This window comes from Colletotrichum chrysophilum, assembly GCF_026319265.1.
Source record: "Colletotrichum chrysophilum strain AFK26 chromosome Unknown scaffold_21, whole genome shotgun sequence".
Classification (NCBI taxonomy): Eukaryota; Fungi; Ascomycota; class Sordariomycetes; order Glomerellales; family Glomerellaceae; genus Colletotrichum; species Colletotrichum chrysophilum.
In genome coordinates, this window is record NW_026517308.1 from 432966 (window position 1) to 501738 (window position 68773).

At 54.1% G+C, this 68773-nt stretch overlaps 11 protein-coding genes across 11 annotated transcripts; 4 read left to right on the forward strand and 7 right to left on the reverse strand.

Annotated features, from left to right (window-relative positions):
• Positions 1–226: 226 nt before the first annotated feature.
• COL26b_003744 (uncharacterized protein) lies at positions 227–1460 on the forward strand (the record flags this gene model as incomplete). The annotated part of the gene is made up of 2 exons (XM_053176635.1): positions 227–1004; positions 1063–1460. The coding sequence occupies 2 exons, from the start codon at positions 227–229 to the stop codon at positions 1458–1460; spliced, it is 1176 nt and encodes a 391-aa protein (XP_053039494.1).
• A 4418-nt stretch (positions 1461–5878) lies between these two features.
• On the forward strand, positions 5879–11090 carry COL26b_003745 (uncharacterized protein; the record flags this gene model as incomplete). Its single annotated transcript, XM_053176636.1, has 5 exons — positions 5879–5944; positions 6001–6041; positions 6098–6870; positions 6939–7230; positions 7283–11090. The coding sequence occupies 5 exons, from the start codon at positions 5879–5881 to the stop codon at positions 11088–11090; spliced, it is 4980 nt and encodes a 1659-aa protein (XP_053039495.1).
• Positions 11091–11968: 878 nt separating this feature from the next.
• COL26b_003746 (uncharacterized protein) lies at positions 11969–16454 on the reverse strand (the record flags this gene model as incomplete). Its single annotated transcript, XM_053176637.1, has 9 exons — positions 11969–11995; positions 12051–14687; positions 14741–15101; positions 15162–15239; positions 15293–15311; positions 15364–15868; positions 15922–16064; positions 16118–16223; positions 16287–16454. The coding sequence occupies 9 exons, from the start codon at positions 16452–16454 to the stop codon at positions 11969–11971; spliced, it is 4044 nt and encodes a 1347-aa protein (XP_053039496.1).
• A 3730-nt stretch (positions 16455–20184) lies between these two features.
• On the reverse strand, positions 20185–21198 carry COL26b_003747 (uncharacterized protein; the record flags this gene model as incomplete). Its single annotated transcript, XM_053176638.1, has 4 exons — positions 20185–20372; positions 20466–20990; positions 21076–21094; positions 21148–21198. 4 exons carry the CDS (start codon positions 21196–21198, stop codon positions 20185–20187), a joined length of 783 nt encoding a protein of 260 aa, XP_053039497.1.
• A 5317-nt stretch (positions 21199–26515) lies between these two features.
• On the forward strand, positions 26516–33607 carry COL26b_003748 (putative PKS-like protein biosynthetic cluster; the record flags this gene model as incomplete). Its single annotated transcript, XM_053176639.1, has 5 exons — positions 26516–27212; positions 27338–27479; positions 27547–27752; positions 27812–32718; positions 32771–33607. 5 exons carry the CDS (start codon positions 26516–26518, stop codon positions 33605–33607), a joined length of 6789 nt encoding a protein of 2262 aa, XP_053039498.1.
• A 1788-nt stretch (positions 33608–35395) lies between these two features.
• On the reverse strand, positions 35396–37200 carry COL26b_003749 (uncharacterized protein; the record flags this gene model as incomplete). Its single annotated transcript, XM_053176640.1, has 3 exons — positions 35396–35403; positions 35466–35875; positions 35927–37200. The coding sequence occupies 3 exons, from the start codon at positions 37198–37200 to the stop codon at positions 35396–35398; spliced, it is 1692 nt and encodes a 563-aa protein (XP_053039499.1).
• Positions 37201–46737: 9537 nt separating this feature from the next.
• COL26b_003750 (uncharacterized protein) lies at positions 46738–47691 on the reverse strand (the record flags this gene model as incomplete). Its single annotated transcript, XM_053176641.1, has 2 exons — positions 46738–47376; positions 47497–47691. 2 exons carry the CDS (start codon positions 47689–47691, stop codon positions 46738–46740), a joined length of 834 nt encoding a protein of 277 aa, XP_053039500.1.
• A 4523-nt stretch (positions 47692–52214) lies between these two features.
• Positions 52215–53417, reverse strand: COL26b_003751 (uncharacterized protein; the record flags this gene model as incomplete). The annotated part of the gene is made up of 2 exons (XM_053176642.1): positions 52215–52558; positions 52613–53417. The coding sequence occupies 2 exons, from the start codon at positions 53415–53417 to the stop codon at positions 52215–52217; spliced, it is 1149 nt and encodes a 382-aa protein (XP_053039501.1).
• A 2578-nt stretch (positions 53418–55995) lies between these two features.
• Positions 55996–56684, reverse strand: COL26b_003752 (uncharacterized protein; the record flags this gene model as incomplete). Its single annotated transcript, XM_053176643.1, has 3 exons — positions 55996–56119; positions 56201–56355; positions 56442–56684. 3 exons carry the CDS (start codon positions 56682–56684, stop codon positions 55996–55998), a joined length of 522 nt encoding a protein of 173 aa, XP_053039502.1.
• A 4122-nt stretch (positions 56685–60806) lies between these two features.
• Positions 60807–62569, reverse strand: COL26b_003753 (uncharacterized protein; the record flags this gene model as incomplete). The annotated part of the gene is made up of 2 exons (XM_053176644.1): positions 60807–62215; positions 62326–62569. The coding sequence occupies 2 exons, from the start codon at positions 62567–62569 to the stop codon at positions 60807–60809; spliced, it is 1653 nt and encodes a 550-aa protein (XP_053039503.1).
• A 2880-nt stretch (positions 62570–65449) lies between these two features.
• COL26b_003754 (uncharacterized protein) lies at positions 65450–66952 on the forward strand (the record flags this gene model as incomplete). Its single annotated transcript, XM_053176645.1, has 1 exon — positions 65450–66952. One exon carries the CDS (start codon positions 65450–65452, stop codon positions 66950–66952), a length of 1503 nt encoding a protein of 500 aa, XP_053039504.1.
• Between the last annotated feature and the right edge of the window lie 1821 nt (positions 66953–68773).

Consider the following 68773-nt stretch of genomic DNA (forward strand, 5'->3'; position numbering starts at 1 on the left):
ATGACGTCCGCACTGACGACGTGGACGGGCACGTCTTGGATTTTTGATATAAAGCTTCAGAAACATCCATCGACGGCAGGTTTGGACTATTCAGACTTCATCAGCATCACCAACAACCGAAAAACATCTTTCGACTGGACTTCGAGACTCCCTCGACAGTGACTCTTGACTCCCAAACTTCAACAGCAATTCCAAGAACCAAGCAGCCAACAAATCTACTACAATCATGAAGACCACTAGAGCTATTGCCGTGGGCTTGACCCTTGTCTCCACGAACGTCCTCGGACTGCCCGTATCTGACCCAGCAGCCGAAGCGACTGTTCGTGATATCGTCGAGAACAACCAATCAGCCAACGTCGTCGCAGCAGACAAGCAGGTCCAAGGCATGAACGCATTCCTCGGCGACGAGGTCAACTCGATGAGAAACACCAACCCCGCACCTAAGGACACGATCTACCCCAAGAGATCCGAGAAAGATGCACCGTACTCGATGTCCGAGGAAGAGCTTCGAAGCAAGATCTACTTTCCCAAGACCTTCTCCATGACCTCGGGAAAGCAACCCATTATTCTCGTCCCCGGCACCGCGGCGATGGCTGGGTCGACGTTCCGCGCTAACTTGGGTCCTCTTCTGGCCAAGTCTGACTTTGCGGACCCCCTCTGGGTCAACATCCCCGAAGCGTCCCTAGGTGATGCCCAGGAGAATTCCGAATATGTCGCCTACGCCATGAACTACGTCCAGAGTATGACGGGCAAGAAGGCCGCCGTTGCTGCTTGGAGTCAAGGAAACTTGAATGTGCAGTGGGCCATGAAGTACTGGCCTAGCACGCGGGAGACGGTGACCGACTTTGTCTCGTTCTCTCCTGATTTCCATGGCACCACCGAGGCATTCTTGGCTTGCGACACTGCTGCGGCACTTATCGGATGCACACCTTCTGTGTATCAACAGAAGTACGACTCCAAGTTCGTCGCAACTCTTCGCGCTGGCGGCGGAGACAGTGCTTATGGTAAGTCTCATCTTTCACTTCAACATTATCGTACCATGTATTAACACTTCTTCGACAGTCCCCACCACATCCATCTTCAGCGCCACCGATGAAGTCGTCCAGCCTCAAGCCGGCCCAAAGGCTTCAGCTTTCCTCAAGGATGGCAACGGCGCGCAAGCGACCAACATTGAGGTCCAGAAGGCATGTCCCGGAACCCCGGCTGGCGGTGAGGTCACCCACGAAGGCATGCTGTACAACTCCTTGGCTTTCGCCCTCTTGGAGGACGCCATGAAGAATGAGGGTCCGGCCAAGCTCGACAGAATCGACAAAAAGGTCTGCCTCGACCCCGCCGCGGGAAAGATGGATAAGGCAGAGATCACTGCTACTGAGGGCGTCCTTGGCCAGGCTGGTGCGAACGTCTTGAAGTACCCCTACAAGGTCAAGTTCGAGCCCAAGATCAAGGCCTACGCTAAGTAAATGCCCGGCTGGTTTCCGGGTCGAAGGCGGACCAAAGTGTACGATATGTGTACAATGCGTGTAAGAATACGGCGAACATGCATAGCACTGGGGTTTATAGCGAACGAGCGAGTCTCTTTCATCATTCTTGTACAATAGTCAGCGTTGCATAGCGTCATAAAATCTATAAATTTGCTTTCACAATTGTCTTTCGAGTGAAATCAATATTTTCCAGTGGTAATTTGATTGAGAAATCATACGAAAGATTGAAGTGTCCAAAGTATCCGACCTGCAACAACACAAAGCGACTCCATTGACTGGCAAGCATACCTCGTTCATGTGCAACACACAATATGGCCATGAATTCCGACAGCTTGAGCCGGAACACTACATAACTCCGAGCCAGATCTCCCACCATCACCAAGCTCTTTCTCCGCCGTTTTTGATAATCACCCCCAGAAGCCCCTTCGGAAGCCGTTCGGAGCGGTGATTAGATTAAGACTTCTCCGCGGGAAATCCGCCTTGGCATTGCAACAGAAGATGGCCCAAGAGCAAGAAGCATATGGTTGATCAACCTCGAGGCTCGCCATTGTCGCTTTCGAAGGATTGCTTCTTCTTTGCAATTCCAGGATGGCCGGCGTTTTCGGTCCACGAAAGGGCGTTGAAACATTTCCAATGCCACGTGTGACAGATTGGCCCCCACTGGCATCGAGCCGCTCCATCAGGGGCGTCAAGAGCCCACACAATACCCACTGAATCTTACCTTGGAGAGGGCCTATGTGGGCTTTGCGTGGATAGGGAACGGTTGGACGGTGCTACGCTACGCAGGTTGCAATTGTGGACAGTTTAGTGGGCAAAGCTTGTCAACTTGCGGACGAACGAAAGTCCAGCGCATACAGAGATCACACAAGTAGGTGATTGAGGATGGCTTCACCAGCACACTGTGGCTTCCTCGATGTGATTGGGTGCCTATGCCGGTGGGATGTGACTGAGTTTCAAGAAGACATAAATATCACCTGTTTCCATGAGACTGCTCGAAAGCACTGGACTTTTCAACTCGTCAGGATGGATTGGTCTGATAATTCTTGTTTCAGTAGATGGCAACATTAAATTTCCTGCCAAGTGCACTGGTGAGGCTCAAGCGACACCGGAACACTAACCACAGCTCCGGTGATATGATCCATCAAGAGTTAAGATCAGCACGTCTAAATGCCTCTCTCCGAGATGTCATCACGATGAGCCCATCACCAAGGACGGCTCGGACACTGACCACAGTCTAGCTCATCGGGCGTTTTGGCGATCGACAGCCACCCAAGTGAGACGTGACTATGGCACCTCGATTGTCGCAGTTTTTCGGGGGGGCATCAGGATAAATATGGGTAAAATATCTCTAGACTGTAACACGAGACAAGCCTCACCTAAGGTGTTTACCCTATTTTTCCGCCACTCGTCCGTCTGAACCCCACATATCCGGTCGTCCTCCGGGGGCTGCGCACTGCCCTCGGGCGAAACAGCGGACAATTCCGATGAAAGCCGCTTGCTGTGCTCTCGTTGTCGGGCCCAGCGAAACAAGTCAGATTCTCACCAAAACGCGCGGATATCGACATGGGAATATACGCAAACAAAAACACACTTTAATTCTGGGCTGAGGCGGAGGCTGAACGGCCCCGTTTCCCGTTCACTCACGAGGCGCGGATTACCTGTCTATTACGCGGCTACGGAGTACTGGGGAGAATATTCCCACAAAATTCCCAAGCGGAAGTGAAGAAATTTCCGGCTACCGATCAAGCTTAGACGTCGAATAAGCTTGAGTGTCCCAAGGTGGGCGCTAAAGCTGTGCTCCCCCATGTTGTCCGGCCTAAGCCGCTGCTTGAATGCCAAGGGTAGCGGGGGTAACCCGAGGCATCACATCATGACCCCATGCTCATTGCGGATAGGGGCCGCGTCTTTCTATGAGCCATAATTAGATAGACTCATACAGTTCAGCACCGAAGGCTTGGGTGCTAATGCAGACTTCCCCAAATCGGACGGGAAGGGGAGGTCGAGGTTGATGTGAGCATCATGTACATCCGTCTCGTCAGCGGATTTGCGCCAATTTCGCCAAGCATCTAAGTTTTTTGGTGTTGTAGTCCATCGCCTGAGGAAATGGCAAAAACCCGCCCCAATGTCCCATTCATCCCACCAGCTAAACCATTATTCCTGACGTTGGGACAGAGACGCTACCCTGGGCACTGACTTCTCCTTTTTGGTACTAACGCAGATGTCACGTCGGAGCTTATGTTGGGAATGGAAAGTGGGAGCGAGGCGGCGGACATGGGGTCGGTTATTGTTGCCCCTGAAGGACACGCGTACTCGCCCACCGACGACCGATCCTATGTTTAATTTTCATGACAGCACGAATTCACGTGGGCTGGTCAGCCGTCCTGCTGGGCGAGCGGTCACCCCGTCTGCCGCCATGGCAGAAAACGTGTGGTTGGGATGGCGAAATGCGGGCCTGGTTATGGCATTGCTCGGACTGCCAAGAATCGCAGACCAGCACTCTGAGGTTCTGGAACGCGCGTCATCGTGAGTTGAGCAAGCCCAGAGGACTTTCAACCGGTCATTGGGTTCAGTGGTAAGGTACCTAGTGTATGGATAGGGTGCGGAAGAAATGGTACCTCCTGGGCAATCTCCCGTGGCACAGAGGGCGGCGTCAAGTGTGACAGGGGCCGTGTCCGGGCTTGCTCCATGCTGTCACTTGTCTGGGACTCGGAGGAGATCAATGGGGAAAGGAGCCGTGTGGGGGCAAGAATTCTCTCCATTGCTTGCACTGAGCGAGAGCATCTTCGATCAACCGTTGGAAGACAAAAGAGACAAGAGGCGCCGTTGACGGCTAGGGGGGACAGCGCACAGCGTCAGAGCTCCTTGCAGCAAACCTGCCAGAGGTCGAGGAATTTAGGCCAGGAACAAGAAACCAAATGCAACGGTACCCTGCCCTACGATGGAGCAGCAGAGTCTTGGTGAGTGTCAAAGTTGCCAAAACCCGCCAGGGGACAGATGCCAAGCTCTCAAACTCCCCCACCTTCCCGTAGATTCAGAAAAAGAACAATTGTGGCACCGGCAGATCAGGGTACGTACTTTGTGCATGTACTGAACCATATGTGACGGCATAACGCGATATGATTGGCCAGACTGTAGAGACTGTACCCACTACGACGTTACCGGTCGTTAGAACTGAGGCTATTTTCCTCACAACCCCCTGTCTACATCTCTTTTTCACACTTCACTTCACCTCAACTTTTGTGCTACGCTACACGATGGGCGTCAGTTGTCGCAACGGACAACTTCCCCGGGCCAGCCAAAAAAATTCAGTAAGTTGCCCAAGTGGGCGATTGCTGGATATGCCGAATGCTATGATCCCAAAACACAGACTGCTGGGACAAGATTTACTCAATCACATCCTGCCCAGCTTCCCCTGAGCGCCTCCCGCCGAGAGATTAACCCGATTCTACCAGACTTGCATGTCGCATGAAAGATCACGGGTGATCCCAAGACCTGCTGCATGTCGTCCATCTTGGCACATCGACTCACCAGATCCCAAGCAAACCCAATCAGTCCCAGCGGAGAGGACGCAGCAGCCAAGGCCCTCAACTTGGGATGGCGTCAAGTCAACCTAAGACGACATCTTAGCGTGTTTTGGCCTCATGGGGTTCAGCCGCTAGTGCAACTCGCCCGTCAACAAGGCCCCTGGCTCCCTTTCTTTTCTTTTCCTCCCATTGGCCCACGAGTTCCTGACGGCTGTGAATCAGAGTTCAAACGACCGCGGAGACCTCCCGTCTAGTGACCCCGGTCTGCGGTTTATTCTTTTTTGTTTGTCCATGGGATGGATGGCCCATTGATGGGACCGATGGAGACGGGGGAGAGAGAAGGACGGGCAGACATGCAGGGGCCAAGACACGGTAGCGCTGGCTGATGCTGCTCCTCCTTCTCGTCCTCCGCCTCCCTGCTGTCATAGGTCCCGTTCTTGGGTCCCTCGGGGAGGAGAAAATGGGCAAGGCGGCTCCACCGACGACATCGATGTCCGTCGGTGCTGAACGACCCTTTTAGGATGCCATCGAACCCGCTGGCATGAAGGCTTCATTTCGTTCCGTCTTCCTCAACTGACTCTTTCTCTTATTCTCTGTGTGGAGCTTTTCGGCTAGAGGCCATTCCCAATTTTTTGCCCTGGCGGTGCTAATATTCTCCTGCCCTGGCGGCCTTCTTGACCAATATTGTTAATAAGTACTATATTCTCACGAGTTCTAGCTTTCCGACCATCAAAGCGACACAACAACACAGACACACATTCGAAAATGGCTTTTTCAGAGAGATCATGCCCGGTATCGGGTTCCATGGGAGCCAGAGGGAGGTGTCCAGCTGGTACTGCCGCGGCCGGCAGGCAAAGCAGATCGAGCAGTCGTATGGGACCTCGAGGATGTTCCTTCTCTGGCTTTTCCCAGCCGGGCGATATTCACACAGCATTCGATGTAAGTCAACGTCGAGACAGGACTTGATATGCTTGGAAATACTGACAATATCAAAGATTCCCCGAGGAGTCGATGCTGAAGAGTGGCTCCGCATGAGGTTAGTCCAGATCAAACTCTATCGACCCTTAACATGCATACTAACACAGGCATCAGGGAGCGCAAGTCCATCAACCAGATCCTCTATTCCAGCTACCCCTCACAACAAGAGATCGATTCAGCCAAGGACCAAAAACAGATGGACGCAATGAACGTGAACGAACAAGATCTTCTCGCTGTCGCCCTCGGCGCACCGGCGAGGCAAGTGATGCTGAGAGCGGAGGAGATTGGCCCCGCGACAGGCTGGAAAGACGGCTACCTCAGCATAGAACACGGCTTCTGCCCACCCGACTACGACGAGGCCGCCGGCGCCCTGGCCAGATCCCCTGGTCGTATCTGGTCCGATCTTGCCGAGAGAATGCCTGGATGCGTGTCCCGCGGTCGCGTGAGAGAATCGATCGCCGCAGCCCCCGTCATCGAGGGTACCGAAGACATCATCCCCGACCAGGCGCTCTGGGCTGCGCTGGTGGCGCTGGGTATGCTTTGCTCCATCTACCGCTTCGAGCAAAAGTACGACGGCCACGACGGCGTTAATGCGACTACGAACCCGTCCAAGTTGAGATTGAACTGCAAGATGGGTGACTACTTGGGAGAGGAGTTGGTCGGCATTCCTCTCAGCATCGCGCTGCCTTATTTCCAAGTATCCCGCCGCATGGGACGAACACTTCCTCATCTCACCTTTGTCGATCAATCTTCATACAACCTCAAGGTCAAGGACGCCACATCAAGCTTTCCCTACGTCGCCCGCTTCGACAACATTGAGCTGAGATGGCCAATGTTTGGTGAGCGTGCTGAGGTGGCATTCCTCAAGGGAGTTGCGGATACATCTGGTAGGACTACGCCTCTCTTACCTCAGACTTCATGCTCTCGACCCGGCTTTGCTAATCATTACTTGCAGCCTCTTTTCAACATGGCCCCGACGCCATCGCTGCTTGCCAAGAGCACGTAATGAACCGCAACAATGAGGGTCTTCTCCACGAGATGATCCGCTTGAAAGAAATTCTGGAGCGCATGCCCGGCGCCTTCCACTCGATCTCAACCAACCCCAATGCCGGTGAGAACTATGTCCCCGTCCAGCAATGGGTTCGCTGGGCGAAGTTCTCTGCCCCTCTCTCGAAGCGCTGCCCCGCCTCTTCGGGCCTCCAGTTCCCGCCCTACCTAGTTATGGACGCTTTCTTGGGCAGGAAAAAGTAAGTCGACATCTGTGTCTTATCTCGCCACTTTACTGACATGTATCCCAAGGTACACATCCTTCCTCGGTGCTGAGGGTGTCCATCTCCGCGCATGGCTCCCCTCCAACCTGCGCGCTTTCATCGCGGCTATCGAGTACCACTACCGCATCCCTGAGTACGTCCAGCAGTCCGGCGACCCTCGTTTGATGGGTGTTCTCGATGGCATCGTTGAGGCCTACACCGGTGAGCGCGGCTTTATGGGTGTCCACCGCTACAAGGTCTTTGGCATCCTCGAGGTCGCTGCTAAGACGGGCCGTACCGAGACCAACGGCGCCTCTGGTGCCGCCGATGGTGAGCGCCCATGGGAAGAGACTCACCGTCAGTTCTCCGAGGCCATGAAGGAGCGTCTTGAGCCCTACCGAGGTGCTCTGCCCGTTGAGCCCCACCAGATGCGAGGCACTTTCGAAGAGTGCCGCTACGTTACCCGTGTGTTGAGCAGGTCGTTTGTCGACTCTGACCCCTCCCGCTCGATCGCGATGGTGACGCTTGATATCCGGGATACCGGTATCACTTGGGCTCCTGGTGACCGTTTGGCGGTGATGCCTTTGAACGGCTGGGAAGAGTGTGCCAAGGTCATTGCTGCTCTTGGCCTGGAGGAACACATCGATGCTCCCGTTGAGACTACAGGAACCTGGGCCCGCTTCGAGATGCACCTCGGTTCCGTGAGGAGGACTGCTACTCCCAAGCTGACGGTCGGCGACATCCTCCGCCGCGGCCACCTCGCTCCCATCACCAAGGAGATGGCTCTCAAAATTCACGGGATGCTCCACGCATCCTCCAACACCGTCTTGCAGGTCCTGAGCACCGATGAGTGGCCTGTGAGGGGTTCTCTGGGCGACTTGCTCCAGGATGCCGTCACGGATACTCCTCCCCAGATTTGGGACAGAGTCTTCAACCTCGAAGATCTGTCTTGGTTGGCCGACTTGGTCAAGCTCGAGGTTCCTCGCACATACTCGATTGCTAGCTACACGGAAGAGCTGCTGCCTGAGACGGTCGACCTTGCTGTCTCCCGCTCCGAGTACAAGCTGTGCTCGACCTTCGCAAAGGGTAGAGATATCTCTCGCTCTGGAGTTTCCAGCGGCTTCCTCAACCCACCTGTGGAGATGGGTGAGATCGACTCCGATGACGAACTACTCATCGGCGTCTCGCGCCCAGCCGCCTTCCAGCTTCCCCTCGACCCCATGGCTCCCTGCGCCTTTTTCGCTGGTGGCAGTGGTATCGCTCCCTTCCGCAGCTTCTGGCAAGCTCGTCTTGCTCAGAGCGGTCTCTCCGGTGGCAAGAACTCTTTGTACCTCGGTGTCCAGTCCCGCGAGAAGTTCTGCTTCGAAGAAGAACTCCGCCAGTACGTCAACGCGGACTTCATGGAAGTCCATCTCGCATTTTCAAGAGACTCGCGAGGTCTGGCCTACGAGGGTCACGATCTCGTCGAGAAGCACATTCCCCCTCGCTATATCGATACCTTGATCGTCGAACAGGGTGCTCAGATCTGCGACCTCGTGATGTCAAAGAAGCAGGGTGGTCTTGGTGGCTATCTCTATGTCTGCGGTTCGGTCTCTGTGTTCGACTCCGTCATGCAGGGAATCCGCAAGGCGATTTACACCTACAGAACAGCCACCGAAAGCGGCGTCGATACTATTGTCAACAAGGCGTTTGCTGAGAGACGCTTTATGCTTGATGTCTTCATGACCCCCAAGCCCCTGCCATGCACGCTGCCGACCATTCCTCTATCACAATTGGCCCTGCATACTGGTCACCGCCCTGGATCGCGCATGTGGATTGGTGTTCACGGAAGCGTCTACGATGTCACCGACTTCTGTCCTATGCACCCGGGCGGAACCCTCATCATCAAGTCTAACGCTGGTGTCGACTGTTCAAAGTCCTTCGACAACCTCGCCCACACAAACAACCCCGAGGTGGCTTCTCTCCTGACGAAGTACTTCGTCGGTCACTTGACACCTAAGCCCGACTACGGCAGCGACGAAATCTCCGCCCTCCATGACCTTTGGTCCGCCTACCTCCGCACCACGGTTGAGACCCTCGTCGCTCACCAGTTTGAGATGTACGAGATCATGGGCGCCTCCCTCGAGACCAACTCCTCCCACGACCCCGCCGGCAGCAACAACATCTGGCTGCGCGAGTCCCTCCCCAACATCATCGCCGTCCGCACCTTCTACGGCTACCAGTCCCGTCTCCTGCAAGGCGGCTTCGCAGCCCTCTTCGGCCCGAAGCTGCAGGAGCTCGTCCTCAAACTCTCCTTCGGCGTCGCCAGCGCCAACGGCCCCGCTGCCGACACCAAGCTCCCCGACGTCCTCGGCACCGTCGCGCGCGCAAAGACCTCGGGCGACGCCGCCACCTGCACCAAGGAGGTCGCCCTCGTCGGCCAGTTCGTCTGCGATGCCGACGCCTCCCTCCGCTTCCAGGAGCGCGGCGTCTTCGCCTACGCCGCCCGCAGCGTCGAGCTCGACATCGCCCTGCTCGAGGACCTCCGCCAGGAGGCCTGCAACGGCATGGACGCCTTCGACAGCATCGCAAACTCCATCAAGGAGTCTTCCGACCCGGACGTCGAGAATGCCCGCCTCACCGCGCTCTCCACCTTCCTCCTCCAGGTCCTCGAGCGCATGGCCCGCCACCTCGAGGTCTTCTACGCCCAGCTGGCCCGCTCCTCCGTCTACCAGCCCCAGCTCGAGAAGAACCCGGCCCGCACCCGTTGGGCCCTCGTCCGCAGACGCATCCGGGATGGTAGTCTTTTCGTCCTGGCAACCAAGGCCGAGCTCTCCTCCAACCTGCTGGACCCCGCGGCCGGCCAGAACCAGCAGCCATACTACATGTCGCGCGCGAACCCGAACCAGAACATTGACTTTGACCGCGTCATGGCGCAGGTGCAGGCCTCGCTGCGACAGGACGTCTCGGCTATGAACCCCTCGCACCTGCAGCCTCACCAGCAGCACCCGCAGCAACCTCTGACGCTCAACGCCGTGCACCAGGCCCGAGGGCGCGTCGACACGGGCGACGTCAGCGTCGTCGCGAGCCGCGAGAACGCAGACGCCCTGCGCGCCATGAGCAGCTTCGTCGAGAAGAACAGCCGTGCCATCCGCCGTCTGAGCAAGATGCCCGCCGCAATGCCCACTGGCATGAACTTCGAAGACATCCAGCGCGCCGCACTGCTCGAGATGGCACAGAGCGGCGCCGGCGGGCAGAGCGGTCTGCTGTCACCCCCAGAAATGGCAGGTGACATGCATAACCATCACCACCAAGAGCAAGGGCTGCACGTCAGGAAGGGGGGGAATGGTAACAGGATCCTCCCGACGCCGCCCTCATCCCGCGGCTCCAGCCGGTCCCCCACGCGGTTCAACCAGCCCTTCGCCGTGGGAGGCAAGCCCACAGCCGAGATGCTCCTCGCCAAACTCAACCGTCCCCGCGGCGCCTCTCTCACCAGGACGCCAAACGCATCGCAGCCAGGCTCCCCAGCACCCTTCCCCGTCCTCCGCGGTTCACACTCGCCGCCGCCCTCGCACCACGGCAGCCAGCACCCCGTCGACGCGCAAACCGCGCTGAGCTCGATGATGAGCCGCCTCAACACGCGGCCGCGCAGCGGCTCCGCCGCCATGATGTCGAGCACCGGCGGCATGCACTCCCCCGCGCACCCAGCAGCGGGCGGCGGCCTCGCGCGCACGCGGTCGCTCATGAGTCTAGGCAGCAGCGGCAGTCAAGCTCGCGAGCGGGGACATGTGTCGCGGCCGTCTGGGGGTTCGCTCCGCGCGCTGAAGCTGCGGAGCGTGATGGAGCAGAGCGAAGAAAAGGTTGCTCCCACGTTTTAGAATTGAGTGGAGTTGACAGGTGTGTGTGTGTTTCGGTCCCGGAGTCCCGTATTGGGGATTCGGTGACCGACGATGAGACGAAAAAAAACAGACCTCCGTGAGCCGCATCCCGAGCGCGAAAAGCGGTGCAGTGACGGTCTTGGCGAGTTGTCGTTGTTGTTCTAGGGAATGTCCGTGTCCGTGCGGTCATCTTTCAGGATCCCTTTCCTCCGATGTGATGGATGATCCGAGATTCTTTCGTTGTCCATGATTATTTCAATTTGTGTCTATTGCTGCCTGGGAATGCACGGTTGGCTTTGCGGAAAACAAGCCAGAAGAAAAGAAAAGTACGAAAAGTACCAGTCTTTTTTAGTCAGAGGGCTAAAATGTGTTTAGAGTAGAGTTAAGGAATTGTACAACAATATTGGTCAGATTGTATGAGTCCGGACTTTGACATGTGATGAGAATAACTGTGCGCAGCGAGAGAGGCGTCTGAAGCAACATCGTAAGATGATCATCAAGGGCTAATTGAGGGATCACAATGCGAGGCACGCAGCAGTTCATATTCCGATTTGATCATGATTCAATAAAAAATGCCTAGCTGAGCCTAGAATCTAAATGGAGACGCGATAACATATGATATTGGCCCTGATGATAATGAAAAAATGATGGTAAATTCCGTGGTAATGGGCGTCAATGTTGTTACAATCTTGCTTTCCCAACGCCTCAATCCAGACAGAATGGGATACAACAGCGTCAGCTTGAAAGGGGGGAATCTCTACCACGATGATGATGATGAAAGACTGTAGTCTTCTCTGCTTTATCTATGCCAGAATACACAAAAATAATGAAGAACAAATTCCGTTTCGGGCGGCTCCTCCCCTGTGGGCTGTATCCGTTTACTTATCCAACGCCTGTGATTGACACTGTTCTCAAGTTAGCATTGAATCTCAAATCCAGGAAAGAAGGATGATAACTCACCATTTGGAAATAGACTCCCCTCTCCGCAATCAGCGTCGCATGGTCACCCCTCTCGACAACCTTGCCATCGGCCATGACGAAGATCACGTCCGCGTTCTGCACGGTCGCCAGCCGATGCGCGACCATGATCATCGTCCTGCTGCCCTTCGTCGCGTCGAAGACGGCCTGCACCGCGCGCTCCGTCTCGCTGTCGAGCGAGCTCGTCGCCTCGTCAAGGAGTAGCAGCGACGGCCGGCGGATCAGCGCGCGCGCGATCGAGACGCGCTGCTTCTGCCCGCCAGACAACGCGACGCCCGACTGGCCCACGGCGGTGTTGTAGCCCTCCGGCAGTGACATCACGAACTCGTGGATGCCCGCGTCCTTGGCCGCCGCGTGCAGCGCCTCGTCGGAGACAGAGTCCTCGTCCTCGATGCCGAGCAGGATGTTGTCCCGGATCGTGCCCGTGAAGAGCGACGGCTCCTGCGCGACGAGGGAGATGTTCTGGCGGTACTTTGCGAGGTCGAGGCTGTTGATGTCGTGGCCGTTGTAGAGCACGCGGCCCTCGCCGTGGAGGGTGTAGAAGCGCTCGAGGAGGGAGATGATGGTGGTCTTGCCGGAGCCCGAGGGCCCGACGATGGCGGCGAACTGGCCGCGCTCGATGTGCAGGTCGAGGCCCTTGAGGACGGGCGTCGGGCGCGTGGGGTAGCTGAACCAGACGTCCTTGAAGTCGATCTCGACGCCCTTCTCGTAGTGCACCTCGTAGGGCACGACGTCGCTGACGCGCTCGGCGGTGGTTGCCGCGGAGGTGGTCTCGTCGTCGTCCGCGTCGCGCATGGCGAGGATGCGGTCGGCGGCGGTCTTGGCCTTGGCGATGTTGGGCCCGAAGGAGAGCCACTGGCCGGCGGACATGCCGCCCTGGACGACGGCGATGTAGACGACCATGTACTGGAAGGGAGTGTACTCGTGGTCGGAGAGGAGGCGGCCGCCGTACCAGAGGACGAAGGCCATGCAGAGCAGCGAGATTGAGTCGCTGAACGCAAACAGCATGACGGAGAAGCGGGACTTGCGGAAGGCGTCGCGGGTGTGCTCGGCGAGGAGCTCGTCGTAGCGCTGGCAGATGCCCTGCTCCATGGTGAGCGAGGAGACGGTGCGGATGGCGCCGATGGACTCGGAGGCGAACTTCGCGGACTCGGCGAAGACGGCGTTGTTGGCCTCCTCGAACTTTGTCTCGTGGCGCACGCGGTAGAACATGGCGGCGACGATGATGGGCATGGAGGTGCCGAGGGCGACGAGGGTGAGCTTCCAGCCGAAGACGAGGCCGACCACAATGCAGCCGATGACGTTGAAGAGCGAGATGAGCACGAAGGCCATGTTGGTGCCGAGAAGCTGCTGCAGCATGGTCGGGTCGGTGGCGAGGCGGGCCGTGAGGGCGCCGGCGGAGTTGCCCTCGGCGTCGAAGAAGGCGGACGGCTTGTAGAGGATGTTGCGGAAGTACTCCTTGCGGTAGACGCGGGTGATGCCGAAGCCGATGGTGGTGGTCGCCCAGCCGAGGAGGAAGTGGGAGACGCCGACGCCGGCGGCGAGGTAGACGAACATGAGGCACCAGTGGTTGGCGATGACGCGCAGGAAGCTGCCCCAGTAGGAGAAGAGCGAGACGAGGACGGCGAAGAGGTAGGCCTGGACGGGGGTGCTGGCGCCGGCGCCGAGGGCCGCGACGGCGATGACGATGTACGTCTTCCAGCGCTTGCGCTGCTCGCCGAGGAGGAGACCGAAGGAGCCGAAGAGGTGCCAGGCGCGCCAGCGGGCCCAGAGGCCGCGGGGCTCCTTGATGACGCGGACGTTGCCGCCGGCGCCGCGCTCGAGCTCCTCGTCGGAGCCGTCGCGCTCGGTGACGGGGTTGCTGTCCTCGTCGACGTTGTCGATGCTCTGGCGTTTCTCGGTGAGGTCGCCCTCGCTGCTGCCGAAGGGCATGGACTTGGGAAGGGAGTTACGTTCGGGCTCGGGGCGGCGCCAGCTGAGGTCGCCGAAGAGGATGTCGTCGTCCTCCTCGACGCCCATGTCCAGCTTCTGCGCGGTGGCGAGGAGGTGGTAGGGGCCGTCGATCTGGGCCATGAGTTCCTGGTGAGTTCCCTGCTGGACGACCTGGCCCTTGCGGAGGAGGATGATGCTGTCGGCCTTTCTGATGGTTCCGAGACGGTGAGCGATGACGATGGTGGTGCGGCCGCGGCAGGCGCGGTCGAGCGCAGCTTGAACGATCTGCTCGCTCCTCACATCAATGGCGGAGGTGGCCTCGTCGAGGATGAGAATCTTGGGCTGCTTGACGATGGCGCGGGCGATGGCGAGACGTTGGCGCTGGCCACCTGACAGCTTGATACCGGCGTCGCCGACCTCGGTCTGGTAGCCCTCGGGCAGGCGGGAGATGAACTCGTCGGCGAAGGCGTCCTTGCAGGCCTGCTCGATGAGCTTGGCCTTGACGGACTCGTCCTCGAACTCGAACTCGGTGCCGATGAGGCCGTACTCGACATTCTTGAAAATGGTGGTGTTAAAGAGGGCGTTGTCCTGCTGGACGAGACCAATCTGGTTGCGCCACCACTGGGGGTCGATTTCGCTGAGGAGGCGACCGCCGCAGCTGATGATACCGTTTCTGAGCCAGAGAGTCTGTGACGTGTTAGCCGATGTAGATGATGACGGGTGTCTGGGACGAGTCTTACAAGTTGGTTGGCCTGGAGGTCTCCGTTAAACTCATACCATCGCTCTAGGATTCCGACAATGGTACTCTTTCCGGAACCGGACGGTCCGACGATGGCGGTGACCTTGCCGGCAGGGAACGTCAGGCTGAGGTTCTCCAGGATCTTGACGTCGGGACGCTTAGGGTATACGAAGTTGACGTTCTGGAAGACGATATCGCCCTCGGCGGACGCCTCGGGGCCCTTGAGCTTGCCGTAGGTCGGCTTCGGGGCGTCGATGATGGTGTGGAAGATGGCGTTGGCGTCAGCGGCCTGCGACGCGGCTGACAGCGGGGCTGTGAGCTGACCGATGGAGGACGCCATCATCATGATGCAGAGAAGGACGCTACGGTTGAGGGTCAGATAAGTTTCATCCTGCCGGATGGAAGGAGCAGGGGGGACTTACACGATGAGGGAGGCCGGGGTGGTCAGAACCATCATGGTGTACATCTTGAACGCGTACCAGAAGGACAGCGCAAATGTGCTAGAAACCGTTAGTAAATCCATCATCAGGTGTATACATCCTTGAATGCTTACGCATAGATGGCGAAGAAGACTGCGGCAAGTTAGCAAAACATCCGTGAAGGAACGCCGTGGGAGTAACTCACTCAGCCCCTGCTGGAACGCAACCAGCCACGCCATGCCCGCGCCCTTCTCTCTCGACCTGTCCGCGAGCATACCATACTTGGCCAGCATCTTGAACTCAGCGCCGCACGCCGCGAGCATCCTGATGGCGCCGAACGCCTCGGTAGCCACAGACGCGGCCTCAATGTCCATGTCCTGGACGTCCTTGAGCCGCTGGATGATGGGCGGGGTGGTGAACATGTAGACGAAGAGGATGAAGACGAGTCCGGAGGCGGTGGTCAGCGTCAGCAGCCAGTTATACGCGAAGGCGATGGTGAAGCCCGCGATGACCGTCGAGAAGGACATGAAGAAGGTGCCGATCTTCTCCGAGATGCCGAGCTGCAGCGTGCTGGCGGTGATGGTGATGATGGCGGCCGTCTGGCCCGGCGCGAGCATGTCCAGCATCGAGATGGGCAGGGCGAAGAGGGAGCGGAGGTAGGTCAGACGGATGGCGGCGGAGATGCGGATGCTCGTCATGCGGAAGCCGAGCTGTGGTGGTGTTTGTTAGTGGAGTGTGTGGTTGGGGGGTGAAGGGGACTTACGTTGGAAAGGTAAGTGAGGATCAGTCTCGCGATGAAGAGGTAGACGATGTACAGCACGCCTTGGTTGACGGTGCGCGTGAACTCTTCTTGCGTCTCCTGCGTGCCTTGCTTGAAGAAGCCAGTGAAGGTGCCGACGAGTTGTCCTAAGATGTATTAATCGCTGCTTCTCTGCGAAAGGTGATGGTGTGTCACTTACCAAAGACAATGTTCATCACCGGCATGGTGAGACCAGCACCGATGGCACCTAATACCGACACCATGATGATGAGCTTGTCATACCATGTGCCATACGACAAGATTCTCTGTGAAGCTAGTCAGTAAGAGCTCATCGACACACACATGCATGCTAGACCAGAACAACATACGATGAAATTCCTCAGCGTCGCAACGTTCTTCGTGCTAAGCTTCCACCACGATCTCTTGGTAGCCGGTGGCGGAGCATTAGGATCCGTCGCGACCGCTCCGCCGGGGGCCGGCCCGGGGCCCGGAGCAGCTGCCGGCGCATCGGCAGTGCCGCCGGCCGGTGTGGCCATGATAATTGGCGGGGGTGGTAGGGGGGCGGTGGGTTGGTGACCGGGGTAGGTCGTGGGGTCCGATTCGACCGGGAGATGTCTTCCGATCCGGATATCTGGTGCTTCCTCTTCTATCGTAAGGTAGTACTGGATATCCTATTATTTGTCGTTGCAGGCTATGTGGAGGAGGACGACCGGGCCATATGTGTGTGTGGGGAAAGATTCGTTCTCACAAACAGGTGAAGCCTGGGGGCGGGCACCAGGGGGGAGAGATCGGCAGGCCGGCAGTGACAAGGGGGTAGGGGAGGTTAATGTGATTGTGTGGGAGGTGTAAAGGTTCAGAGAAGCTAAGTCTTGTACGAACAACTCGCGTGTCAGGATAATTTGTCAAATGGCAGCTTTCTCTCCCTTGGGGGGGTTGTTTGTCTTTCGATCCAAGGAACAAGTGATAAATCGAGATTGTGTCGTCCCGCGGCAACAGCTGAATGGGAAACACACAGAAAAGAGAGTTCCCAACCAGGGTACCAGGGATGGGGAAAGAGTCAAGAAGATAGGAGAAAATGAGAAGAAAAAGTGAGATGAAGGTGGGAGAGAGTTGAGCCAGCCAGACACACACTACACACAACGGATGTAACGCAAACGGGGGGCGAACAAGAAAACCACACCCAATGTAGAGACTTGACCAGACGAGAAAGCAGTCGAATGGCAAGAAACCGGGGGTGGGAGAGAGAGAGACGGAGAGAGTGAGAGAGCGAGAAGGAGAACACAGGGCAAGGGTTTGGCAGAGGAGACAAGGCGGAAGGGGGATGGGGGGATGGTTGTGAAATGGGGGGACCGGCAGAAGTACACTGCAAAAGCGCCGGGAAACGGGTATCAACGAGCCACCCGAGAGGACGACCTGCAGAAGCGGCTGTGCAGGTGCTGCAGGTGCTGCTGCTGCTGCTGCTGCTGCGTCTGGTGCTTCTGTTGCTGATGCTGATGCTGATGCTGATGCTGCATCGCCTGCTTGCGTGCGAAACGATGCGCGGAGGTGGGTTTAGGCGGGACCCCCCAAGAAGGACGAACAGCAGCGGACACACAAGGGAAGAGACAAAAAAACGACCTAGCGCCGAGAGAGTTGGGTTTGGGAATTTGTGAGATTTTGGGCAGCGGTGGGATGGGATTTGGATGGATGGGGTGGGAGGAGCGGGCGGGCGGGCGAGCGAGAGGGAAGCCAAAGATGGGCAGAGATGGGATGAAGATGGATGGGCGGGCGAGAAGTGAGATCATGGGCAGTGGGGAACGATTTGGTTCTTGCTGCTGTGGTGGTGGTGCTTTGGGGTTGCATGCAAGAGTTATCTTGGCCACACACCCCCCAGCATTATTTCTCCGAGATCATGATCATGATCACGCAACTTCTGCGTTTTAACCCGCTCTCTGTATTGACCACTGCGTGCCAAGGAATATCTGCGTTGCGCGCTGGGTTGGCCCAGAGTGTGGACTGCGGAGCGGCGGAGAGGAAGTGCGTGTAAGTCATGGTCACATATCTGCCCAGCAGTGGTGCCCTGTGTGTGTGGGTGGAGGAGGGAGAGAGCGGATTAACGCATCTCCACCCAAGCAGCAAAAAGCATAGCGAGAGCGCGTGGCGGGCAGCCAGATGGGCAGGATTTGGAGAAGCCGCAGGCAGATGGAGTGTAATGGGAGGCTGAGTTTTGGTGTCATGGTGTCGTTGCTCGTACTTCGTACAGCCAGCTGCACCCTTCGCTCGGTTCTTGGTTCGGTCTTGGGAAAGTGGAAACGAGTAAGGAACGGACGTCGTTTCTTCTTCTTCTGTTTTACCCGTGTGATGTAAAGATGAAACGGGGGGGCAGCACGCCGTGGTAGCAATTGATGGTTTACCTTACCTGAGGGTAAAAGGTACCGAGTGACTTTGCTTGGGGAAGCGTTGAAATGGGAGATGGAGCAAAGCGTGCATGTGCTTCTTCTTCTTCGTCTTCTTCATTGCTTCTCCCTAACCCGTTTTGCCCCGCTCTCTGGTGCATTTCTGTTACCACCCTCGCGCCTCTCGGGAATAATTAAAAAATGTCTTGGACCAATTCATTCTAGCAACCTTCTCTCGGCTTTTTTCCTTGTGCATCAAAGCGGCTGCAGCATATATTACCTGAGGCGTCGTACCTATGGGAGGTTTTGCGTCTTACCCACATATGCACGTCGGGGGGTTTTGGCCCTGGACCTGGGACAGGGATCGCCCGTGCGGGAGGAATGGGCCCCCTGCCCTGCACCTCTCCGGCCCACTCTTCTCTCTGTTGCGCTTCCCGGAGCTGGGTCTTCCTGGAGGCGCGTTTTGGGATTTGTGTGCCAAGGGTTGGCAGGTAGGTGTGCAACCGCGCAGAGCAGGCAACGTCGACGGAGAAGTGACAGAGGGAGGTCTGGGGCAAAGCCAGGACACGCATGTTTTGCGAATCAAGACAGGTTCGACGACAAATCATTCCCATGGCAGGGCAATCCCCTCTCCCCCCCTCCCCACCCTCTTGCTCCCCCAGTCCCTCCATCTCTGCTGTCTACCCGCCTGTCTTTTCTGTGGCACTCCCGTTTCCTGCTGATCCATCCCTCAATAGGTAATTTCATGTAAAGGACGGTTTTTTTTCATCTTGTGTTTTGGAAATATACCAAGTCATGATATAGCAAGAAAGAATAGGAAAGTAGGAGAGAGTAGCAGCCGAAATAAGTTGGAGTTTGGAAACAAACACCTGGTTCGCGGAGGGACTTTGACGATTGGCTGGAATAGAACAGCAGGAAAATAAGAGGCGAACCACTTAGATGTCCCGAGGATACACATGTAAATCGGCTGCTCTCACACTGCATCTTGTATGCTGTCTTGTGAAGTGGCCAATGTTCACTTTCCCTTTGGTCTCCACACTCGGATACACACGGGCGTGTTCGAGGAAGATCATGTGGTTCATTTTGTCCCTGTCCTCGATCGCACGGCCCATTTGTTTTTCTCGCCACAGGATTTGACATCTTGGTGAGAGCACTTGATGCGCGGGCGTTGGTTGGGGCTTGGGTCGTTGATTGACACTTGACATAAGGGGGCCAGCCGTCGGTCAATTACCTGCGGAGGACGTTTCTACCGGATCATGCATTAATGCGTCCGCATCCTGTCCACCGACATTCAAATCGCAATTGGGCTGGCGGGCGGGCGCATGGCAAGCAGGTGGGTTATTTGACATGTCTGACGGCTGGAACACCTGTCAAATAATTCAGAAGTGGGAATTGCCCATCTAGATTCAGGTGATTGTATTTTTTCTCGGCTCCTGTCTTAGTCTGGGATGTGTGGCATTGCCGGCATTGGGCAGCTTTGTAAAACGACAACCAAAAACAAAGACGTGGCCGCCACTTGGTGAATGGTAGGCGGCGGCACCATGATTTGCGAAATGGAAAACATATAGAAAAAACATAAAACCGTGCAAAACCCAAAAAAATAGTAATCCAAATCATTTCATCATCATGACCCGACTCCAGCAGGCTCCCCTGGAATATGCGACCCACGACACCGCGAACCCGTTCTATCTAATGCTTGCCGCCACACACACACAAACACATACGGGCGCGGGAAGAGATAGGAAACCAGCCCCTTGACACTTTCCTGTCTTGCCCTGCAACCCAAAAATAAGGCACAAAACAACCTTGAGCGATGCTTTCGATGCTAAATTATCCGGAAATACTCCCCTGGCCGGGATGCCCCGGTCTGCGGAGACGCCACAACATGTGTCTATTGCAGCAGACCCTCCTCGATCATGTCAGCCTTCGTCTCGCGGACAATGTCGCCAAGCTCCTTGATCGTGTCCTTGTCACGGGGAAGGGTGTGACCCTTGGCGTGGTCGAACAGGTAGGCGGTGTCAGCGTCGCACATGTTGTACAGAGCCATGGAGCCGTCCACGTAAGGATCCAGGGATCCGACTAAGAATGGGATCGTCAGCAAATCCACTCCATGCTCCTGTGCCTAAACATGATGATCCGCAATAACGTATCATGGCGATCATAAGAACTCACTGATGTGAAGGGTCCGGGCCTCGATCCTTTCGTCGGACTCGTCAGACAATACGAGAGCGTGGGACTTGGGGTCAACCGGGGGCCAGCCGGCGAAGAAGATGCCGTACTTGAAGGCCGGCTTTTGGCCGGAGCGCTTCAGCCGGCGCTGCTCGTACAGCATGAATGTCGAGGCCACGGTGGCGCCCTCGGAGTAGCCGATGATGCCGTCAAAGGGGCCGCGCTTCTGGACAATCTCGCTGATGTACTTGATAGCCCTGTCGGTGCTGCGATGCGTCGTCGCGATACCCTCCCTCATGAGTTCTCTCATGGTGTCTTCCGGGCTCTCGCACTGGGGGAAGTCGCGGATGCGGGCGAGAACGTCGTCGCTGTGAGTCTTCTCGACGTCCTTGTCGGGCTCGATGAAGCGGTAGTAAGGCGGGGCGCCGAAGTAGTCCTCAAAGCCCGGAGGCGGGACGGCCTTGCAAGGGCCATGAATGAAGTGGAACTGTGCCGTGCCGTCCTCAGAAAGCTCCTTCAGGATGGGAGCTGTGAGAAGTGTCAGTACATGAATTGCCTGTTATTGATGAAGCCGGTCGCGATGGTCTCGTGTGGCTTGCAGTGACAGACTCACCAAGTTGTACTTGGAATTTCTAGCGCGATCGTTAGTGAGTGAGCCATAGATCGCTGGGATTTTAGTACTCACGTCCGAGCTGCCATAGGCACCGGGAAGGCAGAGAAAGCGCATCGTAGGCATGGTGAAAGACGGCTAGCGTGACTTGATTGACAGCTGAACCGAGCGAGAGGGCGTCCAATGACAGTTGGACTAAAAAAGACGAGGTGTATGATATATGAAAGGTCGTCTGGTAAATATTTGTGGGTTGCGATTCTGTGAAGATGCGAAGGATGATGATGATGATGAATCAGCGAGCTGCAAAGATGGGATTAAAGATGAGAATGATCTGGCCAAAGGGGAGCGTTTTAATCAATTTGATGCTATCTAAACAGTGGCCGTAGGATGATGACCGGGCGTAGATGAACGGGCTGTCGGCTCATGAAGCAATCATCAGCTCAGACAGGCAATGAGACGGCGCGCAGCTGTAGACGCGGGACGATGACAAGACAGGAGGAGGCTGAGTTGGATCCATCCGCTCCCAAAGCTGGAACGCAAGCAACTCAAATCGACCGAAACCCGAGAGCGAATAAGGAAATTGTGAAACTCTGCACCTCATCAAGATTGCGGCAGGGGACGTGGAGTCGGTACCTTGCCGCGGAGAGGATGGGACCAGCATACACAGGTACAGGCACAGGAAACGGGACGGGTTGTGGTGGGTTGAAACTGGCGCGCTGCGCTGCTTGAGGAGCTCCTGAATGATGCCGTCCTGCTTGCAGTAGCAGTAGCAGCAGCAGCAGTACCGCCACACCTGCTGGAGAGTGGATGAAAGGGGCGAGGATGGACGACGAGTGGATAAGTTGGGGTGAGGTATGAGACCGGGCCTGTGGGCGTCGGTCCATGAGACGGGCTTGGCTAGGTGGTGGCCCGGCCCCCAGGTGGATGTCGAAGAAACTGGACGAGGATATGTGGGCAGCGAGAGTCAGACTGGGGGGCGAAACAAGCGCCGGGAGACGCCACGCCACATGGAAGGAATCGAGGAACGTCTGTCGGTGGGCTTCTCTGCAGGAGGGCGAGACATTTGGCAGTTGATTTGGCAGGCCATCAAAATTGGCAGAGGTGGCAGCGGGCCAGAGCCTAGGGCAGGGTCTGGGCATCCCGAGATCCGAACCCTCGGTGGACGAGGCGTTGGTGATGCACTGGTGCAACCGATGACATGCTGATGGCAGTGACTGGGCTTTGGACTTGGACGGCGGTCCGGTGTGCTGTCACCTTGTAAGCTTGAAACGGGATAAGGAAGTGCCCGCGCGGGGGCGCAGAGGGTGTATGTGACGGCTTGTCTATCTGACTGGAAGGACGAGCGAGATGTGCAATGAGATGGGTGGGCGGCAGAGGGTGAGGGCGCGAGGGCGGACGACGAATGGCGGGCATGAGTTGGACAAGGGCGATGTGTATGTGTGTGTACGTGCGTACATGAGGGCGAGTGAGCGTGGAATCCTGCGGATGATGAGTGAGGGAGATTGGGCGAGTGGGTGGCTGGGGCGATTGAGCGGCGAGCGTAGGAGTAGGCGCGTGTGTTTGCAGAGAAGAAACATTGTTTTGCAAAGATGCGTTTCTTCGGAACGACCGTTCGCTGACTTGCAGAAAAGATGGACAAGTTGCGTCGATAGTTGGGGGCTAGGCCAGGTACCGGGACCCCTGCAAGGTCGACCAAGACGGCGTTTGCCGGGATATCCCTTTGGAACGGTTCGTGTTAGCAACGACTGATCTTCAGGAAGCGCAGCGCAAGGCAAGGCAAGACAACGCAAATTTGGAGGGATTGGGCTGCAGGGACAAGGGCCAGGGCATTCGTGGTGCTGGCGCGTGTCAAATAAGAGCTTTGATGGTGTAACGGCACGGGTAGAAGTGCGACGGGCGCGCTTGTGATTTGGAAGCTGCCAAAGCTTTCTGACAGAAGCAGTTTTAGAAACACCCTCAATGCCTTGGGCTCCTTGGGGTTCCTTCCATTGATTGGGGGTGCTGGGATAAGGCGAGGTCGACTTGAGTCCGAAACCGACCAACTTGACTCGCTGGTGGATGGATGTTGTTGCGGTTGTAGTGGGTTGGCGGCAAAAAGAAGATGTGATGAGGATCGATTGACGTTACGAGAAAACGAGGTCAGGTGGGCGAAGATGAGTGCACCGTGACGTTATTGGCGATGTGCATATTGGCGTAGAGTGGACATGTCTCAAACGGTGCATCGCATTAGCAGATACCAGGATAAGAGAAGTGGGTACCTGCCTTCCCTGCCCGGGGGCCGGATCCACTGGCGATAACCATTTTTTCTGCCTCACCACGCGGTGGTGGTGCACTCAGGGTCAGAAACATCCACCTCTCCTGCGGTGTAGCGTCACACTGAGTGCGGGTGACACCACAGGTGGGGAGGCTCACCTTACCTCGACTTCACCCGGTGCCTCGGTGAAAGCAAAGGTGACCTAATCGGGAGACAGATGCGACCATTCCTTTTTCGAACGGCGGCGCAGGACCAAGACCTAAGACCCAAGACCAATATCCAAGACCTGCATTGCACACCAGCACCAGTTGGTTGGTTGCACCGGACCTGCAGCCGTTCGCACTTTGGTTCCTGGCCTCGGCTCTTTCTCTTTGCTTATTGGGCGCCGACTCTCGAGTAAATAGCCGCACCGTTCTTGCATTCTGTATGTACGCACCGTGGCACCCCTGGAAGAACTCCCCCACTCTATCCCGATCGTCTCTGCAACCGCCGTCATTCTGTGGCAGTCCTGGGTCATGTAAAATGGTGCTCGACCTACATTCACCCAAGGTGCTAAGGTGGGTGATTGAAGATGCGATAGGCGGCATCGCCCGGGCGGCAGACAGGCAGCCAGGATATGGCAAGAACAGACGCTCTGCTCGACGCCTTTCGCCGCCGCTATTGCGATTGTCGGTGCTTTTGACACAAGACACACTCTTTTCCAAACAGAACAACAAACGAGCGCCGATGTCCAGACCAAGAAGACAAAAAACATCCAGTGTGAGTGCGGACGAAGAAACCAGCACCGCCTCCTTGGTTGGCCCTGCATTTCCGCCTCCTGCATATCTCACGGAATCAGGCAGAGTTCCAGCAACTGCAGCACTGTCTGCAGTAGGTATCATGACCGGATGATGGCAGCCTGGAGTCTTGCACATCAGAGATCCCCAATCTTGGCCTCCGTTCTTTGGGGCGCAGGCAGAGAAAGCAGAGACGGGCTTGCATCTCCTGCTCACTGCGCCCCATCATCTCGTCTTCGGGCAGCAGTGAAGTGAGGGACTTGGGACACTGGGGCGCGCAGGATCCTCTTCATCCTTCTCCTTGGGACTGTCGTGTTGTTTTATTGGCTCGCCACGACGGCGGGAATCTCCATGTCGCCAGACATCGGCCTCACATCCCCCCAAATAGCTCACCCGGTATTTCCCAAAGTGCCAGTGTGCAGCCATGCAGACCTTACCTAATCACCCATGAGGTTCAAAGTGTTCCATGGTGGTCAATCGTGATACCAATGGTATCAATGGACGTTAGTAAGGGCAGAGGTCAGGCACAGGTCTGACGCAGGGTTGGCCGTTGTTTGGTGACCAAGTGAAGGTGCCTGCCCGCCGGCCCGCAAAACCGAGTCCAAGGCTCTGTTCTGCTCTGCGCCGCGCTTGCTGCTGCCCAGTCCAGTTGCTGACACCGGCGCAGTGTTCAGGTGCTGCACGCACTATTTGCGCTGTCCAGAGTGCACCTCAGCAGCAGGGTAACGGCAGCAACGCAATCGTGCCGGGGCAACACTGCTGCTGAGATGCTCCACTCCGGCCATGGCTCGCCCGTACCAAGAGTGTGCTGGCCCCCAAATGCCCAGCGTTCAGGGCCTCAGTGCTTCTTTTTCAGTGGGTCGTCCTTGGTTCCTCTGGATGGATGGCCCCACTCCGGCGTCTGGACCCGCTTACCTCATCTCCAAGCTCCGGGGGACCAGCACCCAGCACAAACACCAACACCAATACGAACACCAACACCAACACCAAACCAACCAGCACACGCATAGTAAGCTGGGCCTTCGCCCTCCACCACCTCACCTCCGAACCACGCCACCGGGCCCCCGTCCGGGAGGTTCGAGGGTTCATTGCGCTCCATGTCTTGGTCCGAGTCAAACGTCCGTCTTTCTGCAGCCTGCGTCTGAATGCGCGCAGATGCACGCCAGTCGACCTGTCTTGCAGTACTGCTGCTCAATTGCAAACAAACTAAGGCACAATCCGACAGCCGTTCCATCAAAGACAAACCGTTCTTGCAGCCCTGCGCTCTTTCTCGTCCAGTCGCCTCTCGTCGCCTCTTCGCCTGTACTCGACAGTCCTCGCCCTGTACCCCCCGAATCGAGGTTACCGATTGGCCCTGCAGATGTACCTGGATCAGCCTGCTTGCTTGCTCTCGCTGTGTGCCCAGAAACCAGCCAGAGACAGCCTCCCAGCTCCGGTGACCTCCCTCCGCCGGTAAAACCGTCCCCGGAAAAGGTTCCTCGGGCGAGATGAGCTGATGTGGGATCCCCAGCCCGCAGTGGCCAACAAATCCCGTTAAGACGCATAATCAGTTCATCGAAGTTGCTTTTGGCCGAAATGACTGTACACCCAGGAACAGAGACAAGACATGGAACCAGCTTCTCGCCCGCCCGGCGCAGCGACCACCTCCCTGCTCCCTGCTCCTAGAGGATGAGGGGGGGAGGCGACGTCGTGGCCAGCAAGGTGTGCCGCTGCTCCGCTGCTCCGGGCCTACATGGACTGCCCGGCATCGGATGTGCCCTGGCATCTCTCCGTGGATGCTCCAACTACACCAGACGCTGCATACATTCCATGCAACACGAGTACCTCTCTGCCACCCGTACGCCGTACGCAGTACACACTACTATGCGGCGGCCAATATGCACGTTCGGGATCTCCCTATGATCTACCTAACCGTCAGGCAAATCTAAATCACACAGGCTAGTCTGTGCGAAGAACTCCGGCCGACTTGGCGATCTGATCACCAACCAGTCCCTTCCATGTCAACTCACCCGCGACGGAGCGAGCACCATGATTCTTCCCCATGCCGTTCATCAGCTAAAAAGCCTACAAAGAATCCCAACCGGGACCACCACAGGACATTCGTCACACTCACTCATCTCATCCCCAATAGAGGAGGCTTGGTACGTACTCAATATCAACCTGGCCCTGCCCACTCTCAGTTCAGTGACAAGAATATACACATCTGAGAGCCTCTCCTCCTCTTTCTCCCTCCTCTCACCTCACTCACTTCTTCACTTCTCTTCCTCCCAAATATTTTTTTTGTCTTCAAGGAACGCCTAGAGCGCCAAACTTTCGCTGCACCATCTCTCGTTGATTCGACGAATGCCTGCGGTATAGAGAACGACTACAAACTGCGGTCTCCGCGATCCTCCCCTCTCCCCCGTCAGTCACCATGGCGCCCGGCGTCTTGTCCTACTCCTCCTCCGGGACATCGCCTTCGGCAAGTCCTGTGATGATGACCCCGATCGACCACTCTGACACCACTTCCGATGGCTTCACGAGCCTCTCTGTTGGGCCCCTAGACGGCACTGGCCTTGGCATCAACGGCCAGTCGACAAACGGCCACTCCAACGGTCACTCCAGCAGCAACGGCCACTCCAATGGCGCGTCTTACACCAACCCCGTTGGTGGCAGCGATGCCGGCCTGAAGCAGATGCCCATCGCCATCGTCGGTATGGCCTGCCGCATGCCCGGCAGCGTCTCCAGCCCTGCCGAATTCTGGGAGCTGTGCTCCCGTGCCAGAACCGGCTTCACGCCTGTGCCCAAGAAGCGCTTCAACCACGAGGCTTTCTACCACCCCAACCCGGGCAAGACTGGAGCTTACCACGCCGAAGGTGGTAACTTCTTGGACGTCGACCTGGAGTCCTTCGATGCCCCGTTCTTCGGGCTTACAGAAAAGGAGGCCATCTCGATGGACCCTCAGCAGCGTCTGCTGCTCGAGTGCACATTCGAGGCGCTCGAGAACGCCGGTGTTCCCAAGCACACAATCGTTGGAAAGGACGTTGGTGTTTTCGTCGGTGGTTCTTTCGCAGAGTACGAGAGCCACCTGTTCCGGGATAGCGACACGATACCCATGCACCAGGCCACAGGTATGAGGATGACCCCTGCACCCCAGACATTAACGCACGCTAATATGCCCCTTCAGGATGTGCCCATGCGATGCAGTCCAACAGGCTTTCACATTTCTTCGATCTCAGGGGACCTAGTTTCACAGCAGACACTGCTTGCTCTGCGAGTTTGGTCGCCCTTCACTTGGCGTGCCAGAGTCTGCGCGCCGGCGAGTCCACCTCCGCCATTGTTGGTGGCTGCCATCTGAACATGCTCCCTGAGTTTTGGATTTCCTTCTCTTCGTGCAGGTGAGTGAAACCGGCATTCGCGTGGAAGCTTCAGCGTGTTCCGTGATGTTAACAAAGCGCTCTGCAGATTGCTCGCAGACTCAGGCCGCTCCATTGCTTTTGACCAGCGTGGTACCGGTTTCGGTCGTGGCGAAGGCTGTGGTATCATCATCCTCAAGCCTCTTGACCAGGCCATCAGGGATAATGACTCCATCCGCGCTGTCATCCGCGGTACCGGCATCAACCAGGATGGAAAGACGCCAGGCATTACGATGCCCAGTGGCGCAGCACAGGGTATGCATCAAAACTGTCTCCAGGACCGTGAAACCAAACGCTGACGAAAGCTCGTGCAGAGAAACTCATGAAGCAGGTCTACAGGAATGCAGGCCTGGACCCTCATGACACTGGTTACGTCGAGGCTCACGGTACGGGAACCAAGGTCGGTGACCCGATCGAGGCCACCGCCCTCCACAACGTTTTTGGCAACAACAGATCCGCCAAGGACCCTCTTTTCATCGGCTCCGTGAAGTCCAACATTGGTCATTTGGAGGCCGCCTCCGGTATCGCCGGAGTCATCAAGGCTGCGATGATGCTCGAGAGAGGCTTCCTCCTGCCCAACCATGACTTCAAGAAGCCCAACGAGAAGATCCCTTGGAAGGAGTGGAACATGAAGGTTCCCGCCACCCAGAGGCCGTGGCCCAAGAACAAGAAGTACATCAGCGTTAACAACTTCGGATTCGGTGGCACCAACGCCCACGTCGTTCTTGAGAAGGCACCTTTCGTTGCCAATCCCAGAGACAAGATGCTGCCTCCTGTTGAGGCCAAGAAGGTCAAGGGCACCAAGAAGCTGTACGTCTTGTCCGCCAACGACAAGAACTCCGTACAGGAAGTCATGAAGAACCTCGTCGTCTACCTCGAGCAGAGACCCGAGATCTTCCAGCACGATCTGATGGAGAACATTGCTTACACTCTTGGCTCGCGTCGCTCCATGCTTCCGTGGAGGGCCGCCATCGCCGCCGACGACTCTTTCGACCTCATTGAGACCCTCAACAGCGGCAAGGTCATTCCCGGCAAGGAGGGTGAGCCGTTGAGAATCGGCTTCATCTTCACCGGTCAGGGTGCTCAATGGTGGGGCATGGGTCGTGAGCTCTACGGCCAGTTCCCCGTCTACGCTGCTGCCATTGACAGAGCCGACGAGTGCCTGAAGAAGTTGGGCGCCGAGTGGTCCCTCAAGGCCGAGCTCAACAAGGACCAGGAGACCTCCAAGGTTTCTGACGCTCACATCAGCCAGCCGGCTTGCAGTGCTGTCCAGCTGGCGTTGACGGATCTGCTCCGTACCTGGGGTATCCGCCCTGTGGCTGTTGCTGGTCACTCCAGTGGTGAAATCGGCGCTGCCTACGCTGCCGGTATCATTGGCTTCGATGCCGCCATGGCCATTGCCTACCACCGTGGTAGACTCATTCCCATTCTCAAGAAGAGACACCCTGATCTCAAGGGTGCTATGATGGCCGTTGGCGGTACCAAGGAGGAGGTACAGCCCATGATTGACGCTCTGAAGGAGCAGCAGGTCAGAATTGCCTGCTACAACAGTCCTTCCAGCTTGACCATCTCTGGTGACGTCGCCGCTCTTGGCGAGCTCGAGAAGAACCTCGAGGAGAAGCAGATGTTCAACAGACGCCTGCAGGTCGAGACTGCCTACCACTCTCACCACATGAACCTCGTTGCTAAGGAGTACCGCGAGTCCATCTCTGAGCTTCCTCACCCCCGTACCACCGAGGTCCGCTTCCACTCCTCGCTCTACGGCCACCAGATCGACGGCTTCGAGTGCCAGGCTCACTACTGGGTCAACAACCTGACCTGCGCCGTCCGCTTCTCTGAGGCTCTTGAGACCATGCTCGAGCCCGTTGGTGACCACAAGCACGGTGTCAACATGCTCATCGAGCTGGGCCCCCACTCTGCTCTCCAGGGCCCCATCAAGCAGATTCTTAAGCACGTCGGTGACAGCGCCATGAAGATTCCCTATGCTGCTCCTCTCATCCGTAAGAAGGATGCCGTCGAGTCTGCTATGGAGGTGGCCAGCAGTGTCATTCTCAAGGGTGCCATCCTCAACATGGACGCCATCAACTTCCCTAAGCCCGGCAAGAAGCCGTCGCTGTTGACCGATCTGCCCCGCTACGCCTGGAACTACTCCAACAAGTACTGGCAGGAGTCCCGCATGACGCAGATGCACAAGTACCGCAAGTCGCCTCGCAACGATTTGATCGGTCTTGAGGCCATCTACTCTAGCGATCTGGAGCCCACCTGGAGAAACATCGTCCACCTGGACGACCTCCCTTGGCTGCGTCACCACCAGATCCAGGGCTTGACTGTCTTCCCCATGGCTGGCTTCATCGCCATGGCCCTTGAGGCCTCCGCCCAGTGGGCCCAGCGCAAGGAGCTCTCCTTCGAGAAGTTTGAGCTGAGAGACATTTCCGTCATCAAGCCCCTGGCACTCAACGATACTGACGTCGAGATGACCATTAACCTACGCCCCCACCAGGAGACCAATCTCAGTGCCTCTGAGACCTGGAAGGAGTTCCGCATCTGCTCTTGGACCCACGGCAGCGGCTGGACTGAGCACTGCGTCGGTCTTATTGCCCTCCATGGCACCGAGACCAACGAGGTCGACGGTGAGGAGCAGAAGCTTGCTGCTCTCCGCGGTGCTGAGGCTACCATCAAGGCCAGCGAGGGCCCCGACGCTGTCGATGTCAACGAGACTGAGATGTATCAGCGCCTCACTGATCTCGGTGTCGGCTACGGACCCTCTTTTCAGGGTGTCAAGGCCTGCAAGGCTTCCAACAAGTTCTCCCACGGAAGCATCTCATCTGCGGACATCATTGCGGACATGCCCAACCACTACATGACCAGCACTGTTCTCCACCCCACCTTCTTGGAGTCTCTCATTGAGATGTACTGGCCCATCCTCGGTGCTGGTCGCACTGAGCTCAACACCGTCTACCTCCCCTCCTCCATCGCGAGACTTTGCATCTCCCGCGACATCACTGCCCTCACCAAGGAGGCTGGCAGCTCTCTCAAGGCCTACGCCAAGGCCGACTTCTCCGCGACCGAGGCCCGTCCCACCAAGGTCTCCATCTTCGCCACCAACGAGAAGAAGGACATTGTCATCGAGATTGACGAGCTCACCGTGTCTCCCATCATTGATGGCCAGACCGATCTCGGCAACAACCCTGCCCGCGAGCTCTGCTACAAGCTCGAGTGGGAGAACATTGGCGACCTTAAGTCCCTGTCCGGCAAGGGCAAGAAGAACGCCTCCAACGGAGTCAAGGTCGATGCTCCTCTCCCCGATGTTGACGTTGCCATCATCCACGGCGAGTCCAACTCCCAGCAGATGTTGGCCAACGGTCTCGCCATCGCTCTGGCAAGCTCCACTTCCAGACTCCCCGAGATGGGTGCTCTGCACGAGGTCAACACCGAGGGCAAGCTTTGCGTCGTTCTCACCGAGATCGAGCAGCCCTTCCTTGCGAACCCCACCAAGGAGCAGTTCGCTGATATCCGCAACATGATTGCCGGTGTTCAGGGCTGCCTCTGGGTTGTCCGCGGTGCCTACGACAAGGCCACCTCTCCCGAGTCCAACATGATCGTTGGTCTCAGCAGAACCGTCCGCTCCGAGTCTGTCCTTCCCTTCGCCACCCTCGACTTGGATGCCAACAACGAGCTGGACGAGGATGATGCCTCTGCCGTCATCTACGAGATTTTCAAGCTGGCCTTCAACACCAACGCTTCCTCCACCAGCGAGCTTGAGTTTATGGAGCGCTCCGGCAAGTTCTTCACTCCCCGCATCATCCACGATGAGGAGATGAATGAGTTTGTCCACCGCGAGACCAACCCCAGCATCGTCGAGCTCCAGCCCTTCGGCAAGGACGACCGCAACCTGAGAATGGAATTCTCCACTCCCGGTGCTATCGAGACTGTCCACTTCGTCGATGATAACCTCGTCAACCAGTCTCTCGGCGATGACGAGGTTGAGTTCGAGGTCAAGGCTGTCGGCATGAACGTTCGCGATGTCATGCTCGCTAAGGGCCAGATCCCCGACGCCGACAAGCACGCTCTCGGTGTTGAGGCTGCGGGTATCATCACCCGTGTTGGTTCCGCCGTCAAGTCCCACAAGGTCGGTGACCGCATCGCTGCCCTCACCATCACCCACGGTGCCTATGCCACCCGCACTCGCACCACGGCCGCCAGCGTTATGCCCATCCCTCCCAAGATGTCCTTCGTCGACGCTGCCACCCTGCCCTTGGCCTACTGCACTGCCTACTACAGTTTGGTTGAGCAGGCTCGTCTCCGCGAGGGCCAGCGTGTGCTCGTCCACTCTGCCGGTGGTGGCATTGGCCAGGCTTCCGTTTGCCTGTCCAAGATGATTGGCGCTGAGGTGTTCGTGACCGTCAGCTCCGCCGCCAAGAAGAAGCTCCTCATGCAGCACTACAATGTCCCTGAGGACCACATCTTCTACAGCCGCAACACCACCTGGAGAGCTGCTGTCCGTCGTGCGACCAACGATGAGGGTGTCGATGTTGTCCTCAACACCCTCCCGGGTGCTGATGCCCTCAGGGAATCCTGGGCTTGTCTCAGCCGCTTCGGTTACCTCGTTGATGTTAGGAGGAAGGATGGCTCTCGCGCCACCCGCCTCGACATGGGCCAGACCGACAGCAACGCCTCTTTCTTGAGCGTTGACATCTTCGGCCTTGCCGCCGAGAGGCCCAAGATCATGGAGAGACTTGTCAATGATGTTGCCAAGCTCCTTGCTGACGATGAGCTTCGCCCCATCGACCCTGCTACCGTCTTCCCTGTCTCCACCATGGAGACTGCCTTCAAGACGCTGCAAACCTCCCAGGGTCCTGGCAAGTTGGTCGTCGTCCCCAGCGCCTCTGACGTCGTCATGGCCACCCCCTCCAAGGGAATGACGGACCTTCTGAAGGCTGATGCTACCTACCTCCTCATCGGTGGTACTGGTGGTCTCGGTCGCTCCATGTCCAGATGGATGGTCGCCCACGGTGCTCGCAACCTTGTCCTCCTGTCCCGTTCCGGCTCTGCTACCGGCAAGGTCAAGGAGCTCATTGACGAGGCTGCTGCTGAGGGTGCTCACATCACCGTCCGCTCTTGCAACGTTGCCGACCGCGCCAGTGTTGAGGAGCTCTTCAACTCTGGTCTCAAGGGTCTGCCTCCTGTCCGCGGTGTCATCCACGGTGCCATGGTTCTTCGCGTAAGTCCTTTGCCTACTCCCTGCATACACACAACCGCTAACAACTTCTCAGGACGTTCTCTTCGAGAAGATGACCTACAGCGACTACACCCAAGTAACAGAGTCCAAGGTTCAGGGTGCCTGGAACTTCCACCACGCCCTGCAAGACCGCTCTATCCCCTTGGACTTCTTCGTCGCCATCTCCTCCGCCGCCGGTGCCGTCGGTAACAGAGGTCAGGCAGCCTACGCCGCCGCTAACTGCTTCCTCAACGCCTTCGTCCAGCACCGCCTCGCCAACGGTCTCCCCGCCGTCTCCCTCGACCTCACCGCCGTCTCCGACGCCGGCTACGTCGCCGACGGTGACGCCGAGCGCGCCGCTGAGATTATGAAGAACCTGGGCTCCGACACCATCTGCGAGGCCGAGGTCCTCGCCCTCCTCGGTGCCTCTATCTCTGGCAAGACTTCCGTCGCCAACCACCACATCATTACTGGTATGCGCATCACGCCCGCTGTCCAGCCCTTCTGGACGCCCGATGCCAAGTTCAAGGGCATGCGCCTCGCCGCTGAGGAGCTTGCGGCCCTCGAGGCCGGCTCCGGTGCTGTCTCACTCAACGCCGCGCTCAAGGCGTCTCGCAGCGAGACCGAGGCCATGGATGTCGTCTGCCGCGGCCTGGTCGAGAAGATCGCCGCTGTGCTCATGATGGAGACGGAAGAGCTCGACATCACCCGCAGCTTGGCGCATTACCCTCTCGACTCGCTCGTTGCCATCGAGATCCGTAACTTCATTACTCGCGAGTTCGAGGCGAACATGCAGGTCTTGGAGTTGCTGTCCAGTGGTAGCATCCAGACGCTGACCAAGGCTGTCTGCAAGAAGAGCAAGCTCTGCGTCGGCTTTGACTGGAGCAGCTAGATTGATGGTTGATTGAGCTAGTTTGTGTACTTTGAGAGTGTGAGAGCGCAGCATTTCCTTTTTCTTTGACTTGTTCATTTTATCTACAACACACAAACGAAACGGTCACAGTACTGCATGAAGATGATGAAAGCTATTTCCTTATTTCTTACTTAGATTGTTCGATGGAGGAGAACAGGACGATGACGACGAGAGGGAAATATAATTACCTATTATATCATACGGGAAACAAACATGATGTGGGAACAGATGGGAGAAGGCGTATCTACGGAATGGAGAGGATAAGGTGGTTGGTTGGTTGGTACAACGGGACACAAGGGCGACCAGACCACAATGCTGGGTCTCCTTTTCATTATTTTTCTGTATCTCCTTTCCTTGTTTTGCCTTCTATTTCATGTTGTCATGAGTGTGTGTCTCTATGGTCTTTGGGGAGGGGTATAACCGCCTGGAAATTTGCGGTTATGGGATGAGGAATTGGGAAATGGGAAGAGAGAAGAGATGGGAGAGAGACTGGAATCATTGGGATTGGGAGTTTTGATGTCATATTCTTCAGATGTTCTCTGATTTTCTGGATTTGACATGTGGTTTTTAGGTGTGAGATTAGAATTTGCAGACTTTCCTTAGTAAACATGGCATTTATTACACGTCGTAAGGAAACTGGGTGATGCGATTGAGACTATGCATTGGCATATGCTGACGTTGGCGAGACTATGCTATGTATGCATTTAATAGAAGTTGCATACACCAGCATAAGGATGCTGTTGGCAGACTTCCCAAGCGTTTGTCCTAGCTTCTGTGCTGATCCCAATGGCTTCCATTCTGTCCAGGATAAGTTCAGTGATAAAATCATGTAGACCGAAATTCTGGAGAGCCCGCTCCAGCGGCGTTTTCCCCAAGAAGCCTTCCACGGACAAACTGGCGTCAACCTGGCCTGAATCAAGTAAACAACGCGCCGTATCTGCCGTTCCCGAGTACAGGGCGTTATTTAGGGGCGTCTCACCGAACTTATTTGCTTCGTTTGCGTTGACTTTCCCCGTTCCCAGAAGGAATTTGACCACTTCGACTCGGCCCTTTCCAGCAGCATGTGTCAGGGGCGTTCGTGCTGGTAAGTTGACGCAAACTCTGTCTGAATCTACGAGAGCTTTTACGATCTCAACGTAGCCTCCTCTCGCGGCCTTTTCTAGAGGAGTCTGTCCCCAAGAATCCTCGAGGTCGAGGTCGGCTTTGTCAGATTCGATGAACGGTAGAATGCCAACCACATTACCCATCGTAGCAGCAATATGTACTGGGGTATATGATTTAAATTTCAAGGACTTCAAATCCGCTTCTACCTCATCAAAACTTAGCAACCATGAAATGAAGTCGGCCTTGCCGCCCATAACGGCATAGAAGAGAGGTGTAAATTCGTCGTCATCACGAGCATTTATGTCAACCTGACTGGTTATTACTGTTGTTTCATACTCCATATGGATTTCACTAACCACTTTTCTAGACCGTTCGAGGACCATGATAAAAGCCTCTTTGAGACCAAAGTATGCTGCGAGATGAAGACCGGAGAGACCAGAGGGGCGACGTTGGGGACTATGATGTAATTCATACATTGGAAGTCGATACCTGGCCCGAACGACCTCAAAGGCAGCCTCAATATTGGCTTGGCTACCCATCAAGAATGATATTAAATCCTCGGATGGAGGTGATATACTTTTAGCATGGTGTCCCCATTCAAGCGTTGCGTACTCAAAGAGCGGATACGACTCCAGCCGTCTCCTCAAGTCGAGGTCGTCATGGCTAATGCCCTGACTGAAAGTGTTGAAGGATAAATATGTCATGAATGATTCGACGATTAGATGTTGCGCACTAGGCAACCACTGTTCCGCGGTCCTCTCGAAGTACTCCTGGGTGGTGTAGTGAACGAGACGAATAACCCCACTCTCTTCATCGATAGTGACTAGTCCAGCACAGACTGACACAATATCTTCCAGCTCGGTAATATTGTCTTCATCTAGTTCAGTTGTGCCCCTCTCGACAGCAAGAGCGTGTTGTAATTCCAATGTCTCGAGTGGTCGCCTGGCGCACACGATCCAGGACAACGCGTCTTTGGCGAGTGTCTTCTGTTCGTCGAGCTGTCCTTCGATGCGCTCCATGGCCTCTTCATAGGCACTATCATAAGCTGAAGACCCAGTCGCAAGCTTTCTGAGGGCGTCTTTGATGGCTTTTACCGAGCGTTTGCCTTGCAATGAATCCAAGTGGAGTTGTGCTAGTAGAAACCTGGCGAGATAAAATTAGTCGAGCCAGGTACATCAGCGAAACGTTGCTCACATTCCTTGCACAGCCTGAACGATCTTGTGCTTGATTTCGCCTTGTAGTTCCTTGTTCTTCGTCACAGCTTTTGGAAGCTTGTACATGTGACCATTCAGGAATTTCATCACGTCTCCATCACTGGCCCGAATTTCGATTGATTGAGCGTCGTCAAAGTAGCTCTCAATCTCTGGTATGTACCTTGATGTCGCGAAGATATTGACGTTGGCAGTCTCGTGGAGCCCCAGTATCATCGTAAGAAATGTATCTCGATACCCACCATCTCCGCGACATTCATCTAATGCGTCGACGAGTACATAAATCTTGGTGAGATAGGACGTCACAGAACGAAGCCACTCCATGATTTCATCCGTTGACATCGGAGATGAGCCGTACTGATGTTTCTCGTATGCTTTCTCGATTTCATTGAGTCCTGCCGGCATGTACCAATAAAGCTGCTTCAGGATACTGGAGAGTAGTTCTCGAGGCTTTTGCTCTTCGTGTCGTCGGAAATTGCAAAATATGTAGGCGATTCCAATTGTTGAATCCTGATCAAACCGATCTTGGAGGTGCTCAATGACGATTGAAGAGAGCATGGTCTTCCCGGCGCCTGGCATACCAGGGCAAAAAAGTGTCTTTCGATCTTCTTCGATCCAAGTCTGAAATTCTGGAGAGTCAATAAGCCACTGTCCAGTTCCCTCTTGTCTTCTCTCGAGGTTATCAATCTGCTGTGCTGCAAAGTCTATCGGTGTGATCCAGTCGAGAATCTTCTTCTTCTTTTCATCAAGATGCCTTTCGGTAAGTTCTTTGCGTGTAGATCGGACCTCAAGATCGGTATTGACAGCAAGTGTAGTGTTGTCGATCAAGATTTTGCTGTTGATATCTTGACATCGCCGCTGCACATTTTCGATTGCCGACTGTGTCTTTTCGTTAGAAAATGTCGCCTTTAGTCGCTCCCATCCGAAGCGACTCCCGCCAAGTCGCTTCTGAAGGCTTTTGAGCACATCTTCTAGCTCTTCTTTGCAAGTGAAGAGCAGAGCCGAGTCGTCTGAGTTTGATGGTGCGACCAAATTTGACAAGACCGCAGAATGTTTGCCGTCAAAGGCGGATATGAAATCTGAATTCTGGATGAGGTGGTTGTACGTTTCCCAAAGAGTCTTGTGCAAGGCGTCTACCTCGCTCTTGAACTTCTTGGCATCGTCTGTGGCGTCTCGCCAGTTCAAGCCGAGCTTGGTACATGTCGCGAGAATTTGGCCTGCCACGCCGATGATGCCGATGATCCCGGACGGATCCATGTTGAAAGCACTCCGTCGCGCGACGGTCAACACTCACGGCATGCGAGATCACAATGAGTAAGAGGACAAGAAATCAGTGCCCATCGAGATGGAAATGAGGAGAAGCTGGCTGCCAAGAGTCAGCAGCGGTCATGTGTCTGCCAACTCAGCCTACCGATAATCACAGCCCCAAATGCGCATGCGTTTCCGTATCGGCGTCAATGAACCAATCTGGACTAAGAATTTGGAGGCAATGACGGAGCCCACGCATCTCACCACGTAGTCTCTGACCAATCTGATTCGCTTCGCGATACCGGGTTGCATCGAAACGGTTACCCCATTGGCTGTCATCTGCATCAAGTCAGCGGCACGGCAGGCAAACATGCACGCGGATTGAACACTGCCCCATGAGCGGTAATTTTGACAATCCGGGTTCGGCCCCTTTTGAATCCCTTGCTCCAACGTATATATCGGCATGCTCAGCCTGCTTCTGATCTAGCTGACTCTTCAGTTGGTCGCTTTGCGTTTGACAAAGTCCAGTCCACCCCCACAATTCTTGGGTAGTGAGGCGCAAATGGCGCGTTATGTCTTGAGGGCTATGACGGACTTACGAACATGTCATGATTTGCCAAATCTCGTATTGATCTGTGATTTTGGTCTATGAGAATGGGATGGCGCAAGATTCTGTTCGAATTTTGTGGCGAACATGCAGCCAACCACTCAAAGTTGGCTTGACTTCGAGTGAGAGCTGTCAGAGAGAACCCGGGGCGATGGATGATCTAATCTTAAGGTTCTGACGCCTGGTGTTGATACCCACGTGGATCTCATAGCGTGCTTCCGGAAGCCTTTCTCATTCGTGCTCAAAGAGCGCCACTGATGAACTCCAAAGAAAGAGTGATCGCGGGGAAACGCTCGAACTGAACACGAGGAAACTCTTTTGGGAACGAATTACCTAAGAGATGGGATTTGTCTGAGTTTGCAAGACATTGCGGCGTTGGTGGCAGAAAGTTGTTCAATTGCCCTTTCCCCAATCGATTTGCCGACTCACAACAATCTAAGATCAACGCGAAAGCCGGTTAGCGGCCATGGTGAAAATAGCCGCTTCCGACAGCTCAGCTTAGTTGCAAAGCCACGTCCAAGCGAGCTAGCTCTAGGTTCGTGTTCTAGAGCCCACACAGCTGGGAATTGCCAAGAAGCCAGTGCCAACAGAGTTAGGCCCCTGGCTTGAGTAAGCTCGGGTTATGCGCGTGAAACGACCATTCTCTCGCGAGCTGCTCATCTCGTGAATGGACCACTAATAGTTCAGCACGCGATGCCGCCAGTTGTGCATACTATTTTGTACTCAGGAGAATGCACGGCCTGGTTTGGGGAGCTTGCGGGGAGCTTGCGTGCTGGCAGGCCGAGAACGTTCAATGCTCTCGTTGCCGAGAACACCTAGACTCGCTTGCGTTGCTGCTGATGCACCTTTAAAGGGAGCAAGAGACTCCTAGACTTTACGAAGATGACCTTGTTGGCTGCTCTGCAATCCCTGAGATTCCCGGTTGATCACTCCCTACTTTGGGGTCCACTATGAGCAGCGCCGCGGTTTGTTCCATGGGTCGACAATGAGAACTGTTGGAACAAAGATAGAAACACTCAAGGTTGTTCCAACTGCAGAGGCAAACACTCACTTCGCCAGAGGCACAACCTTGACAAACTCAATCTCCGGGGCACAACGAAAAGCGTTGGATTCTTAAAGTCGCGTGTGGGAAATGCAGGGCAGGCTCTGCTCTCCCTATTTCTCACTCGGAGTCTTCAAGACCATGTCTGGATGAGACCACGACCATCATGTCATCACCGATTCCGAAAACCGAGTCTCAGGCATCTGTGCAAGTCTACGAGATGTCCTCTCTTTACGCGGGCTCACAGCGCGAACTTCTTCCGACTCCACAGAAGCATGGGCACCCGCGACAATGGGGTAAGACACGAAAGATGTATGATACTTGTCTTATCATCTTTCTGGAATTCTTCACGCATGTACAAACGTCTCTGTATTATCACAAGCGTACTGACTCGGTGGCTTTTAGTACCATGGTTAGCACTGCAGGAGTAAGTCTGGCCTGACACAGTTTGGCATACGATGAATACTCACTCCTCATCAGGCGCCGATCTCTGAACATCTCCACCGGGAATCAGGTCTCAGCTCAGTTGCCGCAACTGCTTCACTGGTCTCAACCTATCTCGTCGGTCAAGCAATTGGAGGAGTTGTCACTCCCCCATGGTCGGAATCTTTTGGCCGTAAGAAGCTTTACGTCATCAGCACGATCCTCTATAGCATTTCATGCGTCGTGGTGGGAGCCATGCCCACTATCCCTGTCATCATCGTCGGACGCCTTGTGGCGGGCCTCCTGTCTTCTGTCCCGACGGTGATTGCTGTGGGTAGCATTGAAGATATGTGGGATACACAAGCGAGAGTGTGGTGGGTGTTCACATGGGCATTGGTTGCCAACCTCGGTATTTTGTTAGGGCCGGTGTTCGGCGGCTTGATAATTGAACCCCTCCACTGGTGAGTCATACACGACCCATGAGTACATGAGCCGATGAAGAACTGACACCTTTCTAGGAAATGGATCTTCTTCACGTCGGCCATTGTAACTGGAGTGGCAGCGGTGCTCTTGTGCTTGATCAAAGAGTCGCGACCATCAGTTGCCTTGGCCAAGATCGAAGCTTCCGAAACTGGTGTCCGCCCAAACATGCGCGAAAAGCTCGACCTTGTTCGCCCCTTAAGGCTTTTCTTTACTGAACCCATCGTGTTCATGGTTGCGATCCTGAGCGCAATTGCCTTCGGACTTATTTACCTCTTCACGGAGGTTCTGCCGATGGTCTACCTTCATCTCGACTTCCAACATGGCTGGAAGAACATTCCCTTTCTAGCACTTGGAATCGGCATGGTCTTGAGCGTTTTCACGAGGGTTTACGACTCCCGCCTACTCGCCAAGAAGACTGCAGCCTGTCTTCCGATCACACCGGAATCAAAATGCATCGGCTTTGTCATTGGAGCACCTTTACTGGCTGGAGGTCTCTGGCTGTTTGCGTGGACGATCCCACCACAGGTTGTGTCCGTCCACTGGATCTTCCCAACACTGGCTCTTGTTCCAATTGGCTACGCTGTCAATGAATTCGACCACGTCTTAGCCGGTTACCTCACCGACTGCTACGAGACTTACGCAGCTAGCGGGTTCGCGGCTCTAGCACTTACACGGTCATTATGTTGCGCTACATTCCCGCTGTTTGGTCGGATCATGTTTGACTCTCTCGGCTTCAACATTGCCACGACCATATTTGCTGGCTTAGCTACTGTGATCTGCGTGGTTCCTCCGTTGATGATCAAGTATGGAGGATGGCTGCGGAGGAGGAGTCCGTTGGCAGCCAAGTAAATAAGGGTTGATTGTGGTATGACTGCACTAGGTGAAGCTTCATGCCCTCAGGCGTGCCGATAGAATTCATGACATGAAAAGTGAAAGTTTCTTAATGATTTATCATACACGCATTTTACCACTTTCTCACTTCCTTACTTAACAGTCGTCATTGCTCGAAACCACTGAATCACGAAATCTTGAGGTTCTCAAGACTATGAACATTTCAGGAAACATCAAGGGTCAGGATCGTAACCAAGACCAAGACTGTATGACGCTTGAAATTCTTGAAGTGGGTTTCTCATCAGCCTTTTGATATTTGCGAATCAGGGTTCCTTACTACAGATTCGAACACGGCATCTTTCATCTTTTACAAGTTCTGCGAGACATTTATCTTGCGGCGTAGAGTTCGAAGAGTTGGTTCAATGAACGCACTGGAAATTCGGCTGACACCATGCAAACGACGACACTTGTTGCTGTCACCTTCAAAATGTGGCCCGGAAGCAACCCGGCTTTAATGAATACACGTATTCGAGACGTGGGCGATTTCTGAAGCGAGTATGATTGGCTCGGCACTCACCGAATACACGTATTTACAAAATAGGAAAGTGGGTTTCGGTGTGAAGCCGTCAGCTTTGGTCACGATCTGCACCTGGCACGCATTGAAATTTGTGCACAGCATCTAGCGCGGGGGGCATAAGACGTTGAGCATGATGGCTCAGTTGTGGCTATGGCGGCTATTTAATGATACCAAGGTCTTTACAAATAGGCTATCTACCAGAATATTTCCTTTCTCGTGACCCCCAACATCCAACAAGCGCGTCCTGGCCACGAAGCGACCCTCACATCGGCTTGTGCATTTTCAGGACCACGCCCGCCGCGACTTCAATCCTCCCCGCAACGCCAAGAACCTCGAACACCGGCCATGAATGATCGAACCACGTATCGACGCTCCCACAAAAAATCTCGCAATGGATGTGCCGAGTGTAAACGACGTCACATGAAGGTACGCTCAAGTAGCGTGCTTGATACCCGGCCCAACTCCATGCTGACGGAACGGCTCTAGTGCGACGAGACCTGGCCCAGGTGCGCCAACTGCGTTACTGTAGGCCGAAGATGTGTTTTCCCATTATCTGCCGATCCAGACTTATTGAGCACGCCGATGAGAAGGGATGAAAATCTTGCTGGCTCATCCGGGGCGACAACGCCGAATGCCGATACGAGTTCTGGGTCACCATCAGGACGCAGCCCTGCGGTCATTTCAGCCCCGGACTTGACCCACCTCACCAACGGAGACAACATTTTCGGCCAGCTAGAGTCAGATGTGGCCATCAACATGGTCCACATGAAACTGTTGATTCACTTCTCTCTCCGCATGGCCATCCCAGAACTTGATGAGCATCTTATTGAGCTGGGCACTCGCTTAACTGTGAAGACTGGTGCTGAGGTGCCATATCTTCTTCACGAAGCGCTCTCATTATCTGCACGCCATCTTTCAATGACAGTATCGGAGAAAAGTTCCGAATACCTCAATCTCGCTGTACAGCTACAGAACCGAGCTATATTGCTGTTCAACTCCGAAAAGGTTCGCGTTGACGAAACCACATGCGTCCCAATGATACTCTTCTCCTCCATCCTTGGCCGCCACCTTTGCATGGACGCTCTCGCATTTCGAAGTGCAGACTTAGGTCCGTTCTTGGACTGATACGTCAACTTTGTTCGGGTCCACAGGGGGGTCAAAGTCATCGTCAACCGGGGCTGGCCGCTACTCAAAGACTCAGAGCTCTGCCCCTTAGTTGCCTGGGGCATGGGGCTTGGCCGCTTGCGAAGTCGAGGACGCGACTGCGACGATATCCTGAGGCTCTTGGATTCCTACGAGGATATATCTCCCGACTGTTTGGAAGCATGTCACAGAGCTATCGAGTTCGTTCAGATTGCCGTGGATGATTTGCAAGTTCGGATGTTTACCCGAGGTAAACACCTGTACCAAATCGTGTTCTCGTGGTCTTTATTGGTTCCAGAGGCGTTCTCTGAGATGCTGGTACAACGAAAGCCTGTAACGATAGCTATTTTGGCACACTATGCTGCTCTTCTACACTTGGCTAGAGACCTATGGCAGATTGGCGATTCAGGCGCCTACCTCCTAAACGTCATTTCGAAATACCTTGGGTCAGAATGGGACGAATGGCTGGCATGGCCCAGAAGCATTGTTCTCTCGGAAGATATGGAAGTTGACATTCCGTTAAGACCATCGATCCCAGTATAAAATAACGTCAAGAAACAAATTCCAACACCATATCATGGTCGTCCTGTCAATAAACACACACAAGTGACAACCCAGATGTCCAAGATTTGCGCAAGTTATACGTCTCAAAAATAGTCAGATATGGCCCTCTCGCAAAATTCGATCAGTGCGGCTTCCTGCCCTGTCCCCCCTTCCTCCTTGGTTTTCATCGCATTGATGATGTCTGCGCGAGGGTTTGGGTGAAATCGACCCCATGGCTCAACCCACCGCCCTCCATCCTCGAGCGTAATGTCTGGCGAAAAGCCAGCCCAGAGGTTTGTGTAAGCTCCGAATCGAGGATGATACAGCAGGGGCGAGACCAAAGCCCCGACACCCCAGTGGAAGTGACGAAGAAGTGGGGTCTTCAGGTTTCCCGGATTCAGGACCAAACTGATAATGCCGCGAGGCCCCAGCTCTTTGGCAAAATGGTCTGCTAGAAACCAGTTGCCTGTCTTTGAGAGGGCGTAGTTGACCTGCTGGTCATTTGTCGGCGCGAGAAGTTTGTTCACATCTATCCCGCCATCTGGTGCGCCGAGTTGCGTGGCGATTGAAGTGGTGAATAAGACACGGACCGATCCATTTGTTTCAGTGGCACCGGCTGTTGAGATGAGGACCGGACTTAGAAGCTTCGTGAGAAAGTAGGGCCCGAGGCAGTTGGTTGCGAGCTGTATTTCATGACCTTGCGCTGATACCCAGCCGGCGGGAGGGTTAGAGACCCCAGCGTTATTGAAAAGCCCATCGAGGCGTTCCTCTTCAGCCAAGAACTTCTCGGCTGCAGCCTTGATACTAACAAAATCATCGAGAGCCACTTTCAAGAATCGCAAGCCGCCCACGATTGAATCTGTCGTCGTATCTTTCTCAATGGCAGAGATGGCGTCGCGCGCCTTGGCTTCATCTCGGCCTGCAATGTAGACAGTACCGCCACGTTGCCATATCATGCGGCTCAGCTCAAATCCAACCCCAGAATAGCCTCCTGTGACAATGAAAACTCGACCTGCTTGATTTGGTACATCGGTCTCCACGAACGTGGGAGACGGAGGGAAGAACATCGAAATCGCGTTGCCCATGTTGAATTGATCCTTCGTTAGTGAGTACCCGAAGTCCTTCTCGGAAGATAAACAGTAACCTACCTCTTATCGACGACTGTCAGAGCTAGACTATTGCACGGTTCTGCGCGGCTGATGGGAAGAAGTGTATGAAATCAATATGAAGATTCAAAGGATAATGCAAGGGAGGAAGCGTCAGTAGCTGAATACTGATGACGTCGAAGGCGCTAGTCGGGGTACATCGTAGAAATAGTGCACCAACGCCATTTTGAGGGAGTCAAGTTGTCTTGACACGACGAAATAAATAAAGGAGAAGATATTTGAAATTCAATGTAGATATCACCGCGTCTTCCCTTCATGTCATCATATGATCTCAAAGACACACCTCGCCTTGAAGTCATCAGAACATGCCTGGAACTTCCCATCCGTCTTTGTCTCACTTCGCGCCATACCTTCCATGACCAACTTTCTCAGAACATCTTCTGTTCCAATGCAAGCAGACTGACTTCCACAAATATAAATCTTCGCTCCGATGTTCCATAGCTTCATGACGTCCTGGCCGTCGGCCCAGACCCTATCCTGCACATCGCCTTTGAATTCGTTTCCAGCTCCACGAGACAATGAGTACCGCACATCGACGACCCCACTGCTACCAAGTTCTGGTACGTAAACCGAATCATCCAAGCTGTGACAGCCAACGAATAGCAAAGCTGGTGCAATGATGTCCCACAGAGCCGGACGTCGGCGTAGCAGCTCAGCTCGATGCATTACAAATCCAACGAAGGGGGCGATACCGATTCCATCACAAATCATGATGAGCGGCGTGCTCAATTCTGTGGGTGGTCGAAAGCGCGTATTGAGTGCTTTCACGCTACATGTTACAGAGTCGCCTGCTCTGAGCTGAGAAAGATAATGTGATGCCATTCCAATCGAGGTGTCGCCGTCCTCGTCACTCAGACCACGGGTCTTGCGGATGGCCAAGGAGAAAATTAGCGAGCATGTCGATGACGTGAGGGGCGATGATGAAATAAAATACGATCGAGGTAGAAGTTCAGGCAATATGGCACTTAGTTGGTGTATTTCGATGATGATACTGGGATATGCTTTGAGGAGCTGTAAAACAGACGGCCTGAGGTGGTTCGGCGCTCCGCAGAAGCTCTTCATGGCTGCCTGGAATGTCGCTCTGTCATGATCGTTGGTGCAACATTGGATCAAACTCTCCAGTTGCTGCTGATTGTCAGCTTTTTTATAGGCGAAAAATCATTTGTAGGAAGATGATTACCTCGAGCGTCGTAGGTTGACACATATCGGCCTCTGAAAATAGGACGGTGCCCCCAGAAATAGCCATGCTATTGCGTACGTTCACCATGCGTTGCTGAAAATCTTCACCAACCTGTTGAATATTTGGTGGGATTATCTTCAGAATGTCGCCCATTTCGTACGTTGATCCTTCGGGCAGCTCAAGATCAATGCGATACTTCGTCTCGGTGCCCCCGCTCGCCAGAAGCTTAACATCCTTGACACGAGCTTGAATTGTATCATTCGTATTCGGTGTGTCTTGTTCGAAGTCTTCTTTCGTCGGAGGCACTTGCGGTGTTCCACGGGTGTACGCGGTCGCCACGAATTCAGCACCGGATGGCCCGGAGGCCCTTCGACTCGAATATTTGCAGACATTAACAGTTGTCTCAGGTCCCGCTACCCTCATCGCTGGTGTATATCACTTGTTCGGCGTTCTTGAACTTCAATTCTTGAGGAATATTGCGACTGGGTGAAAGATGTACGTAGGAGCGAAGAAAATGTGAGGTGTTTCGTGGGTGCCTCATTGGAAGGCGAAGCTGTGAGCATCTAATACTTGAGAAAGCTGCATCTCGGTCTCGGTCCCAGAGCACGACATCAAAAGTATCCAGAAAGGATGCCACCCTAGTCGTGTATTGGTCATGTCCTGATGAGACGAGAGCAGCGGTAGTGGTTAATGTCTTGGCCATGGGCCTAGTACAAAACAGAGTTTGAACAAATGTAACGGACTGGGGATACCCGCAATCACCGCGGATCCCGTGGAAGTAGGTAGGTGAACATTATTTCATATCAGCTTATTGATTGGATTTTGAGAGGGGCGATAGTAGCCTTTCAACCATGCATCCTTTTATTCATACATGATTCCCTTTCCTCAAATGAGAAACCTCAATCGATTCAACTCCCCAGAGCATGTGCCATAGACGAACGCCTAATTATCCAAATCTCAAGACACAAGACAAGCTAGAATCAAACAAGACCAAAGCATGTGCAATTTCATACCCTTAGCCTGGGTTCCCGTTCAAAGGACTGGTATCTTCATAGAGTCCTGGCATAGACTGCGAACTGATTGGAAGACCCCAATCAGCCATCTGCAAAAACCCCGCAGAAAACCAGTCATGCCCGCCAAGTGAGATATTCCCCCAATCGCCGCCAAATTCGAGGCCGGGAGGTACGCGAGGCGAGGACGTCGAAGGGATTCCGAGACTACTTGTGGCATCCGTAGCGAGTATTTGCGGGCAGGGGATCGTCGTTGTTGCCGGCATCTGGCTGCAGGGTCCTGGCGGGCACCCCAAAACCACAGACGAGGCGACTTCGTACAAAACCTTGATGATATGGTACGAAGCCACCGTCTGGTAATTCGGGTCATAGCTCTCAAAGAAGTTGATGACCATTTTGATGAGCTCTAGGTCTTGCAAAGCTGTTGTCGAGGTCTTGTTTTCGATGATATTTACGAATAGAATGTCGACGCTCCAGGCAACCTGATACAATAGATAACTACCCAAATAAGCACAGGACCTAAAAGAAGACGGTGATTTACTCACATAGTGAATGGATGCTGCAATTGCTGATGCTTCAGCAAGGCGATTGCGGCCCTCGCGGCATTGACGCACAAGGCAACACTAGGTCGCAGACCATCGTCATCTTCGTCGAGAAGCGGCAACCGGAAAGCCGCAGAGTGAATAGCGACAACCAGTTGAAAATACATGAAATTCAATACAGTGAGACTCATAACCTTGGTGTAATCAGCATCCAGCAAGTCCATTTGCGGCTCAGGGCGGATCAATTCAGGAATAGTCTGCCACCAATCCTGCAACTCCGCATCTAGATGTGCGATTGTAGACTCCAAGGTGGCAGCCGACATTATTTCGCCACTCTGAGAGTAGAGTTTGGAATATATATGCCCTTGGATCTGCGACAGGCGAACCTGCTGATGGAAGTAACTGAGCGTAACATCGCCGGGATAGTAGTAGACTCCGTATCCGTCCGCTGGAAACTCCTCAGGAAGCTCCAGGAGGAAGTCATCGCTGATAAGAGGTGGTTTGCCGATACGAAGCATAAGGTCATGATCGAGGACATAGGCTTGCCAGAATAGGCGGCGGCGATGCAGGACATCGGCAGGATGACCCAGCACTTTGTTTGGGTGGTCTGGGTTATGATACCCAGCAAGGAGGATAAACTGAGTTGCAAGGGCAAGTATTGAGACTGCAATGTGATTTTCAGCCGAGAATATAAAATAGTAAACCTGTGTTAAGTCAGTATGACTGCAAGGTAAGAAATGATGAGACGTAGATATTACTAGCGAGAGAAGGGACCCAATAGTCATGGGATTTGGCGTCTGTAGAATGGCATTCGGAATTAGAGCGAGAGCGTTGTTGAGATAATGCTTGTGCTCGGGATTGTCGCTATTCCAGTCGCGCCTCCGCAGTTCATGCATGATAATGACGTTCAGGGCCAGTTCCCATCCTGGCTCATCACAGGGTTGGCCGTACATGTAAGCATTCACCGCTGCGCGAACTTTAGACTCCTGTAGGAGTCTTATGCCGTTGTTAAGTGTCCGCATGTACTCTAGGAGACATTGGTCAGTTATGTGGGCCACGTTGCGCAAGTGGAAGAAACATTACCGTTGACGCAGAATATGACAATGTCATTTGGGGGGAATGGGTAATCCCTAGGGGAAGAAGAAAAGTCGAGGCTTCTTTTCGGAGCGAAGCTCCTTACTTGTTGCAGAAGATTACGCACTGCATCTGAATAACGAGTATCGCCAACCAAGGTGTCGATCTTGGCAATGCCCTCGGCTGAGAACAACGAGCATGATCCTAAATAACGCGGCAGTGAGCCTCAGCGCTCTTGCGATGTCAAGACGGGAAACATACCAGCAGTCCCAACAGTACCCTCGGATGCTCCTGCATAATAGGGCTTCGCAGTTCTTGGTGAGCTCGAAGCCGGTGATGGTGGATACGAAGCTGGCGAGACTTGAGTTGAAATTGTCGATGCGGTGAGGGCCGGCTGAGGCGGGTTTGTGTTGGATGAGGACTCTTCAGGTGTCAAAACTTGTGGACCTTTCTTAGCAGCAGTTGCTTTCATCTTGGGCGCACTAGGTTCCTTAGGTTCCTTAGGCTCTTTCGGTTCTTGTAACTCCTCGACCAGACGCTCCATCTGCGCAAGCCTAGTGACGATATTCTCGTAGAGCCTACATGATGACGTCAGTGACCTTGAACCTCAGAATTCTCACAAAACTCCAATAACCAGGTCAGCGGATATGCATACTTCTTTTCGCCTCGCCGGATACTCTTCTTCCTCTCCGGCCAAACACACTCGCCGCCATATTTCTCGCATCCCGAGCATACCGGTCTTCTGTGGTCGCACTTGACCTACGACGGTGACATAGTCAGCATCTTACGCCACGGAAGACCGCGACACACCATAATCAGCGCAGAGACATGAATCCACAACAGTTCCAGCAACAAACCTTTCGGGTCCTGCATGCTGTACAAGAAAGCGACAAGGCCTTTGACGCCGACCGTTGGGCTTCCGACGTGGACTGCATCGTATTTCGGCCGGGGAGCGGAAGACAGAGTACCGAACCACACAGCCAAGCGCTCAAGACCAACTGCTATGGAGAACAAAGAAGGGCCGGTCACGCACGGCAGGAGCAGAGAGCGGCGGCGCGGGATATGAGACAGTACGGCGTTTGTCCGGAGGTGCCGGGCGTACCAGTTAGGCCGAACCGCGGTTTCTCGCGTTCGGCGCTCCCCGGTCTCGGACTACTTTTATCTCCAATGTCCGACGCTAAGACGGGCTTTGTGACCACAAATGGAATTGGGTTTCGGCTTTGATGTGAATGTGAGACCGTTTGCTGGCCCGCGCTCGGCCGTGAACCTTCGTATTGGTCGTTATCTTTTAGTAATGATTGGTTTATCCCGCCGGCTTCAAAGTCTACTCTGCACGCCCTAAGGAATTGCTTGATGTCAATGATGATTCACTCGGATCCAGAATTGAAGTTGACTCATCGGCAAGAATCTTGTCGAAGACTTGGATGAAATATTCGGTTGTCGGACGCGAGTCATGGTCTTGGGAGCTTGGCAAATGAAGATTTTGCTCCTGGTTGTTCAGGGAGCACGCTGCGTGAAGTGGGGCAACATTCCGTGATATCGCTTCAAATTTGGTGAATTCCTGCAATGGCACTCTCTGTCTTTGAAAAGCGAAAGTGAACCCCAGATTTATCTTATCAGCACCAGTGCTAAAATTCTGCTATTTTTCTGTCCTTGAATTTTCAAACGGTATGTTCTACTAACGTGAACAACAGAAAAGCTACTACTTCCCAGCGGCTACCGTCCGACTTCTGTAATTTTAGAAAAGAGTTGAGAAAAGCATGTGACGATGCGATCGCGAATCGTCTGAACTATGATGAGAGCAGTCACAAATGATGCCTTGCATGTTCCAACACGTCTTGGAATAAAGCGATGTACCATGTAAGACGGAAGCTGTCACTTACAAATGAATTCTGAATTCTCCGCAAGATCATCAACATGTTTCATGTTTCTCATCACAACTGAGAATGCCATCAATGAAATGTGCAAGTGTGAGAAATAGTTTAGACTTTACACAATTAATGTGCTTTCGAAGATGAGTGAGAGGGGTGGTCACTGGTTGACAACAGCGTTGACAGCAATGAAACTTCCGATCTTATCGTGTCGCGTTTGCTACAATGTTCCTTCATAATATAAAGAGAATTAGGCCCTATTGACGCCGCGAATTGTTACCAGCGCCGAGAAACGGCATGTCAGATGTCGTGCGCGCATCGTATCTCAGCGGGTATTTTCGACCGAGACGTGCTTGACTCGGATAGATTTCAACACCGACTTACCTATGAGCACCCCTACTCACAACGTTATCAAGTCTCCTGCTTAGAGCAGGCCTGGCACCACAACTTGTATGTGCTTTCTGGGAAATAAAACACGAGCTAATCTCCGGCTGGTGTACGCCCTTTCAATTTGCGTACCAAATTCTGTCAAATCTACGTCTCCTTCGTTCGTCCTCGACCTCAAGATGGCTGCTCCAGTGGGAAGCTCGATCTGGCTCGGAGAGGATGGCAAATTATCACGGCGCCAGGTATCTGATACCTACGAGCCAACCGGTGCTGATACACTGGTGCACATCAAATACTCTGGCATCAATCCAGCCGACAAGAAGCACTTCCTCATAGGGCTCCACTCATTTATCGCTGGCTATGAGTTCTCTGGCTTTGTCGTCAAACCCGGGCCCGAATCCCCTTTTCACGTTGGCGATGTGGTCTTCGGTATGAACAGACCTCAACATCAACGGCCAGCGCATCTCGGAGCGCACCAAGACTTCGCAATTGCTGAACCTCAGGCTTTCTTCAAGTTGCCAGAGGGAATGGGTCTTCCAGAAGCTGCCGCGACAGTACTCGTGGCCCAAACTGTCTTCGATGGCCTGCTCAACTGTCTCGAGTTTGGGTTTCCGGCGGCTGGCATTCAGGGAATCAAACCGACCGACCGTTCGATTCTCATTTGGGGTGGTGCCAGCGGAGTTGGGATGGCAGCGATTCAGATTGCCAAGACGATGGGATTTGGCTCGATCTTTGTTACAGCATCACCACGCAATCACGACGGGCTTATGGGGCTCGGAGCAACCCAATGCTTTGACTACAGCAACCCCAAAGTTGTAGGCGACATTCAATCAGCAGCCAAGAAGACTGATTCTGGTGATCTTTCTGTTGTATTCGACGCCGTCGTTGCTGGAGCCGATCCCCTGTTACCTCTAGCGGAACGTCCACCTTTCGAAGAAAGCTCTCCTTTCCTCGCCAAACGTTGCTGTGTCGCAGAAGAATCAAGAACCGAGGATCTAAAGCTGGTTTCCGTGCTACCTGTCTCGGACGAACCAGCCTACAAGCACGCCATGTGCTGGAGACCTCACGGTGACAAGGATTTCATAGGAGGGGCTCAGAGCCCCGAGTTTCCGCATCGAGTAAGGGTGGCGATGGACTGGCTGGCCCAACATCATAGAGATTGCTGGCGCATCCCTCGCCTTACAATCGTCAAGGGGGCTCAAGCGGGAATTGGAGCGATGGAAAGGTCTGCTGCAGGAGAAGTCAGTTTCGAGAAGATTGTCCTGGAACACCCTCTTTGAGTACGCTAGAAGCAATTCCACAAGATTAGGAAAGAATGCAACTTTTCAGATTTGTATATATGTACCAAACCCCCATTTACGATTTCATCATTCGTGATCTTCTATGATGTGCGAGTTCCTTAGGAGCTCATTTTTTTGACTCGATGCTATTCAAAACCATAAAAGCGATCGTGATCCGAAAGTCGGAAAGCGAAGTCGCGAGGTACACAGAGAAGACACAGCTTTGAAATGCCCCTCTACTCTGACTGCTTGGCAGCCGGATAGCTAATGTAATTCGGCCGAGATGCGGCGGATGAAATGTCAGCTTGGTAGCGACCGCGGATCGCACGGTCTAATTACTGAATACTGCCGTCAGTTCTGACTCCGCTTAGGCAAAGACTCAGGTCATGATTCTTTCGCTTACATATCAATAACATTTCACTCCATGCGTTCTGCGATCTCGGATTTACGGATTTATTAGCTTCACATGTGCAGTCATGCAGCCTGCTGACACAACAATGATGGAAATTCACTGACGGACGCTCTGCTCCATAGCGAATGCAACTTTAAGGTTTAAATGTTCAACGATGCATTGATATTGTGAGGCGTGGCGGGCATCCTGCATGTAAAACTCTCGCAGTCAGCGTGTGCTCGTGAACTATCAGCCTATCATCAAGAACAGACCCCTTTTTCAAAAGGAATATCGTATAATATTTTCCTAGATCCATAAATCACGGGCACTCACGAATTAGAGTTGAGAGCTTGGTATTGCTATGAAGAAGATCCGTGTTGTTGGAAGTTACGTTTTTTGGCAATGATCACAATGGAGCAAAGCTCTACAAAGCCACACCGACTAATTCCCGTCATCTGGTCCGATCAGCAGTATTAAGTATTCCAGCCCAAGTTCTTCACCCAATTAACCATTTTAGCCGAAACGTCAGGCGCATTCAAGTGGGTATGACAATTATGACCAGCACCCGGAGAGATCCACGCCTCGCTCAGGTTCCGATCAGCGCTGGCATACGCGGTGTCCAGGGTTTGGGCGGCCAGATTTTGCGGCGTGACACAAGACTGCCCACACACGACGTAGTCGTGCTCTCCGAGGATCACCAGGACTGGTGAGCGATAGCTGTTCGTGACAGTCAAGTTGCCCCAGAAAGAGCTGCTAGGCGGGATGAGCATCTCACCCATTGACTCAGTCTGCATGTGCCTGACCGTTTGTGAGAGAACTGTTGGTGTCAGCCTGGTCTTGGTTTCTGTCCGTATTTGTGAAGACAACTTACTTTGGGGGTCGAAATTGGGATACTTGAAGAAACAAATGTGAATACCCTCTGCAGACTTGGGCACAAGATAGCCATCAGGTAGATGTTTCAGATGGTCAACATCCTTCGGCGATCCAAGTCCAGTTGCAACCACACTGCCAGCCCCAGCCGCATTCTCGTATGCGTAGCCAGTGTGTATGATGGCGTCAAAGTCGCTAGGGTACTTTGAGATCACCGCTTCAGTTGCCTTGCTCCCGATTGAATGGCCGACTCCGATCACCTTGCTAAATTGGGGACCGAACGAGCCAGAGCGAAGCATGGTAACTAGCTGATGCAGCACCTCCACGGAAGCAGGGGTTTGTACTTCAAGAAGAGGGTCGGGGTGCTCGGAGAGGCCCGTTCCAAGTCGGTCATAGCTTAGAGTGACCATGCCAGCCCGGGCAGCTACATCTACGTAGCTGTATCCAGGGGCGAAGTCCCAATAAGTGTGATCAAGCGTACCACCATGAATGAGGATCTGCACAGCTCTGTCGACACTGCTTGGCAGGCCAGACGAGGGAACGCAGTATTTGACCCAAATTCCGTAAGTCTTCTGGATCAAGGCAGTTCCCTCAGAGAAGTCCAAAATGCGGTTGGGGTCGGTCGTGGTGACGTTGAGAACGAAGTCGGTGACTGTTAAGGAGTCTGTAGTTTTTTCGAAAAGCCATTTCTCGGCCTCAAAACTTATCGGAATTTGTATCTCTCCAGTAACACATGACGCCGCCTCTCCTTTGGAGAGGGTAAAAGCAACGTTCTTGAAGAGGGTGGTGTTGATGTTATGAGACATGGGAGACGCTCCTGCCAAAGCGACAAGGCTTAGAAGGAAGACTTGGGACGAGGGTCGCATCTTGAGCTGATCAAAAGTCTACAGATAAACAGAAGAGTACTTGAATTTTGATAAAAACGATGGAGGTATCACTCTGATTTATCCAACCCAGGAAAATGATGAGGGATCTGTGAAAGGGGGTTTTCGCAGTTGCTACAGCCTAGTTGCAAATGATTCCCCGTCACGACTCCATCTCCCTGAAGGAACTCGGCGAAATGTTTCCCTATTTTGACAAGAATCTTTCGTCAAAACTGAAATCGTGTTCGTCGCCGCTGCCAAGGGGTCTGCGGAGTGATCATTGTGGCTCCTAATTCATTTGAGCTTGATGCTAAGTTCACGGCATTAGTAATGGAGAAGACATAACGTTGTAAGACCGAGCTGATTTCAATTTGCACGCAAACACCCGTTTACTAAGTAATAATTCAGGGGTTGATGATCAAAGGCTCGGGGCGCGCGGGTACCGGATGCCGAGAAGGACACGGTCTTCGTCCGCAGAGATCCCTTCTGAGTGCTCTCCCGTCCGCCGCTCACCGGATATCTTCACACATAGGTTCTGGCCCTGGACTTTCATCTCAGCAGCTTTCATCATTTGACCACGCAAAATTTCTCCGTCAGATGTAGCGCATGGCTAACAAAAGACCAGCAGTTCATTGCTCTTAGCCATTAGCAGCCCAGTAACCAGGATGCGCCGTGCAGCAAGACTTGAAAGCTTGCCAGTTTTCAGTGCAGCACTAAATCCCCTGTGAGAGTCTGACCAAAATTTCATTTGTGCATGGGATACTCACAGCACCGTCTTGTTGGTAACTTCCTCCAGGACAGCATGATGCGGTGTACCCAGAGTTGGAGTTGTCAGATCTCAAACATTGCCAAATAAGAGATGGGCTGTTGTTGCAATACGCAGCGGATACTCCGCCCAAATAAGTGCTCTAGAGCCCACATGTTAGACCGTCATGAACGATCAAGGCTTTTCGGGTTGATTCTTACGAAGGACAGCAAAGCCGCGAGTTGATAGACCTTCATGGCTGTTTAGGCTATCTGATATGTTGGTCAAGCTTAGAAAGTCAAGCTTAGAAAGTCAAGAAAACTGCCCAGTGACGATGGCCAAGACAGTGGTTCTTATGTCTTCAAAGCTTGTTAACAGCCGCAATCCGGGTGAACAGGGCCCACTTGCCGACTCTTCATGTTATCCATAAGCGGCAATTGATGTGATATTTCATCGACATGATTCGCGGTGTCAAATTTCCTCCAGAAAGTGAAATAAATGAAAGTGCCTCAGACATGAATCAGTGTGCATTTTTGACCCGTCCGTTCCCATCGGTTATCTCGGGTCGTCGTTGGCCGGCATTCTCCGACCGACTCGTACCTGGCGCTGCTATGCACCCCTCTACTTGAAGACCGGATCTTGCCATAAACTCCGGAACTCCATGAAAGTGGCTTGGAACAGTTGCATCAGTACGAGATGGCCGTCTTGTTCAGAATATTTACCGCAGCTTGGGTTTTGTCACGAATAGTCAGTGCTTCTTTCTGTAAGCAATCGCAGCTGCATCCAAAAGTGTTGCCAAAAGCGAGACGACTGCAGACATTCAATTGCATTTAAGCGAGAATAATAGCATCCATTTTTTCAACGTGTTGTTGCCAACGAACTCCGTAAGCTCGCCATGGATCCGAAACCGAGTGTGAGCGACTTTAGCTCTGGCGTTGACAAAAGTATTACGTATGATTGCATGCCTCGATCAAACTTCTTGGGTTTCTTGAAGAACTTGTCTCATTGCTTTCCCATCGGTAGAAAACGCGTCAACTGGCTAGGGTGGCTTGGACAAGCGGCGGCAAGCCGTCAGACATGCGAAAGCACGATTGGGTGTAGAAACAAATCCGAAAGCATCGCAAATACGGAGAAAACCAGGTCAATTTCAACAATAAAGGAAAAGCAAAAGCAAAAGTCAGATTGAAATTGATCACGGATAAATTATATCTACGTTACAATACTCCGACGGAGCCATCCGCGGAACTTTTGAAATGTCCGCATCGCCGATACGCTCTCCACAATCTAAGATGGTAGGTACTCAACGACTGTTCCAGTATCTCTTGACGATTATTTCTGAATTCAAATTCATTTTATCACACTAAATTGATGCTGAGGTTGATATCGTCTAAACTCCCTTGCTGCCTCAAGGTCTGCATCCAATGTCATAGCACGGAGCCTCTGAAAGGAAACTGGAACTCCTAGGCACGCCTCAAGAGCTCAAGTTGTGGGTATCATCTTGAAGAGGCGGCTGGCTTCAATCAAATATATCTGCAGCAAGAGATTACAACCCGCGAGGTGTCACAACGATCTTTTTGATTGATGCATGTATCAGAAGCCGAGTCTAGCTTCGTGCACTGTAGTACATACATATAATAACTCATCGTTGGTTTCCCCTAATTTCACGAACTGAATTCCACTCTCTTTCATCATCACTTCGTCCCTAGGACAATGAGTCGACTATACCCTCAGGCAAGGACACATCCTGTCGTTTGTCACCAGCACCGATGCAGTCGTTTAGACGCCCTGGATGTTAACCTGGATGTTGCTGTTTGTGATACAGAACTCACTACCCTTTACGGTGTTGTCGGCGCGGTAGCATGTGTCGAAGATGAGGCCTCCAGTACGGGCAATGTCGTTGCTATACATCAGTCAGCATCTATCCGAGCTGAAACGCGGCTCATGGTATCATTGAATCCCCCATCATGAGGCCTCAACTTACCAGTTCACAGTATAAGTGCCGGCTTCGGCCTTAGTGCCAACGAGCTCAGCGCCTCCAATGCGGCACATCTGGATGGCGGACTGCGCGACGACGCAGTTGGTGCCGGCAGAACCCTTGCGGGCGAGATCGTTGAGACACGCCGCGGCATCTCCAGACTACAGAGAGAGAAAGTTTTACGTTAGAAACTGATTCGAAAAAGGTTCTAGAAAGGCCGGCTGAGTGTGAATCTGAAAGTTCGTACCGGAGCATCCTTCATATCGGCGGGGCACCAAGCTCTCTTGGTAAGACCACCGGCGGAGGAGACAACGCTGGCAGAGTTCGCCGCCGCAACGGCTTGCTCGGGGCTGAGAGCCGTGTCGGGGTTGGCGATGATGTCCTCGACCCATGAGGCGAAAGAGAAGGTCGTCTCAGAGGACGCGGCCGGTGCGGCCGTGACGGCGGCAGCCATGGCCAGGGTGACAACAGAGGCGGTGAACTTAACCATTTTGGCTGTTGGAAGTATTAAGAATTAAGGCGGTCTGATGATTTTTGAAGAGTTCTTGGAGTGGTCTGTGGAGTAGAGAAGAACTACAACCTGATGAGCGACACGAGTGCATGTCTAAATATTTCCCATTCAAGTGAGCACATACGAGATTCCCGATTCTGTTAGATTCAGACAACATTCAGAAGGGACTTTGGTGAAGAAAACTCCATTAACCACACTGGAGTCTATCCACAATATCCGTCTTCACAGCTCGGACTATGTACGTTGTTGACTGAACTGTTCGTATTCGTCCGCTTGAAGGATCAAGTTGAGCGGGCCGACCCACTCCACTCCCTCACGTCAGCCGGCGAGCATGGTAGCCCTGTAGGAAATCACAACTCTAAGTTTGCGAATGTGTCCAATCAGTGGCTACTAATCTGGGTCGAGTATTGAATGGGCATATCGGAACGAGTTGGAATGAACAGGCTGCTATCCATTTAGTCCAAGACCTCCGGCCAGCATGCCACTTCGGCCTGGGCCGGAAGCGGGGCAGCCCTGCAGGGCTTTGGGACTTCGGTTCTCGGCTTCTGCCTAATCAGCGGGTACCGCATGTGCGGTTACATCCAGTCTACAACGTCTACAGACTATACTTATGCATAAATCATTCTCTTGCGGTTGACAGATGTCTCAGATGAGTACTTGAGAAAGGGTTATCGTATGCTAGTATCGAGGCTGATGATTTATGCTCTTGTACGTTGCTTTCCTTGAAAAAGCTGAATTCAATAACTATCCCTACCTAGTGGATACCACCAGGCAACAGAATAACGGCATCCACTCCCAGGCTCACCGCAAAACATCATGCGAGATGCGCTGTATCCAAATGATTCTTGAGTTTTGACACTATTTCGTCGGTTGGGATCCGAAATCATTACACTGGGCCTCGCTCAAGTCGGAAGGCAGTCTTCCGTCTCAATACACCTTCAAATGATGAGCCCTTGCCGTCGCAGTTGCTGTTGATGCTGTGAGCTCGTGTTCACCCTTAGAGCTGATTTATTATGAAGAATGCCCGAACAGCAAGTAGGTATTACTTTAAGTAAGAACACCACACAACACGGCAATCCATGCGACTGGGATACCAAATATGGTCTCGAGAGGTTCAAGCTCCTACAATCATTTCACCCTTCCAACCCCACACTCGTCCCGGTCCCCATTCCACTGGGTACTTTCGGTACCCGAGCAGCATGCCATCCTACCCTCTCCCTGTTTCGAGGATATACTTCCCGAATATACGGAAACAAAACTCTCGGAATATCAAGCCAAGCTCCGCGTTCGCATTGGTGTCTATTGCCTCAACCTGTAGAATGCAGTCAATGATACAGCATAAGACTCATCAGAGACCGTACCCACTGAAATACTGCGTTGCAACCCGTTGCAACGGGTTGAAACATTGTGTCCCTGATGGTTCATGAATAGAAAGATCATCTTCTTAAATACGTGTCAAACAAAGGCATCATAGACGAGCGGAGGCTGATGCTTGAGACCATAACATCGTAGTCAAGTCATCACTAGCACCTTTTCTCACTGTCATTCACCAGATCTGGGCCACTTCATGGGGTGTCGAGACGTATATATAATAAAACAATGTGTCTGACGAAAGGCATCTTCTGTCAATTACGCGTTGGCGAATAGTTTTGCGTTTTTAAGCAAGCGATTATCATGCTTGTTCCCAAGCGGCCAGATACAACACGAACAGGGGAGCAAATCTGACAACATCATCGTAGACTCCTACCCGTCACCCGCGAGTCCTGCCCGCTCTCCTTATCTGCCCGTTATTCCCCATGAATCATCAAAGCAGACCAGACTATGCTACACCTCAAAGGTGTCGTCGGTATCTTGCACCACAGCCGGCACAGATCGACTCCGCTCACAGTTGCGTAAAGAAACGGTGCCACGGTCACGCATTCGCTCGGCCTTTAGACAGAGGCCTGGGTAACGTATGCTTTAAATCAACTGCAAGCTCGTTAGGCTGGCTCAACTGTCTGGCAGCAGGTAAAAATGTGTTACATTGCGTGCAACTCAGAGACGGATAAAAACACCAAGCCGAAAGCCTTCGTCATCATAGCATACGCACCAATGCGGTTGGATGCAACCGAGTCTTGTTGGGCCGGCTGAAAGGTTCAACCTACACGTACAGTCCGCTTTCCAACGGCGTCAGCTTTCCTCCCGGTCTCGCAAAACATCTTTTCCAGTGCTCACCGTCCTTCAACCTTCCCGTACCAAACTTATCTCTTCCGAATAACAGACAGATCATCTTAGGACACTTCCGTGCCGTTCAGACTTACCTTGAATGCATCTTCTCCCACCTTCCTCTTTGTCACTGGAAATCCTCAGATGGAACGGAGCTATTCGCGTATGGCTCAACAATTGGACATCACTGGCTTGGATGAATCACTCTGTTGAATATAGGCTTAAATAGTAATTGCGGCAACGTGACAAGACACTAAGGCACCATCGTAGCCTGGGGCAAACATAAAGTCAAGACGCAAAGCCCCTATAGTCGTACCACATGCGACAAAATCATGCGGATGATAGTGGACTGTCGCGGCAGTGAGGAAACAGGGCCGAGCTATAGCTCTCACCCGCAATCCTACGCACATCACTCTCCCTCGTCTTGTGTGACAGCCGACTTGGTCCACTCATCCATCAACGTCGCCGTCTCAACTTTATTCATCAAATACGCCCATCCAAACAGGAGGAAAGCCTCAGTGACCCGTCGAACCGCAGACTCAAACTCACCCAGTCAGGCAGGTATGGTGTATCTTCCCTGTCTCTTTACACCGAGGTGCAGGAGAAAGACTCATTGCTTGGACCCAACTGCATTTGGAGGACCCATTGCTGCTTTTTCAAGACAACAGTTACGAGCGTAGGCGTGATATATATACCACGGGCAAGGCAACAGGCAATGTGCAACCCACAAGCCACTAGAGCATATAATCAACTCCCCTGACAATGATTCTCCAGGGGAATGATTACCCGTCGCAGATGCCTGCGTGAACATCGCAGAGCCTCTTAGGGACCACATGGTCGAACGCTCAAAGTGAACCAAACATTCTGTAAGATACACCGACGTAACCCACCCCCAAGAACCCGGACTTCTCCTCCCTGCCCACTCCCCTCCCTCGCCACCGCAATCCAACATCAGCCTCACCCACCGCCCAATCACACCCACCCAACCCATCCAAATCAAGCAGGTACCCTTCCGCTTCCCTTCCACACATTAAAAGCAGGAAGAATGGCCTGCCAATCTGTAGAAAAAAGGGGTCTAGAACCGTAGACGAATGGAAGTACATCAAAATCCCCTCCAGATCCAAGAGACGTTGCCAAGGGCCCAAGTAAGCTCGAAGAATTCGCACCCGTTCGCTCATGCACGTAGGGTCTTTAGGCCGCTGATCGTCGATTTCATGTCAGTTTACGGAAAGCTTGGCCTTTTGCTTTCCCACCGAATTTAATCAAGGCCGGGTGTCCAGCAAAAGAATCTTACCTCTCTTCTCTCAAATCGTCTGCCCTAGATCGACCCTGTGGACATATTCCCTGGAATCAAAGCCCATCTCGGCATATGCCAGAAGCTCGCCGACAAGAGAAAAGCCCGATGCCATGCATCTCGGGACCAATCTTCCGACGCGGCCCCCCCATCTCCACAACACGTAGAAAACCGGGCCCCTCGATCTCCATGCACCTTTTGCGATCGCGCGGATACTTATCCACAAAATCCCCTTATTTCCGCATCTCGAAAAATCCCCGTTTCCTATTCAACAGAAAAATCTTTCATGCTCCCTCGATCGCGGTGGATTTATGTGGGCTCTGCTCAACCTAGGCTTTGCGTAGCGTGTCTCGGAGGACGACAGTCATGCTCATGCTTCCTCAACCATACAGTGCAAATCGGAGATGTTGATGAGAACGATTATTTGTTTGCCATAAATGGTCGTGTCGTGATATCATTGGTATAATGCCTGATAGCTAGCTCTAACTTAAAACAAATACTTGGTAACAAGATGCTTTTCTGAGAGAAATGTGACTCCTCCTCTTTTGCATAACATTTTTCCACACTCATATATATCCGCTTTCATATGATGATAGATTTTTTTACAGACGAGCAGTCTCCTGGGCCTCCTGGATGATGAACTCGGCGGCCTTCTCGGCGACACCAAGCACGGTGAGCATGGGGTTGATGGTGGGGATGGTGGGGAAGACGCCGGCGTCGCAGATGCGGACCCGCTTGAGGCCCTTGACGTTGAGGCGCTCGTCGACGACGGCGAGCGGGTCCTTGCGGACGTCGCCCATCTTCGTGGTGCCGCAGGGGTGGTAGACGGTGTGGGCGGCGCGGCGAGCGTAGAGGGAGAGCTCCTCGTCGGTGTTGACCTTGGGGCCGGGGGCGACCTCGCGCTTGATCCAGTTCTTGAAGGGGGCCTGCTCGGCGACCTTGCGGGCAGCGCGCATGCCGTAGACGAGCGTGGCGGCGTCATAGCCCTCCTCGTCGGTGAAGTAGCGGAAGTCAAGGGCGGGCTTGACGTTAGGGTCGGGGGAGGTGAGGAAGAGACGACCGCGGGAGCGGGGGCGGGGGATGTTGGGGGTCATGCAAAAGGCGTAGCCTTCCTTGGGCTCGTCGTAGCCGAGGCGGCCGGTGTTGAGGGTGAAGGGGATCTGGTAGCAGTGCATCATGACATCGGCGATGTCACCGTCGGGGATGCCGTCGGGGTTGAAGAAGGTCTTCTTGCTGCCAGCGTTGGGGGCCTCGCGACGCAGGAAGATACCGGCGTCGGAGTCCATGGTGGTCTTGTTGGGAGGGACGGGCTGGTTGAGCTCCCACATGATGATGGACTCGGGGTGGTCCTGGAGGTTCTCACCGACACCGGGCAGGTCGTGGATGACGGGGATGCCGAGGTCCTGGAGCTGCTGCTTGGGGCCGATACCAGACAGGAGCATGAGGCGGGGGGTGTCAACGGCACCAGCGGTGAGGATGGTCTCCTTCTTGGCGGTGATGGTGCGCTTGGAGCCATCGTTGAGGGTCAAGTTGATACCAGTGACGGTGTCGCCCTTGACGTTGAGCTTGGAAACCCAGGCGTTGGTGAGGATGGTGAGGTTGGGGCGCTTCTCGTCGCCGCGGAGGACGGGGTGGATGTAGGCGACGGAGGCGGAGGAGCGGCGGCCGTCATCGGGGTTGTAGGAGATGGAGAAGAAACCGACACCCTGCTTCAGAGCGCCGTCCTGGGCGATGTGCTTGTTGAAGTTGTGGAGGATGGGGATGTCGAGGGCGGAGGAGCAGGAGTTGACCCAGTCAAGGCAGAGCTCGTTCTGGTGGCGGGCGTGGACGGGCTGGACGGTGTTACGCAGCTTGTCCATGACGCGCATGAAGTCGTGGAAGGTCCAGCCGTGGGCACCCAGCGACTGCCAGATCTTCAAGTCGTACTCGAAGGGCCTGAAGGAGATGAGGGTGTTGTGTGATGAGCAGCCACCCAGGACCTTGGCGCGGGAGTGACGGATGTGAGAGTTGCCTGTGCGCAATTGGTGTGAGCCTTTTTTTGTCCTGACATTCAATCGCTCACGATGGGACGAACCCAGCGCAGAGCTTATCGTGAGATTGCGAGTGGAGGGGGAAGCTTACCCATGGGCTGTTCGGTGGTGCCGTAGTCGTAGTCGAGCTCGCCTCCGAGGAGGTTCAACCACTTGCGCAGGTCAAGGACGCGGTCGTCCATGAAGTCGCTGGGGCCAGCCTCGATCAAGAGGATGCGCTTCTGGGGGAGGGCCTCGGCGAGACGCGACGCGATAACGCAGCCAGCGGTACCGCCGCCAACGACGACATAGTCGTACCTGTCGACGTCGGAGATGGGGAGCTGAGTGGTGGTCATTTTGGCGGAAGGGTAGGATACAATGCGAGGGTATTCAGAACAAGGCGCCCGGCCAGAGTGTGCAGGAGGAGTGATTGAGAGAGTGGGAAAGGTGTTGAGTTATACACGAAGGATGAAGATGAGATGGAGGGGTGGTACAGCTAAGAGTCCCGGCTCGAAGGCGGTCTGAGGTGAGATTTGGGGAATTCTGGGCCTTGGAGGATACACCGAGGAAGGAGAGAGCTTGGATCGGATCCGTGTCGATCGACAGCGGACGACGGGCTTATTATCAACGGAGGTCGGCGTCGCAGCTGGACAGTTGGAAGCTGGTTCATCCTTACCGTCCGGCCTTGTCTTGAGAAATTTTGGCCCTTGGCCCCTCAGGAGCTCTTCGTACCGGCGCGGTGCAGGCGCAGGCGCAGGGAGGTGGATTATCAGTGGTGGAGACGGACCCCGCGAAGGTGCACCTGTGTGGGTGGCGGGGCCCTGAAGAGAAAGCGGGTTTCGAGGCATTGAAACTGACTCGCCGGGTTCGAGCGGCATCCAAGTCCGGAACAGCGCGGGAGGCGACGGCCCATTGGACAATGGCGATTGCCAAACAATTTTTTATTTTTTTCTTCTTAGCTTCTTGCCTCTGCCTCTGCCGTCGACTTTTCCTCCTCTGGGAGGCAGTTCCGCACCTCGGGCGACACACCAGGCAGGTGGCAGGTCCCGCCCGAAAGTCTCTCCTTCCATCCCAAGTCTGGGGCACCAGGTATGAAACATCCCTGCACGAGTGCAGCAAAAGGGAAATCAGGGACGGATTTTCTTACTTCCCAGCTTCCTGACTGGCCGATACGGGTCACAGGACCCATATCATTCCGCACAGCTGGGCAACCACCTTGCTCCCGCCGCTGCAACTGCTGCATTGGCGGGCAAACACTGCAGGCAAGACTCGGCAGAATTGGCCAGGTACGTAAGCAATTGGGAGCAGGAAAGCATGGCAAGCGCCAGCAAGCCAGCAAGCCAGCAAGCAGGCAAGCAGGCAAGCACCTCACCCTCGACTCGGACAAGCACTGTGAGGCTGCTTCACTCAGCACGCCTTCGCTTGAATCCCTGATTGGGGATGTCAAGTGCCAGGTCCTTTACGAATACCCACCCGAGTGGAAACTGCCCGACGTCGACCAAAGGAATTACGAATAATGGCCAGAGGCGAGCCAACTGCCGCAAAGCAATTCAACGGCACAGACCAATCATGACGTCTCGACTCTGCCTGGTTGACCCAGCGAGCAATTGTCCACCCGCGCTTTTTGCAGTCCTGTCCTCGTTCTGCAGTGCAGCATTTTACCGCGATTAGATATCCATCCCACACCTCAACCGCCCCGGCCCAACCCGTCTAATTTCAGACGCATTTTTTCCGCGCCGGTACAAGGATGCATTAAGCCATCCTCCTGCGGCGTGGTTGTTGGTTGCCGGGGCCATATGCAAGACTTGCACTCGACATTCCCCAAGCTGCCATGCGTCCCATGCGGCCACCCGCGCTAAGGCTTTCGGAGTCTATCCGTCCCCCATCCAGCCCTGTCTCTCTCTGACGACGACGACTCGTCCGCTTCGCTTGTCTGATCTGACTTCGCCTCGCGCCCGGTGAGGTGGCATCAAATGAATGGCTGCCGCCTGCACCGTTTACCGCGGTAGACCTCATCCGGGGCATCCGCCGCGCCGTCTAGCCCGGGATGCGCAGTCAAGCCAACCATGAACTTGCTCTCATCGGCCCCCTCCAGCGCCTGCGAGGCCCTGTATCGTGTGTGTCGAGTGTCGCAACACCATCGCTATCAGAGTCGTGTGCCTGATGACACGGCGTCACGGCGTTGAAAGCCGTGCCGTGTTGCTAGATGGTGTCAGGCGATAGAGCGGATGAACCCCCAAATCCTTATCGCCTGCTACAAGGCAGATATAAGTTGGGGGAGATATCTCGGCATACGCGAGGCTGAAAATGTTCTGGAACGTTGCCGCTCAGCCTATCTCTGTATCTGCCATGGTCAGCGAAGCGATATCTTTTCTATCTCGGTCGCCGTATCTCTCGTCCGCTTATGGCACACCACCCTGTCTCGGTCAGCCAACCACTGATATCTGTCACATTGAACCCTTGGAGACCCCTTGGTGATCAAGTCCCTTCACGCCGCGACATCGTTCGATCTTGACGGCCAGACCCGGGACGAAGATGGATCTCAAGGCCACGGTTGCAGCCTTCTATTGAATGCACGCCGCAGGCAACGAAAGAAAACTTCATCCGGATTGACATTCTCTCTATTTTTTCCTCCGCTCTTGCCAATGTTCGACCCTGAAGGCTGAAACTTCTGCAGTGGAGCATCCTTTCAAGAGACCGCCGGCTGTCACTGGCCTTCGTCTGGGCTCTTTTGTGGGGGACTGTTGCATCCAAGTGGATTTTCGGCCAATGACGTATGGCTTATGACATCACACCGCCGCTGGAGCGGATCTACAAGGGGTCTCCCGGCAAATCTGCAACCCCCAGCTCCAAAGCGGATTTTACCTTCAATCATCAGCTGACCGGCGAGGCCCTCCGCGATCCCGATCTCACGCCGATCTGCGTGGGATTTTTTTCTTCCTCTCCTCGCTAGCAGACCACCACTGAGCACTGCAGATTTTCAGCCTTCCGCGAGTGCGACCGTTGACCTCCGACCCCCGTATCTCCGATCGACAGCCCAGTCCCGGCGCAAACCGCCTGCTTGCAACTGACATCCATCCCTCCCAAATTCTTGCCCGTCCCTCCACCGCCTGCCGCATTATCGGAAATCTATACCCAATCATCCCCATCCATCAGCCTCTCATTCCTTCTTCTTTTGTGTCTTTCTGTTAGTGAAGTTTCAGTTGCAGCACCTTATTCCCCCATATCACTCAAAAATGGCACCACAGGAGCAGGACCGTCACGCTTTCTATGCGGGGAAGCCCCAACCCGACTCGGAATCCCCAGGCACCTTCCAGTCCATCGATCCTGCCACGGCGAAGCCCGTCTGTACCATCCACACCACCTCATCCTCCGGCATCAACGCTGCCGTCGATGCCGCAAAGGCTGCCTTCCTCTCATGGTCCAGTACGCCCCCCATTGAGCGCTCTCGCATCCTGCTCAAGGCCGTCGCCCTCCTCCGCGAGCGCAACGACGACCTGGCCAAGATCGAGACCCTCGACACCGGCAAGGCCTTCTCAGAGACTCAGTACGTCGACGTCGTGACCGGCGCCGATGTCCTCGAGTACTTCGCCAACCTCGTCGCCAGCGGCGGCCTCAACGGCGAGTCCTTCCGCCTGAGGAACTCCGCCTGGGTCTACACCACCAAGGAGCCCCTCGGCGTCTGCGCGGGCATCGGCGCCTGGAACTACCCCATCCAGATCGCCCTCTGGAAGTCCGCGCCATGCCTGGCCGCCGGCAACTGCATGGTCTACAAGCCCAGCGAGTTCACCCCGCTCCACGCCGAGTACCTCGCCTCCATCTACAGGGAGGCCGGCGTCCCTGACGGCGTTTTCAACGTCGTCTACGGCGCGGGCGACGTCGGCGCCGCCCTCACCACGCACCCCGACATCGCCAAGGTCAGCTTCACCGGCCAGGTCAGCACCGGCAAGAAGGTCGCCGGCTCCGCCGCGGGCGGCATGAAGTACGTGACCATGGAGCTCGGCGGCAAGAGCCCCGTCATCGTCCTCCCGGACGCGGACGTCGAGCAAGCCGTCGACGGCGCCATGCTCGCCAACTTCTACAGCTCCGGCCAGGTCTGCACCAACGGCACGCGCGTCTTCATCCCCAAGGCCATGAAGGCCGATTTCGAGCGCGCCGTGCTCGAGAAGATCCAGTACGTCCGCGCGGGCGACCTCTTCGACCCCGCGACCAACTTTGGCCCGCTCAACAGCAAGACGCACCTTGAGAAGGTGCAGGCGTACGTCCGCAAGGGCGTCATGGAGGACAAGGCGACGCTACTGGTCGGCGGCACGAGCCAGCCCAAGGGCCTGCCGTCGGCGTACAAGAGCGGCCACTGGATCCAGCCGTCCGTCTTCACCGACTGCACCGACGAGATGACGATCGTCAAGGAGGAGATCTTCGGGCCCGTCATGTGCGTGTTGACATACGACAGTGTCGATGAGGCGGTGCGTCGCGCCAACACGACGGAGCTGGGTCTCGCCGCGGGCGTGTTCGGCAGAGATGTCGACGAGTGCCACAAGGTGATTTCACAGCTCGAGGCTGGTATTACGTGGATCAACACGTGGGGCGAGTCGCCCGCGGAGATGGCTGTTGGTGGATGGAAGCAGAGCGGTGTTGGTGTCGAGAACGGACGCAAGGGTCTGGAGGCCTGGGTACGGAATAAGAGCACCCTCGTCGAGATGGGCGGCGCCGTGCCGACGGTGTTCTCCAAGTTGTAAAGAGGGCGAAGCGGGAACGGAAAGGTGGATGAGACGATGTACTGATGTATTGTACTGAAGCGGGACTTACAAAAGAATGCTCCATGATGAGCTAGAAGATAGCGTTTGAATGATATCTCATGTATTTGATGAGTCTGGAAACACCCTTTTATGTTAGTCAAGTGAAGCGGACATGAAGTGTGGTGACAGCCACAGGTTGTTGAAACTGGCCACCTGCTGAGTAATTCGGTACATATTAAGGCAGTATGCCTCCTGAAACAATGTTACGAACCAAATTACACCATTGTCATGATTGTGCCTGTGCGTACTATGAACAGACTGGATGCGGCTATGCTGGGGTAAATTCTGGTACCAGAGCACCCGCTCTCCAGGCATCTACTACGTACCAAGTCCTCCCATCAGATACATGCTCCAAGATTTATCGGTTATCCCTACGTATATACAGATCCAAATGATGGACGACAACAGGCAGTGCTATCTATGCTCTGTGTGGACTGAGCTGATGAGCTACGGACTGCGCAAGGATGTGAGCGAAGTATGAGGTCAAGCGCTGGAGCTGCGCTCATCTATAGTCGCCGGCGCCGGATTTGCGTTTTGGTTGAGCAACATCTCGGATTATTGAGAGGCTGTGCTTAAGTATGCTTTTGTCCCAGATTAGGGACATAAAATGGAGAAGTCTTAGAGACTTCCAGTTCACGCGGCGCAATAAATGCGTGTGCTGCGGACAATGATGCTTTGTGATGGCTGTATGGGTTCTTTTTTTTTTTTTTTTAGTAATGGGTGGGCTTTTTGATGCCTTTCTGTGACACCTGTGAATGGCTGTGGTAGGCTCGTGGCAAGAATGAAGGTGCAGAACTTGTCCCTCGCTTATCCCATCAAGTAATGAACAAAGGAAGAGGGTGGAAAAATGCTCTGGATGGATAGTCCACCTCATAACGAGAGCTTGCATAATCAGCTTGTGGTGCGTTTATGTCCATCCAAACTGATGAGAAATTCAATTGCGGACTGAATTGAAAGACCAAGGCCACAAAGACCGGATTGTCTTGTCAGGCTTGAAACTCTTCGCGCCCGCCTTTTTATAAGAGATCACACTTAGGAGTGAGGAGACTTGAGGACCAAGGAATGGCCCATATGCATGTTTGACACTTATCGAAGTTCACAATGAGTTTGGGTAACAGGCTCCAGGAGTATAAAACCTAATAGGCTAGGGAGAAGTCATTACTGAAAACCCAGAGCAATTCTGTCTATCGCTCAAGTTGTTCAGCTCTAGTTCCAACATTCACCGCGGCTAGTTCTGGGGAAGTGATACGTGGCAATCAAGAGTGTGGTGTGATGAGGCAGTTCCTAGCGCTTGGCCGCGTCCAGCCGTCCTTTCTGATGATTATTCAGTCAGGGGAATTCAATGAGTGGCCGAAAACGGCTCTGAGACATTTAATGTGGCTACATGTAGTTCTTGAGGCATTCCCAAGTGCTAGGGTGCGGACTGAGCTCTTTCCCTCCTGGTTTGGAACGCTGAACATATTTGACGAACATTTTGCCGGTTGTCGTTCCTTTCTAGGTTTCGATGGCGTTCTTATACCTTTCGATACCTTCCACTGAAGCTTGAATGTGCTTAGATAATGAGAAAGATGCATGGTATTACATGTCCGTTACCATAATACTAGTGTGATGGTGTAGCTGTACCTAGCGAGATTGGGACAGTATTCGAAAAGCCGTGCCTCAGTCATCGTCACATCATTGGCTAAAGCTGTAACGTGCTGCTTCATCACCTTCTCATTTATTTGATGAGCATGCATACTTGCTCACCGCTACCAACCCCTA